This window comes from Talpa occidentalis, unplaced genomic scaffold (genome assembly GCF_014898055.3).
Source record: "Talpa occidentalis isolate TD23 unplaced genomic scaffold, MPIMG_talOcc4v2.1 talOcc4.13, whole genome shotgun sequence".
Taxonomy (NCBI): domain Eukaryota; kingdom Metazoa; phylum Chordata; class Mammalia; order Eulipotyphla; family Talpidae; genus Talpa; species Talpa occidentalis.
The window spans coordinates 92,369,220-92,441,308 of NW_023601322.1; positions in this window are offsets into that span (position 1 = coordinate 92,369,220).

Here is a 72,089-nt window from a genome sequence, read left to right on the forward strand (position 1 = left end):
TGAAATACAAGATATTTTAAAAGTCAGTTAATGATAGGAAATGCTTAAAAGCCATTTATTTAATAGGAACAGGAGTTTAATGAGAAAATGAATGACTTAATGAGTAGTAAAAGAACAACTACCTGCATGTGCAATTGTTAACCTTATACATTTTAGAGTTTGAAAAAGAAAGAAAATTTGTGTCAAGCTGAAATATATTAAAAGTACAAGTAATTTAGCATATCATTTGTATAGGTTATTTAAGGGGAAAAACAATATGTCTTAGGAATAGAAACCATAAACATGAAAAACAGGACATCCCTGGTGACACAAGGGGTTAAGTCTCAGCATGATGAAGCTATTGGCAGCCACAGCAGCTGCAATTCAATCTCAGGCCAGGGAGCTACCACATGGTGCAGCAGACCTCTCCTATCTTGCCCGCTGCTCCCCTCTGCAGTGTTTTTCAGTAGATCCACCTGTTCTGCTCCCCACTCTGTCCTCTTCCCCCACCCTACCTCTGGCCTTTACCCCAGGTCTTGTATGTAAAAATGAATCAAATAAATCTTTTTTAAAAAAAGAATGAAAAACATGATAGATCAACTAGATCTTTTAATTTTTAATTTTTCAAAGTTCATACTAATTGAGGTGAAATGACCACAAAAGCTGCAGCAGTGTGGAGGAAGGAAACAAAAGCTCAGATGGTTGGCATGCTACAGTACAAAATTTATGGACAGAAAATCCATGCAAGGATTATGTGCCTCTAAATGGCCTAGCAAACACTCCACTTAATAAAAACAGTAAGAAACGTATTGGTGAAAGGACAGTAATCTGTGAAAAGCTGGGTGGTAGCCGTCTTCTTCAGGCCAAAGCTGATGGTAGGGACATAATGCTATAGCATGGAGAACTATCCAGAGAAAATGATCCTGAACTAATCAAAATTAGATTTTGGTGCTTAATGACAAGGAGAGAGTTGGATAAAGTTGTTGCAATGAACAGATGTTAGCATGGTGGCCAGGAGCTGTGTTCAGGAAGTCATGCCATTGAGAACAGAATACAAACCCCTAGGAAAAGACTGGCAGGCATCCAAAAGGTGTTGGTCAACCCATACAGCTATAAATGATTGCAAATTAATAATCAGTTGGCCAGGGATTATGACTCCTTGCTCAGTTTTCTGATCTAAGCCAGTGCTTGTACCCAGAATGCATTCATTTTCCAGGAAAGAGAGGCCAGGCCTCTGGAATTAAGAATGTTTACTAAGGATTAATTCACCCATCTCCCAAAGAGGATTGTGACCTTTTAATTATGCAATTTATACTGGGGAAAGGTAATTGACCAAATCTTTCAGGTTCCATGATGATACTACTATTCAAAATGACTACATTTTAAGTTAGGGCATATGAGAGACAGGTAATAGATTTATTTCTGTATCAAACTCAGTAATGACCTAACAGTGTTTTTCCCATTCAATAACTGTATAATTGGAATGGATTTATCTACTCTCGATATAGATTACATATTAACTATTTACTATATATGGTCTATAGGATATATACACACACATATGCATGATGTATACCTATATTATAGATTATAATACCCTATGTAAATACGCTCCCACATACTTAAGTATTTCCAAATTTGGATCAAATCATATAAATGTATTTTCCAAAGTCACAATGACAAGCAAAAAATAACCAATTTCAATTAAAACTAAGATAAATAATTCATGTGGTCACTGCAGTTACTCTATTACTTTTTTAAAAATGATTTTATTTCTTTTATAAAAAGAGGTGTATGGTGGTGAGAGGATTCACCAAAGACAGAGTGGGGAGCAGAACAGGTGGATCTACTGAAATACACTGCTGAGGGGAGCAGCGGGTGAGATAGGAGAGGTCTGCTGTGCCATGTGGGTCAGCTCCCTGGCAGGCATCAAACTCAGGCTAAAGTGGCTGGTGATCATTTGATAGTGTTGAGACTTAACCCTTAAGCCCCCAGGGAGGCTCTGTTTATTACTTTTCTACTTGCTGCTGGGACAAGTTCCTATGAACAGTGACTTAGAACAACACAATTTAATTATCCTACTTTTTCATAGGTCTACCTGGCTAAAAATCAGGCTGCATTCCTTTCTGGAGGCACAAGGGGAAAATATATCTCCTTGTCCTTTCCAGGTGCTAAAGACTGCCCCCATGTCTTGGTTCTTAGAATTCTTCCACCATCTTTAAACAAGCAGTGTTCATCTCTGCCTGTTCTTTATTTCACATCTACTTCCCAGCCTCTGCTGTGGTCTCAATGTTTGTGTCTCCCCTCTAATTCATTTGTTGAAATTTATGAGGTGATGAGGCTGGGGGAAGGTGACCAGGTCAGGAGGGCAGAGCTCTCATGAATGAAATTATTGTCTTCACAGAACAGGAGCAGAGTTTTCTTATCCCTCCCATGAATCCAACATGAAGTGTCTGCGGTCCAGAGGAGAGCCTTCACCTGACTGTGCTGATGTATGACCTCAGACTTTCAGCCTCAGAGATGTGAGAAATAAATTTCTGCTGATTATAAACCAGCCAGTCTGTGGTGTTTTGTTATAGTAGCCTGAACAGATGAAGATGAACTTGGTTCTGTCTCTCTTTTACTTTTTTTAAAGATTTATTTACTTATGCATACAAGAACGGGGTACAGCCAGAGGTGTGGGGGGTGGGGGTGTGAGGATTCACCAGAAACAGAGTGGGGAGCAGAACAGGCAGATTGACCAAAATACACTGCTGAGGGGAGCAGTGGATGAGGCAGGAGAGGTCGGCTATGCCATGTGTTTAGCTCCCTGGCTGGCCAGGAATCGAACTTGTGCTTTAGAGGCTGCGGACAGCTTCACGGTGCTGTGCTTATCCCCTTGCACCATCAGGGAGATTCCTCTTATACTTTTAAGGGGACTCTTTAATAGCCTTGGGTCCACCCAAGCTGTCCAAAATAATCTTCATGGTCCAAGACCAGCAGATTAGCAAATTTGCTAACATCTGGAACTTTTATTTCCTTTTTTTCCCCCTCAGGTAGCTATACTTTATTTTAATTTATCTTTTTAATAATTAAATTTATTTATTTTCTTACATCGTTGTTCATTTTTGTACAATGTTTGATTTCTCCCCTCAGTTGTTGCCCTTGTTGGAACTTTTCTTTCGCCATCAGGAGAATATATTTACAGTGTACATATCTGAGGGAACATTACCCTACCCAGCAAACTTATTCTCTTTCTGCTTCACCACACTGAGCAAGTATATTTCCCCACTCGAATTGGTTGGTCTTGGTCATATGACTACCTTTTGCCCATTAAAAAAAAAAATAATAGCCTGCCAAGCCTGGGTTTACCCTGGTTTCTCCCAATTCTAGTATGAAATCCACTGTCTGTACTTTGAAACAGAGCCACCTATCCAACCCTAGAAACTGGGAAGAGAAAATGTTCAGTTTCAGGTTAGTTTGTTTCGCAACAAAGACTGACTAAATTGACATTGATTCCACCTGAAAAACATGATGCCCCCTTATTGCCATTGCCAGAAGGAAACTACAATAAGGATGCTATTAATATGTTAGCACAATTTGTGTGAGAAAGGTCACCCAGTGCAGTTTCTGTGTGGATGAGATTTCCAGAGTGGTGTACTTGGAGAACTTGGACTTTGACTGCAATTTGATAAGGTCTGGAAGAATATATCATAAGGTCTGAACAGACCTTAGAGTAATGAACACATCTTTTGAGTTCGGTTTTCCAGAATATAAATCCATTCTAAAGACCTTGCGAGGACCATAGTTCATGTACCACCTCACGTGTAGAAACCTATCATCTAAATGTACTGAAGCATTTTGCTTCTTATAAGGTCATTATATATCTGTCCTTCTGTCTTATAATACCTGAAGAAAACTTAACTTCTTAAATTCTGATCCTTAAATAAAAGCACTTTAAATGCCTCATCACCAGATGTACCTTAAGAGTCTCTTTTTCTGTTAGTGTCGGTCACATGTGTGTATAACTGAATTAAATACATGTGTTGTCTTTGTTGATTATGTCTTTTTTTTTTTCTGTTAGTCTCCCCTTTCTCCTGGATATGACAACACATCCCACTCAAGAGTGTGTTTATTTGTGTTCTTCCAAAATACAATCCTTACTGTTTCCTATGTATTTCCTTATTTAGGACTCAAATTCTGTACCAATGTCAAAGGTGGGTGTTTCAGCTATTCATGAACTGCAGTTTCTAGGAGAGTTCACATTTGTCAAGCAAGAATCAACTTCAGCAGATATTAAGCTCTTGTTGTAAATATTTTCAAGGCCTGTGCCCTTATTGCCATGGAAGGCTAATAAATACTGTGTAATGGCCGATCCTCCATTTCTTTCCCTCAGGATTTGATTTTTCCACACATCCAGTAACTTTTATGTCTGCTTCTAGTATTCTATTTCTATTCTTAACTCTCAATTCCTTTAACGCAAGTCCAGCTAAATTATTAAAGTTCCATTCAGTTTTTTTAAATTGATTTGGTATCTTTTCCAACAGAGAAAACCAATATGTTTTCTGTTCTGAGTGCTATGATTCCTTGATGTTTCTCTTTGCCTTAGGCCAGACCTTTATTATTTTTACTTAATATGTTCCTTTACATTACATTTTTTCGTGCAAATTCCCCTCTTGGAAGATATAAGGAGCCATAGGTCTGAGTCTGCCAATACATTCATTGCTTAAACAAATCCTGCTGACTCTCACTATTTTCTTATTTATGGTTATCCACCTAGGAGATATCTTCCCAATGGGTAAGGAAGTTCTGGGAGGAATTTCTTGTGGCTGACTTTGTGTAGCTCATTTCTTTATAAAATGAACTCTTCCCACAATAAACACACACACACACACACACACACACATACACAGCCAACATGACACCTGAAATACTGTAAGTCTGAAACCTACCTAACCACACATACTTTCCTAAGAAAAACAAAAAACTTGGCAAGTGTAAAAATACAATAATGAAACTTACAACATAATAATAATTATTACAAATGAGTGAACATGTAGAATGAACACTGGTGCTGGATATTTTTTGCTTTGCTGGCCATGATACAACCTTCTTCCTTCATCATAGTATCCTGATTTTCTTTGACCATTCTCAGCCCTTATGACTAACATAGGGTTCTAGTCTAGCTGACCAGAATCCCCTTAGCTGGTGTTATTAGCAACTGAGCCACAATTGACACAAGGTGAATGCTGACCTACACAGTGTCTTTTCACCATTCTTACTAGTATCTTGCCAGTTCAAAGGAAAGTAGGGTCAGAAAATGGATCAAGCAAGCAGGAGAGAGTGAAATAATTCTGATGAATTCAATGAGTTTCTACTTCCAATAGTGTCAGATGCAAACAAAATCAAACCCTGAACTTTTACATTTATTATGCTTAAGTCATTTGGTGTGGATCTATACTGTCACTTAGAGTTCAGTGTGTCCTTATAGAACCCAAAAAAGTGTGACAACATTTTCTCAAGAAACTGTGCAGGAGAGAAGTATAGTAGTCACATATTTGTTGTAAAGAATAGCTGCATCCAGGTATCAAAGAGGGTTTCTCAGAAGCTGATCTTTTCCTGTAACCTTCCCTTGTTTGTGTTGATAAAAACTAGTACCTTGCCAATAGATTGGGTTGCTTTCATTACTAAGACTTTAAACAAAGAGTTACACATATGCAATAATATACACTGAAGTCAGCCTCCAGTTGGCTCCGATTCATAAGGAAACTTCAAATAAGCAAGAATAAAGAAACCAGGGAAAAATATTACATGGACTAGAATCAACCTCTCTTTTGCCTCATCTACATCCTTCTTGGCCATTTTCAAAATTATATCACTAATATCATTTGGTTCTGCCATTTTCAACCCAAAGTGCATTCACAAAAAAAAGCAAGGAAAAATACAGATGTTTTTCTCTTGTATGTCTCACATCCCACTATATGTTCACGGTATTTGTATAAGTGTCTTCGTAAGAAAATTTAAAATGGTTTCTGATAGTACAGATATAAACTGCTGTAAAACAGATATACTTACCCTAATACCCATTGTAAAATAGAACATGAAGATAGGATAAACCAGGGCCTCCCGGGTGGTGCAGCGGTTGAGAGCTGGGTTGCGAAGCTGCCCGCAGCCTCTGCAGCGCCGGTTCAATCCCCAGCCACTGGGCGAGGGTCCCACATGGTGCGGCAGACCTCTACTGCTAGGCCCGCTGCTCCCCTCAGCAGTGTATTTCATCAGTTTGCCTGTTCTGTTCCCCACTCTGTCTCTGGTGAATTCTCTCACCCTCTCACGCTTCTGACTGTACACAGTGCTTGTATAAATAAATAAATAAACCTTAAAAAAAAGATAGGATAAACCAAAATATGCTTCTGATTTGCAAATAGAAAAAGATGGGCCTATAGCTAAGCTAAGAATGGGCCTATAGTTCTTATAAAACCTGCTACAGATTTTAAGCATTTGTCATTTTAAAAATTATATTCTTTCAGCATTTGACATCAAAGATTACTTCTTCTCCAAATTGTGTCACCTTTATTTTAAATAAGAACTCCATTTTTTCCTTTTTCTTGCTCCCTTACTGTCATTCATCCTTGATCACTTTTGCTACTCATCTGCCACGCCTAAATCTTACTGACATTCCTTAAAGTTCAGTCCTTTTCCTACTTCATTTCTCTATCTACTTACTCCCTTGATATTTGAGGAATTTCTTTGAGAAATGAATCTTTTAAATATCAACAATAGAGAGACAATTTCCAAATTTCCTCCTCCACACCTGCCTTGCCACCTTAACTCTAGGTTCATATATTCAACTGTGTCCTCAACACTTGGCGTGTCAAATCGCTTACTCAAACCTGACATGTACCAAATTGGTTTTCCATCTTATCCCCAGGCTGTTTCTTACACATTTTTCTCTCTCTCAATAAGTAGCAAATCACTTCTTTCACTTCCTTTACCCAAATATTTGGGCCCTTCTATTTCTTTCTACACCATAAGCAATCCATCAATATGTCACAGAGACTCAATCTTCAAAATTTATCTCCAGTCTGGCTGTTTCTCACCAACAACATCACTACCATGCTAGGATAAGTTATTTCATCTCCATCTTTCTCCACACAACAGGTAATTCTACATAGAGCAGGTGATATGATCATTATAGGATAATTTAGGATACATTCTATTCTGTTCCAAATTCACCAGCAACATCAGACATCAGTGCCAAGATGTCTTGAACAACACAGAAAGCTGTTTGTGTCATCCTCTCTGCCCCCCCTCATCTACCTCTGACTCTCTCTCTCTACCTCACTGATGCTTTCACTGTTTTTCAAAAGGATCTCATGATGTTTCCTTTTGATATGCCTGGGTTACTCTTTTCTCCAGAAATCCTCTTGACACACCTTAGGTTCAGACCTCTGTTAAATTCAGGTATCATCTTATTAGAGAGACCTTTCCTATCTTCTATTCATAAAATAATACTTCTATACTCAGATCCATGATTCTTTACCTTTATCACCATCATTTAGATTACTTGGCAGCACTTATCAAATTCAATATAAGATACTTATTTGTGTATTAAGTTATGCCTCTTATTTATTTATTTTAAAATAAAGTTGTATATATATATCTTTTAACTTATTTATGCATTCAAGAACTTGGGTATAGGCCAGAGGTACAGGGGGTGAGAGGATTCACCAGAGACAGAGTGGGGAGCAGAACAGGCAGATCTACTGAAATACACTGCTGAGGGGAGTAGCAGGTGAGACAGGAGAGGTCTGCTGTGCCATGTGGGTCAGCTCCCTGGCCAGAGATGGAACTCATGCCTCAGTGGCTGGTGATAGCTTGATAGTGCTGAGACTTTAATCTGTGTGCCACCAAGGAGGCCCTGATACCTCTTTTAGAATCTACATTCCTCAAAAGTAAGTATTTTATGTGTGTGGATAAATGTGTATATTCAGCATGCAGAATAAAAATCTATATGCAGTAGGTATTTAATAAATGTATTGAATCAATGGTGAGTGCTTAAAAACAATTTAATTAAAATCAGAACAAAGACTGTAAGTCCACTATCACTGCTGTTATTCAACACTGCCTCGGGACATCTAAAATTAAATACAGAGAATAAAAGTGAGGCATATATCCTGGGAACCATTTATAATTGAAATTCTCATCATGTGCTGGTTTTATTACCTATCAAAAATACAAAATCACAAACTGAAAAATAATTTGAAGTAATGAACAGACTAAAACAATTTAGATATAGATTGGATTAATGACCTTGAAACATTATCGAGCCTGTATTTACACCTTTGTTTTGTCACTGAAGTTCTTGTAACTAGAGAGGTAGAATGTCTTAATGCAACTTGACTTTGCTTTTAACCAAGTGACTGCTTTGGCCAATAGAATGTTAACTCAAGCAGGACCTTGGAAAGTATTTTTAATATTAGGCCCACTGATCTCCCCCCATCTCTGCCATTTGTCAAGCTCCTATTTATGGCAAGGTGAGAATGAGAGGTGCCCAGAGATGGGGCAGCTCCAGTGAAATCAATTCCAGGCCAGCTGACTGCCAACCAGCCACAGATGTGTAAGAGAACCTGGACAACACCAAGAGTTATACTTCTTGGTCTGGGTCAGCTGACCTGACCTTGGGTCAAACTGTAATCTCCTGATCTAAATAAATGATCATAGCTGAAGTCACTGAAGCTTTGTGATGATGGATTTTATGTACTTTTGTGGCTATAGTAAGCTTTAACTCGGTAAAATGTCAGTTTACAAAAATCAATAATGTGTACTTTATCAACAATAACAACATTAAAATGTAGTAGAATCAAACTCCCATACTACCAGTGTAAACAATCAATTGCTACAGTATAATCAAAAAATAAATATATAATGTTTGTATCAAAAGTAGGGTGGTTTCTAAGGACATAAAAATGAAGAATCCAGTTCACGTCTAGAGAACCTCCATGATAGAATCACTTGGTCTATCACTAATGCTCTCTGTATATTAATATTAAAAAAAAAAACTCTATTGCATCTTCAACAATATGACCTGAGTAATTGGAACGTGGATTCTAAAATGGATATCAAAGAATGAATACACACAACAAAGTACGAAAAATTGGTGAAAAAAAGATTTAAAGGATTTGAAGAAGACATCAGAAAATATTTGCACTGGTTTAGGTAAATGTATTAATTATACAATGTAGAGAATCTAGAAATTTACTCAAGCATATAATAATTTATTATATGATGATGACTACTTTTCAGGTAAGTGGGGAATCAAGGGGCAATGCAAAAAATGTGCTGGGGGGTACTCCCCGGTGGCGCAACGGTTGAGCACTGGGTTGCGAAGCTGCCTGCAGCCTCTGCAGCGCCGGTTCGATCCCTGGCTGCTCCCCGGCCACCGGAGGAGGGTCCCACATGGCGCACAGACCTCTCCTGCCGCCCGCTGCTCCCCTCAGCAGTGTACTTCAGTCTTTCTGCCTGTTCTGCTCCCCGCTCTGGCTCTGGTGAATTCTCTCACCCTCCCGCGCTTCTAACTGTACCCAGTGCTTGTATAAATCAATAAAAATAAATCTTAAAAAAAAATGTGCTGGGACAGTTTTTGGAAAATCAGGTGTCTCTCTCAGAGCAATAACAAAAACAACTGTCATTACAATTACCTACTACAATTATATTACATATTCCTATTACACTATAATGTAAAATAACATTTATGATTTTAAATATCATTTAAAAAATCTTTAAATAAGGTATAGATGGTATGTATATCAAAGAAAGTGTACATACAATTTATAGTTCTTAATTAAATACTTCTGAATAGCAGAAATGTCATAAATAAATTTCTACATAAGAATTGACTTTGGGGTCTCCCTGGTGGTGTAGGGATTAAGTCTCAGCACTATCACAAATGTGGCCTGAGTTTGATCTCCAGGCAGGGAGCTAACCCACATATGGCACAGCAAACCTTTCTAGTCTCACCCACTGCTCCCCTCAGCAGTGTATTTCAGTAGATCCGCCTGTTCTGCTCCCCACTCTGTCTCTGGTGAATCCTCTGACGCTGTGCACCTCTGGCCTATACCCCAGTTCTTCTGTGCATAAATTAATAAGGAAAAATCTTTTAAAAAAATAATTGATTTTGACACTATAGACAATATATATAACAAAGGACATACAAGAAGAACTCTGAGAGACTGGTATGACAAATCTAATAATTCAATATAAGCTTCACAGAAAATCAAAGAAAAATCAAAGAGTACAAATTTGAGTAAACACCAAAACATCCTTAGATTTACCAGCAATAATAGACATTCAAAATTAAACTATTTAATACTATCCCTTACTTATTCTATTGAGAAGATGCTTAAAATATAAAGCCATTTCACATTAGACTTTTCCCTATGTATCCTTAGTGGGAAAATGCATTTTTTTAAAACACAGTGTACAAATAAAAATGATGATTATGTCAAACATAAAAAGATTAACCACTCAATGAATAAGAAAGCAAAGCATACAATGTTGTAATATCACTATACTGTACGACATAATTAGCTTATATTTAATTTAAAATTGATGAGAATCATATTAACCACAGAGAACAAGTGTTTAAAAATGAAATGTTTTGTTTTCTTAGATAATTTCTCCAACTAAAGAATATTTTGCTTTAATGAAGTTGCTTTCAATGAAAGTTCATTCCTTAAAACTCAAATCAACGATAATATGAGAATCTAAAAACTGTTTCAAACGTTATTTGTTGACTCAATTGTGCTAGTTGGAGATGTAATTATTACCCTGAAATTATTTTTCAGTTTTTGCAATAAGCAAAAATAAATTGTCCAAGTAGTCTTTTAAGATCACAATTTTTAATACTCTAAACCTCTAAAGAGGTTTTTTACTGGGGGAAATCACTTACCTCAAACTGTTACTTCTTCTGTTGCAATGTAGAAACTGAAAGAAAACAAAAAAGACATGAAAAGACTAATAGTAAAAAGATTGGCAAGTATTGATTTGGCAATTGTAAACTAATGGAAAACAAGTGACAACAATGATATTATATGATTTAAAGTAAGTTATAGCTGTAAATAACAATGAAGGCCACTTGAAAAGATAGTCATAAGAGAATATGACTCTAAATTATATGTTCAATAATCAAGCAACTAAATTCACCAAAGAAAATTATTAGAAATACATGGGGAGAAGTGAAGTAGACATAATTGCTGGGGGGAGGTTGAATACACTGTTATTTTTCACTTCTTTTTCTTTTAAAGATCTATTTATTTATACAAGAACCAGGGTATAGGTCAGATGTGTGGGAGGGTGAGAGGATTCACCAGAGACAGAACAGGGAACAGAACAGGCAGACTGACAAAATACACTGCTGAGGGGAGCAGCGGGTGAGACAGCAGCGGATGCCGCACCATGTGAATATCTCTGTGGCTAGCGGGGTTCCAACCAGCACTGTAGGGGCTTGGGACAGCTTCACAGCGCTGTGCTCAAGCGCCTGCACCACCAAGGAGGCCCCACTGTTATTTTTAACAAATTAAATTGCACAGTGAACAGTAGTTAATTTAAAATATGGTAAATTTATTTTAAGACAATTTTTAGTATTAAGCTTATTCATTATCAAATGAGAAAAAATGTTCACATGAATGAGCACAGAATCTAAGAGGAAAAGACTGAAAAAGGAGTAAAACCACAAGGAATGTGAAAATTAGCTGTAACTATAAAAGAAAGTAGAAATGTGGAGCTATTGATTGTGTACATGATTTCCTTCAGTATTTACACACATACGGTTTTTCAAGACAGCTGCTATTCACACTCCTGCCAACGGTATTTAGATTGTTCCACACTGTAATACTATTAGCATGATCTTTGTTTTGCTTAAATGTAGTCATTCATTTGATATGTAATGGATGTACATGATTTTGATTTGCCTTGTGGTCACTGTGATCTTGATTTGTGTTGCACTAAAATTGAATGAATGTGAGAATTTTTTAAACATTTGATTATTGGCTCTCTTCTATTCTATGTCTGTCATATATTTCTTCTTTTTTTAAATTGCATAAGAGCACCTAACCTGATAGCTGCCCCCTTAATAAATTTCTAAATACACAATATAGAGTTATTAATCATAAGGACAATGTGTTACAGCAGATACCTACAACTTACTCATCTTGAGTAACTTAAACTTGATACCAATTTACCAGCAACTCCCCATTTCTCCCTCTTCCAGACTCATATTTTCCACATTGGGTTATGTGGCTTGACTGTATTTATTTTTCAGGAGTAGATGATGACGATGAGATAGATAAAAAGTTACACACATGTAGACACAGGCAAATTTTCTTTCATGTATATTGTAAATATTTTTCCACTGTGATTTTTTTTCCACTTTTTTAAAACAATAATTTATTTATGTATACAAGAAGTGGGGTACAGGCTAGAGGTGTGGGGTTGAGAAGATTCACCAGAGACAGAGTGGGGAGCAGAACAGGCAGATTGACTGAAATATACTGCTGTGGGGAGCAGCAAGTTATTCAGGAGAGGTCTGCTGTGCCATTTGGGTAGCTCCCCAGCTGGAGATCAAACTTGTGCTGCAGTGGCTGTGGATAGCTTCATAGGTTGCGTTTTAAGCCCTTGTGCCACCAGGGAGGCCCCTTTTCACTTTGCTAAGATTTATTATTTCTGATTACCAGAAATTCTTAATTTCAATGTAGTCTAAATTATAGATTTTTTTCCCTTTCATGGTCAGTTCTGTAAAACTACCCACATTTTTTGTGAAGTTGCATCTGCGGTTTCAATAAACAGTAACACATACAGTCCTGTGCTTCTCATCCCTACTTAAACTCAGTCCATTTTTCATCCCTAGCTGGAGAAAATTCTTTGCTTTTAAGAATTCATCTTATTATATTTTGCTCACCTGAATAATGCAAAATACTGTCTTTAAACTGCCTGCTCAGTCACACTTCAAGCCCTTTTGATCACATAACGTAATTACATCATTTTTGGGAACAGGGGTGGCATGAGTCTGCCATTTACTATGCTTCTACTAATAGCATGATTGTGGGTTCTTTGTGAATAAGTATACATGCAGTTTATTTAGGATATACTTAGTGATAGCATGTTTTAGCCAGAGTGTCAAATGTGGTTAACACAGACAAACAATTTTCTAAATATCTGACAATTAGTAATAGCTAAATCTGTCCTGAATTTTCTATTTTATCCATTCTAGCAGTGTGCAGTATGTCTACAATGTGGCTTTTATATGGATTTTAATGACAATTAAAGGACTCGTATCTTTCCATGTTTCTCCAATGAAAGCCTTTTTTTGGGTAAAATATCGGTTCAAATCTCTTGCTCATTTTTCTATTTTGCTGTCTTTCTTGTTATATTTTGTCTTCCTTTTACTATGCTGTTTTAATGAATTATCTGTATTCAAACTTTGTTGGATGTACACATTGGGAACATCTGTCTATTCAATAATTTGCTTTTATACTTTCTTAATATCTTTTAATGAGCAACCTTTTTAACTTTAACATATATTGAATCACTTTATTGCATTGTATTTATCAGTTTTTATTCATAAAATTTTGATGTTTATGTTCATGAAACTGTTTCTCTGTACTGTTCCAATATTTTTATTATTTTACCTTACACAGAGAGAAATGAGTATGTAATTGATAAGTATATGACATGATATATGGATCAATATTTACTTTTTTCCCACAAAAATATCCAGTTAACTCAGCATAATTTATTTTAAAGATTCTTCTAACTCTAGTGTATTGCAGTTTGCTTATATAAATTGTCAAGTAATTGCATATCTGTGGGACTGTTTCCAAGCTTCTTTTCTGTTCCATTTTTCAGTTTGTCAGTGCCAATTCTACATAGTTGAAGTTATTACAGCTTTTTGAGGAATTCTAAGACTAGTTGCACTGATTTTGCATTTCTTTTCAAGTTAGCCTTGTCTATTCATTGCTCATTATCTATCAACAGGTGAATCATTTTTCTGCCCCATTTTTCTTAAATAATATACATATTTAAAGTCAACATTCTTGTCTTTAATCATTATTTCATCTACATTTTATAAATGCAATAATGCAAAAATATGTAAATTAAAAAAATAAAGCAATAATTGCTGGTGGGTATGCACACTAGTCCAACCACTATGGAAAGCTGTGTGGAGGACCCTCAAACTACTAAAAATGATGCTACCATATGACCCAGTGATTCCACTCCTAGGAATCTACCTGAAGGACACAAAAACATTAATTCAAAAGGAAACTGCACTCCTATGTTCACTGCAACTGTATTGACAATAACTAAAATACGGGTAAAAAACCATAAATGACCAAAAGCAGATAACTGGATTAAGAAGTCATGGTATATATATACACACATACATACGTACAATGGAATGCTACTCAGCAATCAAAAAGAAATTTATGCCATTCACAGCAACATGAATGGAGCTGGAAGGGATTATGCTTCATGAAATGTCAGAAAGAAAAAGAAAAATATTGGATGGTTTCACTTACAGAAAGAACATAGGGGAAAGCATGCAAAGGATTGGGGAAAAAAGACAAAATTATTGGGCAAAATATAAAGGAGAGACATTCAGGTGGGGAGGGGGAGAGAGAGGATCAAAACATGAGGGAAGAGAACAAGAGACCATGGTGGGGTTTCACGGATTCTGTGTGGTGGTAATTTTATGGAAATTTTTGTTCACCTGAGAGGAGAAATCGAACACTGTACAAAAATAAAAAAAAGATGTAAAAATATATAAATAAAATGAAAAAAATGATAAAAATGTAGATTCTGATTTTTTTCTGAGGAAAAGAGTAAATTAAAAAACTCTATTTCTCTTTATAAAAATTAGACATCTGATCTTAAAGGACAGAAATAACCTAAGTCTGTCTTGGGTTTCAGTAACATTTGTGTGTTTGTGTGTGTGTGTGTGTGTATGTGTGTTTGTATATATATATTTGTCCAGTAAATACATAAAATACAATGGCATATAGTAAGTTAAAAATAAACCAAAATAAAGGGGTTGCAATTGCTTGGGGAATATAAAAATTAAAAAAAAATTAATAAAAAAATAAACCGATATAAAATTATCTCGAAACAATAAAGATGGAAATCACATAATGTTCTTTTGATAAGTTACTGGTGATAGATTTCCTCAATTAATACTGTGGGGATCAAACATTGTGCCAAGTTTCAATAAAGTGACAGAAATATATGTAGCATAAACACTGCTTTTTTATAGAGTGTGAATTTGTAAAGCTATTATATGTATAATTAATTGCCAAAAACAGAAAATCAATGATTTATATAAAGACATTTTTCTTTATTGTTATTTTAGAAAGTAAAAGTTGGAGGAAACACATGTCCTGCAATGGAATTAAAGTGCTAGTAACTGCTATTTATTAAATGTTAACTATGGGGGGCACTTATTAGGCACTGCAACAAAATTAACTCATTTTATATTCATATAACCCTATTAAATCCATTTTACATATGAGGGAGTGCTTGTTATATGGGATTTTGACCATGCATATTCTTTGTAATTAGTATATGTTATATTTATGATATGCTGTATTTATGATGTAAATGTAAATATTTATGATACAAAAGTAAAATTGTTTTACATGTTTACATGTCAGATGGTCATCAATAAGTCCCCTGGTCAATTTGTGCTGATACCTAGCTTATATGCTGTAATAAAAGTTACTTCATTTTTCAGGTTTTATATTTATCTTCTGTTCAGGAATTATATCACATAATTTCCTCAGACTATGGTATGAATATGGAAATAAGCAAAATTGTTGTGTCACATTTTCCTGTGTTTGCAAGAAATACTCAATCTCCACACCTTATTAATAACACATAATTTCTTGTTTACTTCTGTACATTTTGTTTGTTAAAAGTCTCATTCCTTTTTTGACTGCTTGTTCAAAAATTAATTTATATACATCACGATCTTTTCTACACTTTTTAACCTAAAATGAGAGCTTAAAACCTAAATAAGCATTGATAAGAAATTTATGAAAAACTGCAAATCACAATATAAAATCAATACATTTTAAGTAACTCAATGATAGGTATTTTATTATATGTTCTATATTTGTTTTATATCTTACTATTTGGTCAATGCTAAAATGTTACCAGTAATAGAAATTTTAAACAGGATTTCCAACATCAAAAGTTGTTAATTTGTTTCATTAATGAATATTCCAAAACATATCACTTCTCTGATGATGATTTGTCTGCTATGTTTTTATGACTAGAGAAATAAAAATTATTATTACAAATCAAATAGTTATATGAAAAATGAATGTAAGTTCTCATTAAAATGATACTCCATGAAAAAGAAACATTTCAATTAAATTTTAGCTTTTTACCTATTCAAGCATTGCATATATTATAAGTAAATATATTTAAGTATAAGTATAGCATATATATAGTTATTTTTTTCAGTTATCATTTTATTTTACTTATTTTGGAATAATATTTATTATACAACTAATATTTATCAATTCCTATTTGAAAATATATTTTGACGATGCTTTGGATGAAAAGTATAACACACTTTTTTTTCACCATGAGTTTTAAAGATTATGAAGTGTAGAATTCAAATACACCAAGGCTCTACTCAATTTTCTAACCTAGTAAATCTTTTAAAACTCAGTCAAGATCAAATAAAGCTATTTGCCCTCTCACAAACTAATTTGAGCTAGTATCTTCAGCTCTGTTTAGCATGGATATTTGATAGCCAAAGACATATTTTATGGCAGATTTCAAACTAAAAAGGCATGACCGTTCTTGGTGAGATAGATGAAAAGTCTTTCCTGTTTAGTATTCTTGATTGATAAAAATAAGTATTCCTCTGAAAACAAGTGCCATACTCTATAGTAGATGGTTGAATATATCAATTGCAGTAATACTGGTCTGATGCACATTTTCACTCTTTCTTGAATCAATAAGATCTACACTACTGTGCCTTTTGTCAGAATCTAAAATAATTGATAAAGTCTTATAAACTTTCAATTTTAGAGTTTATATTATATATTCTTTTTTTAAATAATAAATTTTATTTTTATATTCCCCCATATAATTGCAAACCCCCCCATTCTGACCCCAATCCCTCCCCTCCCGCCCCCACCCCCCAAAAAGTGTCTCTGGTTCATAGTTTTTTTGTTGATTTTGATTTTCACTTTCTTATAGTTTTTCGTTTCCCTGGTCCCTTATTTAAGTTTTCTAGATTCCTGCTATGAGTGAGACCATCCGGTATTTTTCTTTTTCTTTTTGGCTTACTTCGGTGAGCATGATGCCTTCCAGCGCCATCCATGTTGCTGCAAATTGCATGTGTTTATCTTTTTTGAATGCTGAGTAATATTCCATGGTGTATATGTACCACATCTTCTTGATCCAGTCATCTATTTTTGGGCATTTGGGCTGTTTCCAAAGCTTAGCTATTGTAAATAGTGCTGCTATAAACATAGGGGTGCAGGTGCTCTTTGGAATTGATGTTTCTGTGTCCTTTGGGTAAATACCTAGGAGTGGAATTGCTGGATCATATGGAAGGAGAGTTTACATTACATATTCTTTATGAATTTCTGAACATTTTTTCATGTGTCATGTAAGAAAACAACATGCTGAGTGACGATATTATTAGTTAATATTATAGTTTCTACTAAAATAATATTCCATATATCAATTTCATGAACTTTATAACATTAGAATAAAGAATAAGACAAAATATTTTTTGAAGTCAAATGAATAAGCATGAATGAACTAAATTCTGAAAGATACATGACTTCCCTAAGCCACTCAGTTTCAAAATCAAGACAAGTCCTACCATCAATATCTCATAAGTGAACCTGGTATAGACAAATTTAAGATTCATAGCGGATCATATCAATCATTTCACTAATTTGACTGTGCCATTCACTGAATATTTAAGAAATGTTATGTGTCATGCTTACCCAAATGGACACACATTTTTAATATAGCACGAGTGTTATCAAAATTAATACAAATGATTAAATGATTATCCTTAATAATCAAAATTACTGAGAATGCTTTGCAACAAAAACAGTTATGTTAAAAAATATGTTAAAAATATGTTAGAAAATGAAGTGTGTTAATAACTAAACCACTGGCTCATTCTATAAAATTAAATCATTCAACAATAATTATTTTAAATATTTCAATAGTTGTTAGAGATAACCTTATATGTTATAAATGGATATTTAATGAATATGATATGGCAATCTCAGTTTTTATGGAATTTATAGTTATTGGGAAAAGACAAATACAGATGTAGGCAATATAGAAATAAAATGATAAAATGTAATATCAAAGTGAAGTATACTAAAGGTCTATAACAGTATTGCCTTATCTGGTTAGGAGATACAGAGATGTCTTTTCCTGTGAAGATACATTAAAGCTGAGGTATAAATTAGATCGGTGGAGGGGGGGTGCAAAGGACAACAGCTATGCTTGAGTTCTGTATGTAATTTTGTGTACTCAATTAGTTTCACAACTTGATGCTGTTAGCACTACTCTCAACAAGCTGTCCCTGCATGTCAGTGAAGCAAATGAATCATGTTTAGTTAACAGAAGAAAATTATGTTTATTAACCATTGATAAGATTAAGACAGACTGGAGAAAGTGAACACTTGCATAACTTGCATACATATAGGACTACTTTAAAAAAATACCGGATGGTCTCACTCATAGCAGGAATTTAGAAAACCTAAATAAGGGACCAGGAAAAAGACTAATAAAGTAAAAATCAAAATCAGCAAGCAATTATAAACCAGAGACAAACTACAGGAAGGGAAGCAGGGAATAGGATCAAATCAAGGGGAGTGGGAATTGTCTGGGGACTATAACCAAAATGAAAATGCGTACATTGTGCAAAAATGAAAAATGATGTAAAAATAAATAAAATTAAATAAAATTTAAAAAAAAATGATACTTGGCCGGGGGCCTCCTTGGAGGTGCAGGTGGTTGAGTGCAGTGCTGTGAAGCTGTCCACAGCCTCTACAGTGCAGGTTCGATCCTGGTCAACCGTGGTGATACCCACACATTGCGGCAGACCTCTCTTGTCTCACCCGCTGCTCCCCTCAGCGGGTGTATTTCAGTCAGTCTGCCTGTTCTGTTCCCCGCTCTGTCTCTGGTGAATCCTCTCACTCTCCTACACATCTGGCCTGTACCCTGGCTCTTATATGCATGAATAAATAAATCTTAAAAAAAAGATACTTGGCTTACTCAATTGAGTATTTATCTCATCAATACAGAAAATGTCTATTGAATAACCACTATGTGTCAGGCGCTGCACTTTTCCTTATCTAAAGGAAGGAAACAAGTAACAACTATAATATGCTAAATGGTCATATAATTTTTGATATATTAATATTACTATATTAAAATAGAGGATTAGTAATGAGAGCAGACTTAGTTTCTATAAGGTGGTCAGCTAACTGAAGCTACAACAACTGAGAAAAGACTTAAAGAGGATGAGTAAAGTGGTATGCTTACAATTTAGGAATGTGTATGCCAGGCAAAGGAAAAAATCCATTGCCAAAGTCTGAGGTGGGCATGCACCTGGTGTGCTCATGGACTGGCCAGAGGACTATGTTGTCAGAGGAGAGTGAGCAAAGTGTGATGAGCAGTGAAGTCAGAGAACCTCTAAAACAGACACAATATCATAAACCAATGTCCAGGCAATAAAAAATAAGAAACGAATCAACACAGGAAACAGGAGGCCAGAAAAATCTATGGAATTATAGGGCATTTTAAAGACTTTGATTTTAGGCTGGGTGAAATGGAGTCCATTAAAGTAGAAAATGAGCAGAGCCTGGAATATGTCTGAGTAGTATTTCCTTAGCTGGAATGCAAGGACAAGTGAGGAATTGAGAGGGACAAATGTGGAATTGCTAAAATCCATTGATAGAATATGCTCACTCTATGTGAGTGAAAAGATGCAGTTAGAAATAGGGTTATGAAAGCTGAGATGGTGACAGAGCGTCAGATTAAACCTAGTATGATGACAGAACTGGATGTCGGTTGTGAAAGAAAGAAAAATCAAAGTTAATGCTTAAGTTTTTTTTCCTTAGTCATTAAATTACTATTTTTTTAAAGATTTATTTATTTATTTATATGTGCACTGAAGAACTGGAGTATAGGCCAGAAGTGCAAGGGTGGAGGGAGGATTCACCAGAGACAGAGTGGGGAGCAGAACAGGCAGACTGACTGAAATACACTGCTGAGGGGAGCAGCGGGCAAGACAGGAGAGGTCTGCTGCGCCATGTGGGTCACCTCCCTGGCGGCGGATCAAACTCATGCTGCAGAGGCTGAGGACAGCTTCACAGTGCTACGCTCTACCTCTTGTGACAACAGGGAGGCCCAGTCATTGAATTATTACAGTTATTATTTGAACAGCTTTACTCCGAGTATTTTATTTCATTTAGTCTCATAATATTATGAGAGCAAAACATTTGTTGTTTGAAAATAATGGCCTTTTTACAAATCAAAATGATTATTATGATTAATATAATATTAATATCATGATGATCTCTGAATAATCTAATTATGTATTTTAAAACATTTAAATGTCAAATTTGAAAAATAGCTAATACTCAGTTATTCATGCAAAGGTCCATTCAGTATTTAGTATATTCTACACATTAAGGTTTTTTGAGTCATTAGGGATAGCAGAGAAAAATATATTCTCATGATCTGTACAATCTAGTGAGTTGAAACAGATGAATAAAGCTTAGCAAGTTCAGGCAGGACAACGGTGATTTACAATTTTTAATAAAAACTCAATGGAGAAGATGACATTATAGGAGGAATAATGATGGATTAGGCAGCTAGACATTTACAAATCTGGAGGAAAAAGCACTCCAAAAGAGGGAACAGCAAATGCAAAAAATCCTAAAATAGGAATATTGTTTGATATGAATCAGGAAGAACCAAAGAAGGTGGCTGGGGGAAGCAATAAGGGAGAAGAGAAGAAAATGAGGTCAGTAAGGTAAGCTATTTGGTGTCAGAGGCAAGCAATTTGATGCCATTTGCAATTTGAGTGGTTTTGAGCAAAGCACGATGTGATAGGATTTACAGCCTCATGGCTCTCTGTTCTGCTGTATTCTGCAGACTATACAGGACAAGAGTAGAAGTAGGCATAACATTTGAGTCTAGAGATGGCAGTAGTTTGGACCACAGTGATAGCAATTGTGTCGGTGTCAGTGTGAAGTTGTAGAAGCAAAAGGATTTCCTGATGGATCAAATGATCTAAGAGAAAGATAAATGTTCAGGATGTTTGCAATATTTTCTAGTTGAGCAACTGAATGAAAGAAGTTGACAATAACTGAGATCAGAGAGGCTCACAGAAGATCGGGTTCAAAGAAAAAAGATTTGATAATCAATTCTGGATATGGATATTTAAACATGAATTGTTTGTTGTGGATCCAAGTGGAAGTGTTGAATATGTAATTTGGACTTACAGTCCAAAAATCATGGGGAAAGTCTAAGATGAATATAAATATTTAAGTCTTGTTAGCTTGTCATGTTTCTTGCAGTCACAGGACACTTGTGAGGGAGAGATTGTAGGCAACAGAATGAATGGTACAAAGAAATGTTCTGCTTGTAGAATGGACTTTTTTGCAGTTACAATAGGAAAGATTTAAAAATTATTTTGAAACACTTTATATAGAAAAGTTCAGATAATTTATCTACTGTAAGAAGTAATTTTTACTTATCTTTGCTGAAATGCTGTCATATGTTGAACATTAGATTATTTTGTCATAGGTGAAAATGGTCTAAGAACAAGCTTTTTTATAGGTCTGTTGGATGCAATTTTCTTAAGTGGAGTCCAATGCTTATCAGCTATAAATGGAATGTTGTAATAATGCTATTTGCATTTTTGTTATTCAGTCTTTACATTGTAATTAATACAATATTACATTAAGGCTAATAATAAATTATCTTTATAATAGATCTGGGTGCCTTTGAAAATGTCATTCTATTAAATTAATCAAAAATTAATTCCCCTTGTTAAAATTATACACTTCCAAGGTAGTATCCAGAAAAATGTTATCTAGTTGCCTGTATCTACATAAGCAACAGATAATTTTTGGTTTGTTTAAACCCAAATGTCAGTTGTATGATCCATTTACAGTAGAAAAGAGTCAATTTTCTCAGTGAATATACATTTTGTCTAACACAATTTTAATGAAGTCTTAAAGGAAGCATTAATGCAAATGAGGTGTGGGAAACATTGTTTTTCCTTATATTTTCAATAACGCATAAATGTCATTTTAAATCACTCTTCCAACTTATTCTAAAATGATCAGAGTACACAGCATATTTTCAAAAGTTTCCTTCAAAAAAAAAAAAGCAATGTGTTTACTGCTTAAAGTCTATTTTGCGGTATTGAACATTGAAAGGGCCATCATTTATAGGCATACATTTTTTCACATGAAACATTCTTGTTGGTATTTGCAAGATTAATTACCTCATACTGTATAATATTAAAATACCAAAAATAAATTAAAATATAAATGAACTATATTAAACGTACATTTAATTCTACATCTCCAAAAACATTTTCTTAAACATTTTTAACAAAATTCTGTATATTTTTAAAATGAAAGCTTTCAAATCTGCTTGGTGAGATGTAATTATTTTAATCCAACATTCCTGTTATGAATTCTAGATTTATAAACATTTTAGAAAATGAATGTATTTGTTTTTCATTAAAATTTTAAATATCAAAAAATGTTTAAGCACTGCTTTATTTAATTATTTATTTATTTTTAATAAGTGAATATCGTTTTTTTAAAAAAAATAATTTATTTATTTATATAAGAACCAGGGTACAGGCCAGAGGTGCGGGAAGGTGAGAGGATTCACTAGACACAGTGCGGGGAACAGAACAGGGGGATCTACTGAAATACACTGCTGTGGGGAGCAGCGGGCAAGACAGGAGAGGTCTGCTGTGCCATGTGGGTATCTTCCTGGCCAGCAGGGATTGAACCCACACTGCAGAGGCTGCATACAGCTTCACAGCATTGTGCTCAACTGCCTGTGCCACCAGGGAGGCCCTAACCACTGTTTCAGAATCACATGTATTTTAAAAATAATTATGCATTCCTGATTTAGGAAAGTCATATAAAATAAGAAAAAGTCATAATTTAAGACTCATTTATGAGGAATTTGTGGTCTAAATAAATGAACCGCATATCTAATATACCATTATCCTCCAAACCTCCTCATTTATTGCTGCCAGCAGTTGGAGGTTACTTTGAGAGGTAATTATTGGTGGAGATATAGAATGCTTCAATGAAATAACATTTTTAAGTAAGATGTAGAGAGGCTTACGAAGGAGAACTGAGAAAAACAACTTCTCATTTGAAATACTGTGAAATTAGAATAGTGCTTTAAAAATGAAAGTCATTAACTATAATAAGTTGAAGAACAGAATATTCACTAATGAACAATGAAGGTAATTCAACAAATCTGTAAAAGGCAAAAGGGTGAAAACGGGGCCTCCCTGGTGGTGCAAGGGTTTAGGACACAACCTGTGAAGCAATCCACAGCCACTGCAGCACAAGTTCGATCGCTGGCCAGGGAGCTACCCACATGACACAGCAGACCTCTCCTGTGTCGCCCGCTGCTCCCCTCAGCAGTATATTTCTTCAGTCTGCCTGTTCTGTTCCCCACTCTGTCTCTGGTGAATCCTCTCACCCCCCCTCCCCCACACCTCTGGCCTGTACTCTGGCTTTTGTATGCATAAATAAATAAATAAATAAATAAATCTTTTTTTTTTTTTTTTTTTTTTTTTTTTTAAAGGGTGAAAACAATAGAAGTTAAGCTTGGAGGGTGAGCAGTGGCTTCCCATCTGCCCTCCAGAGTAAGCAAGAACAGTGGCAAACCAACAGTGGGAAGACCGCAAGAAGAAAAATGAGGTTGAATAAAAAAATGAAGCTAAAAATTATCTTAAAATAATTTAAGTCTTTTTTTATACCTGCTTAGAGAGCCCAGTGATTTACTATGGGAGGGAAAACTTGGTGCTGCTCTTTTTTATTTTATTTTTTTTTCCCTCTTACATTTATTTTATTTATTCTTCTTGTTTGTACAATGCATGCTTTCTCCTCTCAGGTGTAGTCCCTATAAAATCCCCACCACCAATTTGCTGGTGAACCATCACCATATTCCCTTGTGCTGTCCTCTCCCCTGTTTTAATCCCTCTCCGTTTCCCCACTACTCTGCAGAGTGTCTCTGATTAATAGTTGCCTGGTAATTTGTGTGTAACTTATTATAATTTTTTTCCTGATCCCTTATTTGGTTCCCCTATATTTCTCCTATAAGTGAAATCTTTTTTGAAAGCACAGAGTCAGATTCTTTTTTTTTTAATTTCTTTTTATTTTTTATTTTTATTATTTTTAAATTTTATATATTTTACATCATTTTTCATTTTTGCACAGTGTATGCATTTTCATGTCAGATTCTTGGAGAAAACTCAGCATACTAGTAGATTGTAAAGCCAAAGTAATCATTTTCCCTGCTGTTTTGTTCTTCTATGCTTACCTGAAAATTAAAGCTGCTAGGGCCTGAGCATTTTTTTCTTTTTTTCGTTTTTTTCCTTAAGATTTATTTATTTATTTATTTATTTATGCAAGCACTGGGTACAGTCAGAAGAGCGGGAGGGTGAGAGGATTCACCAGAGACAGAGTGGGGAACAGAACAGACAGACTGATGAAATACACTGCTGAGGGGAGCAGCGGGTGGCAGGAGAGGTCTGTGCGCCATGTGGGACCCTTGCCGGTGGCGGGGATCTAACAGGCTCTGCAGAGGCTGCGGGCAGCTTCACAGCCCAGTGCTCAACCGCTGCATCATCAGGGGAGGCCCTGAGCATTTATTCTTTTAATTTTTCTGCAATTTTATTTCTATATTGATGTTAATTTAATATACAACTTCATTTATTGCCAAAGATCATCTATATTTTCAATGGCTATATAACTGAATAATACTTCTTCATGACATTTCCCTAGTATAGGTGCTTAAGGGAATTTTTACACCCATCTATGTATCTATAACATACATACATATATGCATATGTGTATGTGTGTATATATAATTTTAGGTCATCAATTTTCCAAAGGCTTTGTTTCCTAACTAAGGAAACTGTTTTAATAAAATGAGATATAATGTATATTGCTATCATGGCCTTTATTTTGCAAAATGTCATTCACAAATCATTGTGAATATAAAGAAAGAACTTCAGGTGTTTTTTTTTTTTTTTTCCTAGAAACTAAATTACATCAATGAAATGCATTCCAGCCATATAATTACAAAGCCATCTATATGAAATTTTTGATGAAGAATGATACTGATTTTCATTTTCTTTGATGACCTTTTTTCTCACTTTTGCAATTTAATTTTACTCATGATGGTTTTTTAGGTTGTTTGGAAGCAACAGTAATGACTTCCACATGATAAAAATCTATTTCTGATGCATAAAAAACAAACACAGATGTAAGCAATTCATAACTCAGCATAACTTCACAAAATTGTCAGGGACTCAGGCTACTTTCATTTTACTAAACTCTCTACTGAAACATTTAATCTAATGGCCCAAGAGTTTTGAAAGTGTGCCAGATTCATAAATTCATTGCAACTGGTAAGTGTATGAAGAATGAAACATTTTACCTCTGCCTTTAAGAATACTTGTTATATTTAGGGTTCATAATTCCTTCCCATCTATAAGAAGAGGGGAAAGCTCTTGCTAAAGTTTCAAGGAAGAATATGCAACAGAAAATTAGAAGTCACAGTTAGTTCATGCAATCCAGTATTATCCACCTTTGTTAAAATCATGAAATTTTTATGAAATATAAAAAAATTAAATTTCACATTGAATTTTTTTCTTAAGGATTAGATATGGGGTCTCTCTCATGGCACAGGGTTAAAGTCTTGGCCTCAGTTCCTTCCCGGGCCAGAGAGCTGACCTACATAGCAAAATAGATCTCTCCTGTCTCACCCGCTGCTCCCCTCAGCAGGGTATTTCAGTGGATCTGCCTTCTGCCCCCACTCTGTCTCTGGTGAATCCTCTCAATCCCTGTACTCTGGCCTGCATCCCAGTTCTTATATGTATAAAATAAGCAAAAATAATCCTTGAATCAAAAAGAATTAGCTATCAAGTACTGGGTTACTTAATTCTATTTTACTGATTGCTCTTGGATATATCAATACATGATAGTTTATTATCAAGCAGGATTACCAGCATTATTTGAGTTTTACTTACGGCACCATCTATATCCTTGTGTGTTCAGTGTATATTTGGAAATAAGAACACACTATATTTACTAGGGAAGTGTCACCTTAATTTAAAGAAACTCACATCTCTATATTCCAGAAACGCTTCACAGTCCAATAAAGCACTACATATTGCATTCAAATTCTGTTTACCTCAAATTGATACATTCAACTTCATGTGCAATCAAGGAGATATTGAATATACAATCTCTTATTCTGTTTTACAAGAATTTTATAATGTTGATAAAACATATATTAAAAAATTCTCTTTATCTCTCTCTCTCTCCACACACACATACACACAATGCCTCTCTCTGTCTCATCTCTCTGTCTGTTTAGCTATCTGTCATCTATCTATCAGCGAACATATTTATGATGGATGCTATCAGGTAGAAAGCAAAACAAATTCCAAATTTTTAACACAATTTCTTTACTTGCAGAACACATCATAAACTTACATGTACTTTTAACAATCAAATGTCCAACAGGCAGATGTAAGAAAATATGCTCATGATAACATATCATCAGAGAAATGATAATCAAAACCAGATACAACCTCACACTTGTGAGAATGCCCCATATTAAAAACATCAGAAACAAAGAAATATTGGCAAGAGTGAGGGGAGAAAATGGAACCCTCCTACACTATTGGTTGGAATGGGGGCTTGTCCAGCCCCATGGAACACAGTGTGAGCGTCCTTGTCCTCACAAAACTTCCATCCTATTCACTGGGGACTAGTAAATATAGTCCATAAGAGTCCTTATGAAAAATACTTGTTCTTTCTGTAGGAGTATGATAATACTGACCTACAACAATAGGCTTAATAAATTGATTCTCACTTTTTCTTTTTTTAAAGATTTCTTTATTTATGCATACAAGAACTGGGGTACAAGTCAGAGGTGTGGGGGATGAGAGGGTTCCCCAAAAACAGAGCAGGGAACAGAACAGGCAGACTGACTGAAATACACTGTTGAGGGGAGCAGTGGGTGAGTCAGGAGAGTTCTGCTGCGCCATGTGGGTAGCTCCCTGGCCAGGGATCGAACTTGTGCTGCAGTGGCTGAGGACAGCTTCATAGCTTGTGTCTTAATCCCTTGCACCACCAGGGAGGCCCAGATTCTCACTTTTTCTATAGCAAACTATAGTGGTTGCTGCTTCCATTATTCTGACTGTCCATGATCTCATGGAAACTACTTCTACTCTTCAATCTCATCTTTCATGATGTTGGAAATTTCTCATGAAACAAAGGGTATCGATGTATATTTCTTCTACCTTCATATCCTTAAGGAATTAATGTCAATGGATAAGACTCCCACATGAAAACTTGGAGGAGGGTAATCTTCAAAGTATCAATAACTTCTCTGGGAGACACCAAAATGTGAAATTCCTTAGTATAACCTTGAGACAAAATGAGACCCATGCAATACACAAAGATTCATCTGTCCTACTTATTTATCCTGAGATGCTACTTCAGTGGCCAGAGAAACACAAATTAATACAATAAAGGTCCCATTATGGACCTCCCTGGTAGTGCAGGAGATAAAGTCTCACTGTTATCAAGTTATCAGCAGCCACTGGGGCATGAGTTCGATCCCCAGCCAGGAGCTAACCCACTTGGCACAGCAGACCACTCCTGTCTCGCCTGCAGCTCTCCTCAGCAGTATATTTCAGTATATCTGCCTGTTCTGCTTTCCACTCAGTCTCTGGTGAATCCTCTCACCACCACCCACCCCCATACTCTGGCTTACACCCCAGTTCTCATATGCATAAAAATAAAAATAAATCTTTTTTTTTTTTTTTAAGTTTGCATCGTATTCATATTCCTTTGGCTAAAAGAAGCATATACTCAAGAATTTTAAAGCTGATAGGACTGAAAGGGATATTGACTCCAAACCCCTTTATTTCACACATGAAAGAACAAAGTATTAGAGAATTTAAAAGACTCTTCAGGTCACACAAGAAGTTAGTTTCTGAACTTTCTCCAGGTGAAAGGCCTTTCTTATATTAACTAATCCATTTATATTTACAGCACACCGTTAAACAAATTATTTAAAACAAGCTGTCAGTATTGCATATAATTTAATAATTAAATTAAGAGCAGTGAAACCAGAGTAGAATTTCAATAATATGAAAAAGAGCCCCAGGATTTAAATTTGTCACTGCAATAAAGCTCTGGTATTGTGTAAGTCAAAATGCATTTTCAGGACTCATTATGAGAAACTAAATTTCAAATAGTTCATAGAAATTTTGGCTTATCTCTTGCTTTGTTTAGTTTATTAGCTTTAAAGTAGAGTAGAATAAAATCTACATTTCAGTTCTGTTCACCTCTGTCAATGACATAATTTTGGCAACAATAAAATCACATTGGCATACTGTGGTTATCATATGATTCCATTCTTAGCTTTTGATAGCTTGTGATTTTTATTTTCAAGAAAGATGAAGATATTCAGTGCAATATAAGTGAACCAATGTTAAAAAGAGCATAGAGTGAACAAATCAATTTGGGAACACCTTTTATGTGGAATTATTATAAATAGCAAATGGGTAAATGGCATGTTTTTTCTAGAGATATCTGTCAGTATCCTGAAAAGGAATTTTCCATTTGAATGTATTTTATAAAATGTTGAGTGCATTATATTTTCTTATTCAACCTGGATTCTTTGTTTTCCTTTACTTTTATCAAAAAATCAATTATGTATGAATTACACATTCCAGATTTTGAGCAGGACAAATCTGTTTTAATATTGACTAAGTTTCAACAACACCAAAATGAAAGCGAGAAAGAAAGGAGGGACTGATGATTTCATAATAATATGAAATATATGTTGAAATGAGGTCAAGAATTATTTTGATACTAAATTTAACATGAAAATAATATTTTAGGTTAACAATGAAAACTAAGTTAATACATATAGAAATGTTAAAAATTGCGTACATATGAAGAATCAATTAATTAACTTGCTATTTATTGTGAGTTAAGCATTCCGTTAACCAACTTAGACATAGCATCTTTGTGGGTACTATAATTTACTTACTTTTTCTTTTCACATGTAGGTGAAGAAACTGATTTAAATGGTTAAGCAATTTGGCAATTTTTGCAAAGCTAAGAATCACTAGAAATGGTATAGTGTTTGAAATTTTGGTTGTCTGACTCCGAAGCACCATCTCCCTAACTATCGTTGAATACTACATATTCATGTAACACATACAGAATAAATATTTCTTTCTCTACTTCAGTAATCTAACAATTATATGAAATTATAGCTATCTTCAAAACATACAATTGACAAAATATTGACTATGGAACAATGTACTGAATTTCTTCAATTTGGAAATTCAGATCAAGAGCAGATATATGATAGGTGATAGACAGACAGATAGATATAGACAGATATAGATAAGTGAGTTACAGCTTAAGATTTTTATACTAAATCACCTGGACAGGGTTTCCTAAGAATATGACTGGAAATGTATGCAAAGCATTCAATCAGAAAAGAGAACATAGAACATAGAAAGACAGAGAGAGAGAGAGACACTGTTAACAATCCAGAAATATCACCTCAGCAGAAAAAAGATTAATAAATATTTCAAAAAAAATTCCTTTTACTTTCAAAACAGTACTATTCCAACACTAGAAATTTTCTTAGGAGAAATTGAAACTCTTGTCATAATTTCCCATATTAAAAAAAAGAGCATGTTGATAATTTATGTTGTCTAAAATATTCTTTAAAGACTCCTGCAGTATAGTCTAACAAATGAGATTTTAAAACCTAAATGATATCTTAAAACCTAAATGAATATGAAGAAAGTGAATGGACTCTATATAAAGGAAAACAACTGGCGACATTTTTTACAAAGTTGTAGGGAATTAGGAGTAAGCTGGTTTCCAATTTTAAAAGGCTAAAACACAAGGTTTTCCTTTCAAACTTATAAAACTAACATACTTGAAAAGTTGAACTAATACTTTCATTGCTAGCCAACAATAAAAAGAGTAAGTAATAACATGTTAAAAAATTCTAAGTGCCAAATTTTCCACTTTGATTTCCTAGCAAACAGTAAAATTCACTGTAAATTCACATAATGATAAGATCAGCATGACCCAAGGGTACATTTTTCAGGGTACACTAATTTTGTTTTTAAATTCTAGCTGTAATAGCATTAGATGCTAATGGTTTCCTGGAAAAGTAGGTCATAATCATTAGATAAAACTTTCCTACCTTACCTTTCCCGCCAGAAATCATTTTTCTATTTTTATCAGAGGAATGTGTTGGTAAAAAAAGAAGAGCATAATATTATGCTTTGTGCAATAAATGACAAAATAAATGACATACAGAAATAATTTGAGTCTTGAGTGCCATGAAGTAGTTTGTAAAAACTGAAGTGGTGGATCAAATGCAAATAATTCAAAGGAAAATTAAAGTTACTCTTTGGCAATGTCCAGTTAACAAAGTTAATAGAAGAATGATAATGATTTGTTTTAATAGCACTGCTTTTCCAATTAATACTTTTTTTTTTCTCATACAATTTTTTAAAGATTTATTTATTTTTTTTTTTTAAAGATTTATTTATTTATGCAAGCACTGGGTACAGTCAGAAGCGCGGGAGGGTGAGAGAATTCACCAGAGCCAGAACGGGGAGCAGAGCAGGCAGAAGGACCGAAGTACACTGCTGAGGGGAGCAGCGGATGGCAGGAGAGGTCTGCGCGCCATGTGGGACCCTCCTCCGGTGGCCGGGGAGCAGCTGGGGATCGAACCTGCGCCGCAGAGGCTGTGGGCAGCTTCGCAACCCAGTGCTCAACCGCTGCGCCACCAGGGAGGCCCTTTAAAGATTTATTTATGCATACAAGAACTGGGGTGTAGGCCAGAGGTGCGGGGCACAGGGGGGCGAGGATTCATCAGAGACAGAGTTGGGAGCAGAACAGGTAGATCTACTGAAATACACAGCTGAGGGGAGCAGTAGGTTACATGGCAGAGAGGCCCACTGCACCATGTGTTAGCTCCCTGGCTGGGAATTGAACTGTATGCTGCAAAGGCTGGTAATGGCCTCATAGTGCTGAGGATTCATAGTGCTGAGATTCAACCCCTTGTGCCACCAGGGGGGCCCTCTCATACAATTTTTACATACTAACTATTACACTGGAGTTTGAATACTGCCTTTGTATAGTTCAGGTCAGTTTCACACTTTCTTCTCCATATGTGCCTCAGTGCAAATAAATTCATCATAAAGTAAAAGCTTGCTCAAGTTATAAACGTCAAAGGATCTAATTTAAATTACTTAACATTAGAAACTTTGTCAGAATTTGGACTATTTTATACAACAATTCATGCCAGAAGGTGGCACTAAAAGATGCAATTTCAAAATCTTTTTATTAATGAATATATAAGATTATTCTATATTTGGATTTTTAAGTGCAGGAAAATAGCATTGTAAATGTTGAGTAACATGATAAAGGTAATACATTTGAAGGTTGTATGTACTCTGGCAAAAAATAGTCTATTCTTGACTTTAGATACAGTGTTGCAGAAACCTAAGTGTATGCTGATTCTCATAAATTTATATGTATTTCTGAGCTCTTTAAAAATGGTTACTTGTAGGGCCTCCCCAGTGGCGCAGCAGTTGAGCGCTGGGTTGCAAAGCTGCCCGCAGCCTCTGCAGCGCCAGTTTGATCCCCAGCTGCTCCCCGGCCACTGGAGGAGGGTCCCGCATGGTGCACAGACCTCTCCTGCTGCGCAGACCTCTCCTGCTGCCCGCTGCTCCCCTCAGCAGTGTACTTCTTCGGTCTGCCTGTTCTGTTCTCCTCTCTGGCTCTGGTGAATTCTCTCACCCTCCTGCGCTTCTGACTGTACCCAGTGCTTGTATAAATAAATAAATAAATAAATCTTAAAAAAAAAAAAAGTTTACTTGTAAATCATCAAGTGATAGCTGGAATGCCAAAGGCAGTCTATCTCCTCAATGAAGTTTCTTTTTGATTTTGTGATGTTTAATTTTCTGTTATGAAACTTCTGCCATTTAGTTTTACCACTTCAAAATATATCCAAAGCCACCTTAGCAAGATGAACTTGTCAGCTTTTGCAGAATTAAAAAGGATATAACACTCCTTGTATTTTTTGGAGGGAGGTTAGTACTTAAGATCACTGATGAGATTGCTCAAGTTCCAGTGTCTGGATGCATGCGTGTTCTTTCATTGAGCAGCTGTATGACCTCGGACAACTTACATTAATTCTTTTGATTTTTTCCTCCTCTAATTAATTTCTTAATCTTTCTTTTTGCTAGTTACATTGGGACTTAAATAACACACACACATTGTCCTCAGACAATCCTTGGCACCTTGTAAGCATTTTACAAATACTGTATCGATAATATTGTTTCAAGAAATTTCTCCCTTCTCAGTTATCTTTGTGTTAAATTTCCAAACCAAACTACTTGAGCATAAATCACAGAAACATTATTTGATTAGTTTTCAGTACAAAAAAGAAAAAGTTTTCTAAACCCTCAAATTCTCACAAAGCCATAAATGTTTTAAAACACTGCAACAACAAACTCTTAAACAATTATGACTGAGCATTTACCTCTATAAAACAAACAACCAGAAAATACATTGAAGAAATGAAATTTAAGTGATGTTAATGTTTATTAAATCAAAAACTGTACAGTTAATTTAGGCAGAGAAAGAACATATTTGCTAAACTGAGTCATATTTAAAAATGACTCATGAAAAAGATAAGTAAATATTTTAATGACTTTCATATATTCTTTTTTTTAAAGATTTATTTATTTATACAAGAACTGGGGTACAGTCAGAGGCGAGGGAGGGTGAGAGAATTCACCAGATACAGAGCAAGGAGCAAAACAGGCAGACGGACCTAAGACACTGCTAAGGGGAGCAGCGGGCGAGGCAGGAGAGGTCTGCCGCGCCATGTGGGTCTCTCCCTGGCCGGCTGGGAATCAAACCAGCACTACAGAGTCTATGGACAGCTTCACAGTGGGGGGCTCAACCCGCTGCACCTCTGGGGAGGCCCAATTTTACATATTCTTTTTAAATTTTGTGTGGCTGCTGAATACGTAAGACATTTATCTTAAGGATATGAACATCAAAAATTGAAATCCAATGCATTAGATAAATATGGTGTAGGGAGATAGAAAGAAATTCCACTATGTATATAAAATGAAAAGCACAGAGCACTATCAAAACAGTTATTTGCAAAACTAGGATCTGGAATTTAGCTAACCTTAAGAAAAAATAATCTAATCTTCTAATCCATCAGTTTCAAAAGAACACAATTGTTTTGTGTCCATGGCTAATGGATTTCAATAATAATAATAATAAAGTAGATAAGAGACTGATAAAATGCACTATAACTACAGAGAACTAAAGAATTCTTTCTACGGGAAGAACATAGTGGTTTATACACTGGCAAATTATCAGCTCATCAACCTCTCTTTCTGTTCCAGAAATGTTTTAATTCAATGCACCTTTGCTAATATAGTGTAGAAAAGCTAAGGTCAATGTTGATTATTACATCACTTATAAATCAAGTTTATAATCTATTTGTTTTTAGCAGTAAGACCATAGGATTTGAACTAATGTTAGGCTATTCTCAAGTGGTAAAGAGATTCATTTCCATTAAATATTCCCAATTCGAATTGACTTTGACAATCTTGTATAAACAGTCACATTATTCTGCCATGTTCTTTGTTATTAATTAAAGGAAGCTGGCACACGTGAACTTATAAAGGTTTAGAATACACTTTCATGTATGTATCATACTCTCTTAATACCCATCATTGTTTACAACCAAATTCCTACAAACTGAATCTTTTTCTATCCATTAAACAATCCTTTTCACCATTAAACAAAACTTCATAGGGTTTTGAAGTTCATCTTATTTTACCAGTTTCCATTTCAGCCTACATCTGTAACTGAGTTTTAAGCGCACTACAGAGGCTTTAAAGATTTTTGTTTCAAGTTAAACTTCTTTGGTCTTTTAAAATTCTGTCTTCTTTCAGTTATAAGATGAATAAGCCCTAGAAATCTAATGCACAGTATGGTGATTATCTTCAGAATACTGTGGTGTGTTCTTGAAATGTGCTAAGAAGGTGGCCTTAAACATTCTCACACCATACAAATACACACATACACACACACACACACACACACAGGAAACTACAGAGGTGATGGATGTGTTAATTAATCTGACTATGGTAATCTTATCGCTGGGTATACATATTAAAATGTATGCATATTCACATCCCATTGTACAGTTTAAATATACACAATTTTGTCAATTATATCTCGATAAAGCTGGGGAAAAAAAGAAAAAGTTTAACTTCTTTTCACAAAAAAATTCACCTTGCTTTTCTGGTAAACTTGCAAGATTTGTCTTTGGTGATAGATTCTTGGAATGCAGATGGATGCTCCTTTGCTATATTTTTGTTTTGTTTTAAATTTAATCCACACAAGATGCCAAACATAATATGTTTATAAGAAGTCAGATTATGGAGCAATTCCCAGGTGCAAAGACTTATGATAAGTTTTATATAATGCATCTAATTGATGCTAACCTGTACAAACATTGTATGAAATAGAAATATTTTAACCAATTTGGCAGATAAAATGTCTGATACGAAGAAAATACGATTTTTAAATTTTTTTAAGATTTATTTATTTATATAAGAATGGGGTACAGGAAAGAGGTCCAGGAGGGTGAGAGAATTCACTAGAGACAGAGCATGGAGCAGAACAGGGAGATGGACCGAAAACACTGCTGAGGGGAGCAGTGGGTGAAACAGGAGAGGTTTGTCGCGCCATGTGGGTATCTCCCTAGCTGGCCAGGAATCGAACCCACGTTTCAGAGGCTGCAGATAGCTTCATAGTGCAGCACTCAACCCATTGTGCCACCGGGGAGGCCCCACAGAAAACATTATTTAAAGTCATCAAATTATAAAGACAAAGAATTAATGAAAATAGTTGATATGAAGGCATATAGTCACAAACCATAAAAGTATTAATCTATCTTAATTCCAAATAGATTCTTATTTAAAGGAAACATGGTGATGATTGATATGGGGTGAGAATTTTATAATTTTGGTTCTTACTTGTAAGTTTTTGATGATTTGAGTTAATTTTTGGTTAATGGTATGAGATAAGAGTCTGACTTCTTTCTTTGACTTTTGACATTTCAATTAAGTATCATTTGTTGAAAAAGCTATTCTTTTCCCATTGAATGTTCTTGGTACTCTTGAAAATCAATTAACCAGAATATGTGGGTTTATTTCTGGACTCTTGATTTTATTCCACTGATCTATATGTCTATTTTAGTACCACACTTTGTTGATTGCTGTTGCTTTATAGTGAGATTTGAAAACTGAAGATGTCTTTGTTTGTTCTTCTTTTTCAAGGTTGTTTTGGCTATTCTGCAAGTGCATTTCAATTCCATACCAATTTTAGAATAAGTTTATTAATTTCTAGTGTCAATCAGGATTCTGTTAGGGATTATGCTGAATCTATAGGTTAGTTTGGAAAATATTTCCCTTTAACTTTGTTAAACCTTGTGACCCATGAACAAACATGATTTTCTATTGTTTAGATGATGCTTAATTTTTTCAACAACTTTTTGTAGTTTTCAGAGTATATGTTTTACACTTTCTAAAATTTACTTCAAAGAATTTTATTAGTTTTGATGTTTTTGCAAATGTAATTGTTTTCTTAATTTCATCCCCAAATTACTCACTTCCAGCCTGTAGAAACACAGTGGGGTTCTGTGTTAACATTACATCTGCAATCCTGCTGAAATCACTTTTCAGTAATAAGAATTTTTCTAGTGGATTCCTTAAGATTTTTCACATATATGCAGAATCACACTCTAATGAATGAGACTTCCGGGAGCCCCTGAGGGCGATGCTAGGTGAAGCAGTGTGGATAATCAAACTTTTAGGGCATAAACTCACAATGCAAAATGTGGAATGCTAGAACATTTATCAAAGAAATTTTACCCAGAGAAATTGTCCTTACAGTTTTTTTTTTTTAAATTAGTCTTTATGCAATCATTTGGCTGCAGGTAAAACTACCTGCTTATTAATACCTATTTTAATTACAAGTTCAAACCGATAAATCCCAAGACAGACTCCCAAGTCCTGTACTTTTCATCCACCGCTGGAATTTTCACTGTTACTGATGTTACTTTCAGGGAACTCTAATTGACCTCTTTGGTAAGGGCAGGAGTAGGAGAGATTTCTTAGTGTATCATGAACAATGATATTTACTGTTTTTTTTTAAGATTTATTTATTTCTGCATCCAAAAACTGGGATACAGGCCAGAGGTGTGGGGGTGAGAGGATTCACCAGAGACAGAGTGGGGAGCAGAACAGGCAGACTGACTAAAATGCACTGCTGAGGGGAGCAGCAGGCAAGACAGGAGAGGTCTGCTGTGCCACGTGGGTTTCTCCCTGGACAGGGATCGAATTTGTGCTGCAGTGGCTTCAGACAGCATCAGAGGTTGAATCTTAACCCCTTGCACCACCAGGGGGTCCCTGAATTTCTGTCTTTTTGACACAAAATGAACTTTCTGCCTTAAACTGTAATTGGAATGGAAATGTTTGTATTGTGTCAGTGAGAAGAGTTTTGACTTCCATTTTTTTAAAGGATTTTTTTATTCATGCATACAAGAACCAGAATACAGGCCAGATGCGTGGGAGGGTGAGAGGATTTACCAGAGACAGAGTGGGTAGCAGAACAGGCAGACGGACCAAAGACACTGCTGAGGGGAGCAGCTGGCGAGATAGGACAGGTTTGTCCATGGCATGTGGGATTCTTGCCACCAGGCCGGGACTGAACCCACGCTGCAGAGGTTGCAGATAGCTCCACATCGCTGCACTCAACTGCCTGTGCCACCAGGGGAGGCCCCAAGTTTTGACTTTTAGAGAAATGGAATGGAGATAAAAGTCCTCTAAAATAAAGCTAAGATTTTAAGCAGGTAGCCTAGGGCTGGTATGTCCTAACTTCATTTATAAGTGACAGGACATTCCCATCTGCCGGATTCCATCCTGAGTACTTCAAGCTACATTCAGCTCCAGAAAATCTATACTAGAGCACCAAACACTAATTGTTAACCACGCTCAGCAAGAACAAGAAAAGGGAAAGTGAAAGTTTCTGTCCATTCTTCCCCCTAAGACACCACAAATTCTGATACATATTTTGACTACTTCTTTTTGCAAAGGGGAGTCAAAAAATGAAAGCTATTTTAATAAGTGAATATATTCCTGCCTTTATCAATCTACTCTATTTGTCACTAAGGAAAAGGATTTCCAATAGGTAATTAGCAGTCTTTGCCATATTTGCCACATGAGGAAAGTTTCAAATGTTCATGGGTAAAAATTATTTGGAAACTAGCTTTTAATTCATTAATACACTTGAAAATTCATTTCAAACCTACTCATATTATATTTTTTAATCTTTCTTGAGCGCAAAAATTGAGATTTTAATAATGCATAATGTATCATTCTATACATGTCGTAATAAGAAATGTTCATCTGAATTCAAATCAGAATAATAGGTCCTTGAATAATGAGCATGGCCAATTTGAAGTGACCTTTTATAAAATGATTTCATGTAATCAATAGTAATTTCAGGAAAATAATTACATTTATGTCTCTTACAAGGAAAAGTTAAATTTAGCTTTTAATATTTGGATTTAAAGTTGTTACCAAGGAAATAATATGAAAAGAATGTATTTGCTTCTAAAATTGAATATAATTATTTAAATTGCTATAATGGGTTTTATTTTCCTAGTTTTACTTTCATGTCTAGAACTGGTGAACCTGACCAGAGAAACATCATTAAATTGCATCTGTTGGGCACAGGTATGGTATCTTAATCTTTTAGACTTTTTATAACACTTATTTTATTAATGAAAGTTTTCAATATCACAATGCTTTATAAACTGTCAATCCTTTCTATTTCTGTTACAACTTCTCACCATAAATACTAACCTTCCTCTTAAAACATGAGAATATTCAAGTCTTTCTTCTAAACACAACTGATGTTTCAGGCAGACATGTGTTCAAGGGAGACACAGATAACTGGGGCTGACTGGATCACCCTTTGGCCATCCCCTCTCCGCATTCAGAAGTGCTAGTGGTGTCTTTAGGATCACTATTGTCCTCACAACATGAAAAACTAAGGACTTGACATGCTGAGAGAGCAGGAATTGATGAAAGAAGAAACAAGTGACGAGAGAATAGTAGTGAAGTAAGAGAAGAGAGAAGGAAAAAGAAAGAAAAAGTTGAAAAGCTTTAAGAAAACATACTAAATGTACCTCCATTTCAGTACGCATGAATCCATGATATTATTTTGTAAAGTTTTTATGATGTCCTCGAGTAAGTGAACTTGGAAATAACTCAAATTTAATTGTTGGAAGATGAATTCCAAACAAGAAAGGCAATGACAGAATATTTTTTTTTCTTTTTAGAATAACACTATGGTCATTATTCATAGGTAAGTGGAGTACCTGGTGAGGGCAGAGCCTACTCACCAACAGTCTGACATGTTCCTATAAGTATTTACTGACTGCTTGAAGAGGCAATGGATAAAAGAAACGAGTGATGAATACAAGGTCAGACATTCATTCACTTGGCTACAGATTTGTCTCTAAGGTGTGTTTGTGAAGGCAACATCATTTCCCAATGTCACGTACAGAGCAGCTGCTGGAAGGCATTGAATGGTTTTTGCACCTGCTGCTTTCATCTCAAAATGTCCATTTTGCTCCCCCTTTGCTATGGCAACAAAGTATTCTCCTATCTTGATAACCAGCTAGTCATAAACCCAAATCTATAGTTCTACTTTTAGTTGATGATTTCATTGATGCTTTTTTTTTTTTTTTTTCAGTGAAGATGCTATGTGTAAACCTCGGCTACATAAAATCACTTAGAGAAAGTGAAATTTAAAAGTTCATTGAAAACCTGCACTTTTAAATGCCCTAAAATTCCTGATGCTGTTATCCTGTCTCACTTTGCTCTTTCTTCTGAAAGAAATTTTTCTTCGTGGTTTTTGATTATATATTCAATTGTAATTCTCTTTCAACATAGCCCCATTCATGAGGTATTTCTCATCTGGAGAATATTGAAAGAGCACACTGACTAATAGAATCTTTGATATAAAGGATAAGTAAATTTAAAAAAGGCAAAAAGAACAAAGATACCTCTTAAGCAAACCACAATTTAAGTTATATCTACTCAATCTTTACTGGAGAGTAGGAACCAAAGAATTCACAAAATTCAGAGCTATTTGCTATTTAATGTTATCATAAATATAAGTATTTTATAAATATAAAATATAAGTTAAATATAAGTATTTTATAAAAATAAGTATGTATAAATATAGTTATAAATGCTGACCAGATTTAGGTGTTCAATGATAATACATCAAGAGTTTATGATTACTTGTATTCAAGTAGGTTTTGGTATATTTCATTGGATAAAACAGTCTTTTTTTTTTTTTGGTTTTCTGTTTGTGGTTATTGGCAATTGTTAGCTTTTACAATTAATAAAATATAATAACTTGCTAAAAGTTAGGTTGTCTTCTGTCATTCAGAGTATATGAATTTACAAGAGAATGCTCTTATTAAAAAAAAACACACAAGAAAGTGAAAGCAGCTTTAATTCACTGGGCTTGATAGAAGAAATTTTATATTATTTCAAGCAATTAATAAATTTACTTTTAATAAATTAAAGTAATGCATGGAAACTCCCATTAGGTGTTATCACATTAGTGCTCCCACTACCAAATCATCCGTAGCCCATTGTGCTTCTTTCCCTCTTATTTCTACCCCTCTAAAACCCACCCTCTCTCTAGATGGTATAGTGTTAAGTGAAATATGTCAGAAGCAGAAAGATAAATATCGGATGTGTCACTTATATGTGGAATATAGAATAACTAAACTAAGCAGCAGGTAAAGACAGGCTGACTACAAAACTGAAGCCCACATAAGAAATTTTAGAATTTGCATTGTCTTAAAGAAAGTAAGTGACAGCAGAGCCTCCCTGGTGGTGCAGTGGGTTGAGGACAGTGCTGTGAATCTGTCCACAGTCTGGCAGTGTGGGTTCAATTCCCGGCTGGCCAGGGAACAACCCACATGGCGCAGCAGACCTCTTCTGCCTCGCCCACTGCTCCCCTCAGCAGTGTCTTTGTTCCGTCTTCCTGTTCTGCTCCCCACTCTGTCTCTGGTGAATCCTCTCACCTTCCCATGCCTCTGGCCTATACCCCAGTTCTTGTATAAATAAATAAATCTTTAAAAAAAAAAAGTGACACCAGCAAAATGACCTAAGATATTTTAGATCTGCTCTCAGTTTTTGTGACTTCTATATATATCCCTACATATTCTAACTAAAATGACTACTTCTATTTAAAAAAAAAAAAATGAACCACTTCTATACAATGAAAACAAAAAGGCAATATTGCTTCTAAGAATTCTATGTAGATGAAAAATTTAATGTCTTATCAGGGGCCTTCATGGTGGCGCAGCGGGTTGAGCGCAGCACTGTGAAGCTGTCCGCAGCCTCTGCAGTGTGGGTTCGATTCCCGGCTGGCTAGGGAGATACCCACAGGGCACAGCAGACCTCTCCTGTCTCACCCACTGCTCCCCTCAGCAGTGCTTTCAGTCCGTCTGCCTGTTCTGCTCCCCGCTCTGTCTCTGGTGAATCCTCTCACCCTCCCGTGCCTCTGGCCTGCACCCCAGCTCTTGTACAAATAAATAAAAATCTTAAAAAAATTGTAAAGTCATATCATATATGTATGCCATTTATGACTCAAGGATTGGATATTTAAAGACATGTATACATGTATCATGTATGTTCATGATACACAGAAATTAAAGAGTACAGTGCTTCTTGGTCTTACTCCAATAGGGCACAGTTTAAATCAACTACTAATTTGTTAAGTGAAGATATCATCATCCATTTTCATTGTCATCATCGTCTCTATTTATAAATATGGTATAAAATGATCAAAGACACTCAGATGGGCCTCCCTGGTGGCGCAGCGGTTGAGCGCTGGGTTGCGAAGCTGCCCGCAGCCACTGCGGTGCTGGTTCAATCCCTGGCTGCTCCCCGGCCACCTGAGGAGGGTCCCACATGGCGCGCAGACCTCTCCTGCCGCCCGCTGCTCCCCTCAGCAGTGTACTTTCGGTCCTTCTGCCTGCTCTGCTCCCCACCCTGGCTCTGGTGAATTCTCTCACCCTCCCGCGCTTCTGACTGTATCCAGTGCTTGAATAAATACATAAATACATCTTTAAAAAAAAAAAGAATAGTTATAAAAAAAAAAAAGACACTCAGAAACACATTCAAGTTCAGCCATCATGTTCATGATGAAATTTGGATTTTTAAATAGTCTGTCTAAAGCAATTTGTGATCTGACTCACTCATACTCTCTCTGAGGGAGATACTGTAAGAATAAGATGAGGAAAAAATTTAGAATATTAATCAAGAGATTATCATTTCTCAGGGCATGGAGAGACTTAGACATATTAGTCATAATTAAGACATCTAAATGATTTCAAAAATTTCTCCAATATTAAAATTACAATGTGAATGCTGATGAGGTACATTAATATCAAAAACTGTGAAAAAAAAAATAAAAAACTGAAAAGTATCCAGGACTCACTAAAAGTCTTTTGGTTGGTTTGCTACAATTTAATTATTCTTGCTATTTCAATAAATTTCTGCTCTCTTCTGGAAAGGCTCATGGTAATTTTACCCTGATTTCTGGGGCTAAAAATAAAAGGTCTCTTTATTTGCTCATTTTAAACACTTGACTTTTAGAACAATTTTGTACTAGAAGTTTCCAATGAATTCTTGAGTTGTGTCAGGTAGAAAGTCATTAACTTAGGTCTGATTATTAGTGAAGACACAATAATACAAATTGTTCTTTTATTTTTAAGATTTATTTTTTATTTATACAATAGCTAGGGTACAGGCCAGAGGCGCAGGAGAGTGAAAGGATTCACCAGAGACGGTGGGGAGCAGAACAGGCAGAAGGACCGAAGTACACTGCTGAGGGGAGCAGCGGGCGAGACAGGAGAGGTCTGCTACGCCATCTGGGACTCTCTCTGGCCGGCCAGGAATTGAACCTGTGCTGCAGAGTCTGCAGACAGCTTCACAGAGCTGTGCTCAACCCGCTGCACCAACAGGGAGGCCCCCAAATTGTTCTTTTTGATGACTTTTCAAAATTTATTTTGGAAATAAATTTATGGAGTGTTTAAAATATAGCAGGAGGTATCTGTGTGTGCTTCATCTAACTCCGACTGACGTTAACACCTAACATTTTATAACATAAATAAAACAGTATTTCTGCAATGCTAAAAGAAACTTTATTTCATATTATACCTGGCCAGAGGGCAATGATATCACTCTCATTTACCACTGAAGACATTAATCTGACTCTGGTTAGGCCTGTACCTTCCAGATTTTACCGCTGTCCACGTACTGTCATTTTTACTTTCCATATTCTCTACATCAGAAGCTAGCCAATAAGACCAGCCCATAGTCAAGGAGAGAGAAATTAAGTTCCCTCTTTCTCGAAAGGAAAGGGATAGAATATCCGTGAGCATATGTTAACACCACAACAAAACTACTTAATATTACAGAAGAGATACTTTGACCCTGTGTCAAAGTTTTGTTGTTTTTTGTTTTTTTTTTTCTCTCTTAAAGGTGATGGATAATTGGGGATTTCCTATGTAAAGAATTATGCTTTTGTGTAGTGGGGCAGATCTATTGCTCCCTCTTCAAGGGGGATTTTATTTTTCTTTTTGCTTTATCAAATTGTCAGTACTTCCAGTAAACGTTGTATTGTAGTGGTGAGGGACCATGTCTGCTTTGTTCTTGATTTTAGAGAGAAAGTATCTGGTTTCTTACCAGTTACCATCATGTTATTTTGTGTTTTCTCTGTAAGTGTCTTTTGAGATGTTACAGAATTTACTATCCATTACAAATTTGCTGATAATTTTAAAACATGACTAGATCTTGAATCTTTTGAATGCTAGTTTGCCATTAACTGATAATGACTAGAAGTTTATTTAACTTGTTAATTGGTAATTCCATTGACTGATTTTCAAATGTTAAATAGAGTTTATTTTTGTTGTATTAACTCCACTTGGTTGTGCTATTTAATCCTTTTTATACATTGATAGATTCAAATAACTAATATTTTGTGGAGGACTTTTTCTTGTACATTCATGAATGATGTTGGCCTCTAATTTGCTTTTTCTTTAAATGTTTTTGGTATTCAGGTAATACAGACTTCATAAAATAAGCATGAAAGCATTTTCTCTATTTCTTGAAAAAAATACAGAAATTGATATTGTCCTTAAGTGTTTAGTAAAATTTTTCAATGTACTTATCCATCGGCACCTCAATCTTTTTGGATGAATTTAAGTATCAATTATTTAAAGATGTAGAGTTATCACATTACCAAAGGTTTTTTTTTTTTTTTTTTTTTTTGTCATAGTTTGTTTCTCCCTAGGAATTCATCAATATCAGCTAAGTTGTTGAAGTTAGAGTTGCTTAGGGTATTTTCTTATTTGCTTTTAAATTTGAGGAGATCAGTAGTAATGTCCCTTATTTCATCTCCCTTGTAACTTCTTCTTTATACCATAGTTTATTTAGAGAGTTTTTGTCTAATTCATAAACATTTCAGTGTTTTTTTTTTTTTTCCTGATAACATTTCATTATTAATCTTCAGTTTAATTTGTGATGACCTAAAAATGCTTTTTAAGATTTCGATGATTTTGAATGTGTATGGTTTAAACCCCATTAATAATAAGTATTCTGCTGGGTAGATTGCTTTATAAATATCCCCTAAATCAAGTTATATGATTAGATTTGATGTCATTCATGTCATTTCTGATTTTCTCCCTACTTATTCTATCAACTAATGAAAGAGTTGAGTTGAAGTTTCTAACTATACTTGTGGAATTACCTATTTCTCCCTTCAGTCTATAAGTTTTTGCATCATGGATTTTGAATCTCATTTTTTTAGGAAAGACATCTTTAAGATTGCTTTTTCATCTTGGGGAACTGACCCCTATATTACTATGTAATGTTAATATTTATTCCCGACATTGTCCTTTATTAATTCCTGACATTGTCCACCTAATTTTGGATAACTATAGTTATTATTTTTGACTAGTATTTTATTGATTATGTAAATCTTTTCTTTACCAGTGTGCCTTAATATTTAAAATTTCTTGTAGAAAAAATATATCTGGGTCCTGCTTGTTGATCCAATATGAAAATGTTATATTTTTATCATAAATATAAATTATTGATATGGTTGGATTAAATCTACCACCCAGCTGGTTATTTTCTTTTGTCCATAATTCCTTTGTTTCATTTACTCCGTTTTTCTGCCTTTTGTCAGTTTAAGTGATTCAATAATTCTGTTTATATCATCTATTGATTTATTATGTGATCTTTTTATTCTTAACTTTTCATGACTTCTTCGCAGTTTATAATTTTAAGCTAATTTGAGTATTCTTTCAGATAGCATTATATACTTCCTACAAAAACTTACAAAAGTATGTTTTAAATTCTTACCTTCTATTCCTTCCGTCACTATCTGCATACATTTCACTTATATATATATATATATATATATATATGAACAATAATATAATGTATATAAACATAAATTAATTTTTTACACATTACTTTAGTCAGTTATCCCTTAGAGAAATAAAACATAAGGAAAAAGGATGTTTAACCAGCATTTATTTTGTATATGATAGTATTCTTTGTTTATGGATGTAGATTAATCTTACTGAATGTACTGTATTTTTTTTGTATTACTTCTTGCAGAACAGGTCTTCAAAATCCCACGGGGCATAAAATTCTAAATTGACAGATTCTTAATTTTTCCACCAGCAAGTCCCTTGGGCTTCCTGAAGAAAATCTCCAAGATAGTGTGAACTACCCTATTTCTGTGATTCCCAGGAGCTTTGTAGTCTCAGCTCATATGCCTACTGTTATCTGTAACAGGAAAACCGGTAGGTAAAGCCTGATCTAGTGGCTTAAAGTTATTTGACAAGTAGCAAGTGGAAGAACTTAGGTCATATTGAACAAATGCTTACAAAGCTAATTTAAATGAGGTGGTGAGCATAATACCTATCCTATAATACATATTTAATAAATATTACAATTCATTATATGACCTACACCATTGCCATGTCAGTCTCGTGCAAAGGTTTTAAATAAAAATATTTTAAAAGAGCCATCCTAAATACTAAATTCTAAAATGATAAGATAATTTGTTACATTGTATACCAAATTTAAACCAGTTATCATTTTGAGAAGGTTTATAACAGCAGTTTAAGAACTAACTCTGTTGTGACTTTAATAAATATATTATGTCCTTACCATTGTGCTGGAGCTTTATAAAACACAAATACACACAACCCTTATCTTAAATTAATCACCACATCATATGATAGATAAAAACAAAACAAACTTACAGAAAAAGCATGTTTGTTTCCTGCTGCTGTAGATATTATTATGACCTTACAGCAGAAACATATATAGTTGATCTTCATGGTCAGCGAATTCCTATTCAGTAAAGTATATTTGTAAATCCAAAATTAATACTCATAGTGCTTTCATGCATGTTTGTAGACATGCACAGAAGCAGCAAAAAATATTGAGTCATCTTAGCCTAACATTTCCAGCTGAGGTTGAATAAAGTAACCCTGACTACTTATTTCATCTCCAACACAGAAAAGACCAGAGGGTGGGAATTAAGGGGCAGCTCTACCTGGGTGAAGAAGCCCCAGCCAGTTGCATTGAGTTTTTAATGCCAACTCTGGCACACTGGCTAATGGTGTGGCCTCAGCCCATTCACTTAATACACCCAACCCTTGAGTTCACTTCAGGTAAATAGAAAATAGAGTCCACAAGATGAGTTATTTTAGTACTTAAGATTATTATCTATGTGAGATATATGTGTGTGCATTTCTAGACATAGATATATTATTTCTCCTAGGAACAGTGGTTCGATATTTGGTAATTCAGTGTTCACAGCAACTTTATAAAACACAATTACTGCAAATAGGGAGAATCAAGTATACATCACTGGGGAAAAATGTGTAGCTTAAATACGTGCATGGTGAGAAGACACAACTCTCTTGAGTAAAACTTCACAGTTAAGATAAGATCGGGTATAGCATTAGGAGTTGGGAGAGAGGGACAATGAGAGAAGTTCAGATTCTGGAACTTAACTACCAAACTCAGTCATTCAATATTATATGCTAGGCAACTCTGACCTAGCAAACAAATTCTGTCCAAGGGAATAAGTGCTGAGAACCATATTTGAAGAGTATTAATATGGAAAAATATAAAAGTTATCTGTCTGATAAATGAGTAAGAGTGATTGGAGAATCTTGTGACAGGTCAAATAGAAAATATGAATCTGAGGGTCCTCGACAATGAAAAATTGATAAACCATCTGATTGGAGATGAAGCAGTGATAGGAGTCAAAATAACGCTAATACAGTGACCCAGAGATATTGGGATGAATAGTAATAGCCTGGATAGAATCGTGACTCGAGAAAGCAGAGCAGGAGGAGAACGCAGATGTAAAGCGCGACATATGAACAGCTGGTGTTTTTCATTTTAAATGAAGGCAAAAGAAATACTATCAGGGCTCACTGACACACAGCTGAATTCACTAAGACATAGCTGTGGAACACAGAGAAATAACACAAGCAAACACACTACCCGAGGCACAACCCACTGCAGACAAATGCTCCTTTTCAGCAATGACTGAAGTCAGCTGAGGTTGCTCACCCTGGCAAATTACTGCTGCAGAAGATGAAATGCTCAAAAATAATTTTCAGCAGTCAAGAACCTTCTAAGTAGCATATGGATATAAGAGGGAAGAGGATTTTTCTCTCCTGATAAAGTCGCAAGATGACAAGTGTTGATTTATTGTAATGAGGCATCTGGCTATCAAGACGACTATTTCATCCTGCCTCTTCGGGCATGATCCTTATTCTTTCTGGGGAACTACATTAAGTGGATCTGATTAAACTGGAGAGGCCCTTCTTTGCTCTAAGAAGAATAACAGCTGCAGAGAGCATGCCCTGCTCATGTGCATGGGAAATTCCTCCCCTAGGTCTGGTGAATTTCTCTGTCAATGGAAAACTTTTCCATTCAGGCAACCACTCCATGCTGGGGGTGCAAAGCTCATGCCTTTGTGGGTTTGGGAAGGATACAATATACACGTCTTGCTGTTGTTGCAGGGTATATTACCCACAAGCACAAAAACATGAGGGACATTCAGGCTGAATGCAGTTTATCATAAGAGCCCAGTCTCTCAGCTCATGGGCCTCTGTTTGGCTCCCATTATCCTAAGTACTTCTTCTCCACCACATCCAAGCACATTAGTCTCTTTCCACTACCTTTCCAGGCACCACAGGTGAAATATTGTCTCTACAGCTAGGAAAATTTGTGGGTTTTCTTTTCTATTTTTTTTTTAATATCAAGATAACATTGGTTTACAAAATAGTCTGTGATTTAAGGGAACAGGCCCACACCTACTCAGATGTATGTCACCACAGTTTGTGGGTTTTCATTTGAATCATTGCTTTTGATTTACTGTAGTTATGGAAAGCATATGTCCTGAAGAAAGCAGAGAAAGAAGTAATCTAAGAAAATCTTTTTTTTTTTGACTACTGTATTATTCTGCTATCGTAGTCTGTTTCTACCACAACTATAGTGAACTTTCCCCCACCCTTTTGTATGGATATCATAAGCCATGAATTTAAAATAATTATAAGGCCAAAAGAGTAACTGTTATGAAATTAAATAACAAATTTCACACATTTATTTGTGGGAAATAATTTATGTGATCTCAAATGTGGTGTAGACTCTAAAGTTCTCAAAACCACAAAATGTTCTACAAATGCTAACTTCATCATATGTTTTATATAGAGAGACAATAATGTAACATGTGGACATTTTTAATCATAAAGATATATTTATTATGTACTATGTGCACATAAAGTCGGGGAGATTCAGATGTAAATGAGATACAATTCTTTGTGTGCTTACATTCTGCTTCTTAAGCAGATGTTTCACTTTTCCTTCACATTTTTTTAAGATTTATATGTTTATGCATACAAGAGCTGGGGGGTAGGCCAGAGGTCTGGAGGGTGAGAAGATTCACCAGAGACAGATTGGGGAGCAGAACAGATGGAATGACTGAAATACACTGAGGGGAGCAGCAGGCAAGTCAGGAGAAGTCTGCTGTGCCATGTGGGTAGCTCCCTGTCCTGGGATTGAACTCAGGCCCTCACCATGGGCCATTGCAGTCATAGCACTGAGATTTAACCTCTAGGCCATCGAGGAAGCCCATTTTTCATGTCATAAAATATCGTACTATTTTCTTGACAATTAATCATATAAAATATTTAAACAGTGCTGTTCTTCAAAGTAATTAAAAGTAAACATATTTCTGTAGTTTTAAAATTTAACCATGTCTGAATTCATTTCAATTTAGATCGGTATAGGCAAGATTTCCTCCTCATCACAGCCATAAAGATGATAAGATGCATGATGTGATCACAAGAAGTTCTTGCATGGATGTATTTTGTGAAATGTGTACTTTTAGTGATGCCGAGTATTTTTTTTTATGGATTTCATTATCAAATATGCTATGTACTACAGTTTATTAATGTAGTTACTTTCATAAAAGAAATAATACTGAAAATTGTTGATTTTTTAAAGATATGAAGAGACTATCTCTAGACTCTTCCTCTGTTGCTAATTTACAAAGAGTCACCACATATGAACGTAATTCACAGCCACACTTGCCCCATTTACCACTCAATGAGCTGTACCAGGTTGTAAGAGCTACTGCCAGTTCTCTGAGTTAATGCACTATTTAAATTAATGACATTCATGGATAATATATGAAACTTCTAAATTGAGTTTATCTAAGAAAATGTTAGCTACTATATGATTTTGTATTCAACAAGGAAGCTTTCACTACATTACTTCTTTGAAGAAATAGAGACTGAAATGCATACAAAGTAATGCAAATTTTATAATCTTATTGATTCATATGTTCTTTCTCATAACCGTCAAATATTGATTGCTTGTATCTTCCTGATAGCATGCTTTGATGAGCTCCCTTCTAATGAATTTTCCATAAAGAGAAAATATGTCCATAAATGTATTCTTCTCCCTAAGCCTTTTTCCTTAGCTATAAACTCAGGGTGTAACTGACTTCTCTCATTCTAAACCACTTATATAGCATATTATTCTTCACTTTATTTTTCCACTTAAAATAAGTTGAAAATATATACCTTAGAGTATGTGTGTGATAATTAGTACAGCATTTCACTTTGAATCATAATCAAATATATAACTTTTATTGTCCACTAGAGTCCAACAGCATATCTTTTTTGACATTTTCCCTGTATGATAATCCTCAAATGATTTGAAACATCAATTAAAAGGTAATTTTGGCAATCACTCTATTAAGGTTATCTTTTTCTAACAAGGATAGAATAACTGAAAAAGTTTTGCCTTAGACAAGTATATATTGTATTTTGATGGTATGTTTGAGTTTTATAATTTTTTGAAATGTCACATTTATTTCCTAAGAGGAAAACTTGTGCAGAGTCAATAAAGTTTTCAGACTTAAATTATTAAATAAAATACTTTTCTATACTTATTAATGATCTATTGTTTAGCTTTGAAATGCACTATTTGCTTACTTCCATATGCTAGCTAAATAATCATGAAATGTAATTTTAAGTTTAATGGATAATAAGACAATACAATGCTATTTCCTCCAGCTGAATTTAATGTAGATATATAGAAAATTATTAATTAGTGATGTGTTAAAGTAATAAAACATAAAACCATGTGCTCATTATTTAAACAGTTAAAAAGTAAATAATTTCAAGTGAATTACAAAGTAAAAGACAAAATAATTATATTCATTAATCTCATAGGATCAATTAGCTAAATACACTAGCCACTGCCACACACAGCTATCTTATTAAAATTTAGAACTATTACTAAGATATTAATAAGCCATATTACATTATAGTCCTTCATTTAAAATAGATTACCGTCCTGTTTAATAATACACAGTCATTCTAAAAGGAAAAGATCAGGTTTCATTGTTTTGTTGTGACAAATTTTCTAAGATTTATAAGCACATCTCTGTATACACCATAATCTTCAAAAGTACATTTATTTATTTTTTAAAAGACTTATTTGTTTATGTATACAAGAAGTGGGGTATAGGCCAGAGGTATAGGGGATGAAAGTATTCACCACAGACAGAGTGAGGAACAGAACAGACAGATTGACTGAAATACACTGCTGAGAGGAGCAGCAGGCGAGACAGGAGAGGTCTGCTGCGCCATGTGGGTAACTCCCAGGCCAGGGATCAAACTGGTGCTGCAGTGGCTGAGGACAGCTTCATAGGTTGTGTCTTAACCCCTTGTGCCATCAGGGAGGTGCCCCAAAGTACATTTTATGAAAAATATATAAGATGAAATGTCTGTGTACTGTGAGCAGAAATGGTCAGGTAATACACAGATTTTAGACTTTCACTTGCATTGTTTCAAGGGAAAAAAAAATGGCCTACTTTTTTATCTAGTAAGAATATGATTCCAGCTATGTCACACTGCAAAGTTTTTCTGTTTATCTGTACTGGATAAATTAGCAACTACTTTCATGACATTTTTATTATAAAAACAACTTTAGTAAAAGATAAAACCACTAAAGAAATTTTGAATGGAAGTCACCTTTCATCATCTAGGTAAGGCAACATTTAGCTAAAAATAATACTGGAATTTTTGAAGTTTTAACAATAACCTAATTATGTAAAAAATATTAGGGTGCATATGTATGAGGAAAGATGTTTGAAGGCTGCCAAAATGTGGTGCTTAAAATGGTGATGAATGTGACTGACGTGCCATCTGTGCGTTGTAAATTTCCTATTTCCCAAGAATCTTTTACGATTGAGCAATGTATTTGGAGGAATGATAGAGGTGGTTTTACAATTCTACGTGTTTTATAGCCTGCAATAATTGTATTATTTTTTTTAATTTCATATGGGTAATTTAAATTAATATTTAAGTTAGATAAAAATTTATTTAGATAATATTTAGTTAGATAAAAATGACTCAATTTATTTATTTATTTTTTTTAATACCAATTGAATTGGAAAACACGAGACTGAGGTGCTATGGTATTTTTTCTTATTCTTTTTAACAGTGAAGCCAACCAAAACTGAATATTAAAAAGCATCATAAAATTATATAACTTTCTTGGCATTTTACCCTTATCCACCTTAAGTTTTGTTAGTAAATACCAATATCTCATATAATGATAAAATATTAAGCGGCAGTGGTGCTATATAAAAAGGGTGAAATGAACAAAAACACCCCATTATTTCAATAGGTTATGTAATTGTGACATCATCTACCATTTCTGAGTTAACATTTTAATTATGTTAAAAAAACTCAGAATCAACCGTTCAGATACATAAATCAACTGTGCTTAAAAGCTGTAAAATGTTTATTGTAGAAACATATTCTTAAGGTACATTTTAATTTATTTTATTTCAGAAAAATAGAATCCTGTCTGGCAATTACTGAATTCTTCTATTTAGCCAAATATAATATGAAAACATGAAATATAAAATTCCATTTGTGTAGTGTTCTTTCTAAAGTTCTTTTCTTATTAATAGATTGCTTTCACATATAAGTTTTAAACATTTATTTTATTGAGGCAATATTGATGTGCAAATATAGCTTTCATGACATAACCAATATATGTTTCTGTGTCTAAGTTTCTTGTATTTTCTGCCTACTTCCTAATTCAAGTATTGGGATAATTTAGCAGAACTTTTAAATATTGTTTTAAAGATTTATTTTTATTTATTTATCCTTACAAAAACTGGGTTGTAGGCTGAGGTGGGAAGCTGAGAGAATTCATCAGAGACAGTGGGGAGAAGAACAGGTGGATCTACTGAAATACACTGCTGAGGTGGGCAGCAGAGGGCACTGGAGAGGTCTGCCGTGCCATTTGGTTTAGCTCCCTGGCCAGAAATCAAACTCATGCCTCAGTGGATGGCAATAGCGTGATAGTGCTGAGACTTTAACCCCTTGCGCCACCAGGGAGGCCCATATAGCAGTAATCATTAATTAAACACCTTCCTTAATTTTTGCTACATATTGTTTTAGTGTAATTTTTACCTTTTATTAGCAGGGAGGTAGATGGACAAAGGATGGATTTGTGAAATGAAGTATGCTCCTGTTTTGAGACCATTTTATTTTCTCCTATGCTTGAAAATATTTTCTCAAATATTTCAAAATACCTGGTAATATTATCATCATTTATTTTAAATTAATTGCCACTATTTCTTATTAAAAATAGACTCACATGGACAGATGCAGGAGAAAGTCTAATATTTCAATGATAACACAAAATCAACAATATTGAAGAATAAGGTGCATCATAGAAATCTTTCATTGTCTAGGAACAGATATGTTCCTCCTCTTATCTGTCTACTGTGTTGAATGTTTAGAGATTGCTTGTCATCACCTAGCACCTTCTTTGTATAAACAATAACATTTTTTCATTGGGACAATCATCTTCCCTCCCCTATTGTGCTGTAGAAGTCAGAGAAACACATAGACTTATTATGAATTTTGGAGGGAGTATCTGCCACGGACCAGCCCAGCGGCGGCGGGAGATTGAGACAATCTCAGGGTTTGAGCGAGAATGAGCAAAGGGTGGTCGAAGGAATTAGGGCGAGGGACAAGAATGACACACAGACACACTCAAGGGAGAGTGAAAATCTGAGTGCAATTTATTAGGATCAGCCATCTCTTTTTATACATTTTCACAGTGATTACTTCATTATGTTTTTCACAGTATGTGGTTAATCATTTATCAGATTGTTCGTAAATGCAGTGAAACATGAACAACATAACATCTTGTTTATTATTTACCAAGAAATCAGGAACAAATCAAGAACACCTCATATTCTACCACCCTCAGTGGAGGTCTGCTCTAGGTCTTGCGATTCACTGTTATGATTATACATACCTATCATAATCTTACTTTTATAGCTCCCATTTCTACTTGTTATTCCTATAATTCTACTTGGTTACACGTTTACTGAAAACAATAGAACCAGTTTCCTTGGCCATGATTGCTTTCCTTTATTGTGAAACTACTGCCTAGTAATGATTAACAACATGACTTGGTTGTGCCTCAACATCTTCCAGGCCTGTTTTCCTAGTTATTTTCCATAAGTGAAAGGTGGGAACCATTAAAATCCCCTTGGGGACTGCGTCTGTCTTAGGTTGTCAGAAACTCCTTTCTGATCTTACCCGTCATTGACTGTCCAGTCCAGCACACAGGGGAAGAGGGACTTATGTACCATAACAGCACAGCCACTCTGTTTTAATGAGAAATTGTGGCAATAGTCACATTGCTCTCAGGAGCCGCCACAAGTATCAAAAGGGAAATTTGCTAAAAACAGCATCTTTGGAACCAGTGAGTTTGATCTCTCACATATCAGGTCTTTGCTTGGCATAAACAAAACACGGGGATACTCACTCTTAGATTATTACATAAACCTTTTTACTCAAATACTTTTCTCTAAATCACTAAGAGCTTCCCAGGCAACCTGTCTTTTCTCCTCTGATTGTAGTTTCTGATTGCCTTTCAATTTAAGGATTCTTACAAATACCAAGATTAATGTATATAAGTGAAGCAGTGATAGTTCTGATTTATAAAGTTGGTCCTAGCAATGTTTGTACATTTCAAAAGTCATACTCTATTCAACAAAGGTGAACATCTTACGTGTTGTATAGAAACATTACCTCAATAAAAAAAATATTAAAAAAAAAACACAAAGGTGAACACTATGGAAACATAGTGTCAATTCATTCTACTAAACCAAAAGTCAAACTAACCACTTTCTATTAGCCACAATGAAAAACAACATTTGCAGTGGCAGGGCGGGGTAGAAGCTTTTCCCTTAGTTTATTACTTCTTGAGATTCCCAATTAGTGGTTCAATTTTTTTTTTTTCAGCTTGAGATTTTGGTCTAAGTCATTCTCTGAGGGGATCTCTAGCTGTTCCCCTAAGAGGCACATACTTTCTTCAATTCATTGTGACAAACAGTAAAACAGGGACCAGCTGCCCATTCTTCCATTTATGTCCCTAGAATGGCATTAACTAATGGCTGAGTTGATGCAGTGCACATGTGAGGGGACTTCTCACAGCCAAGGAGACCCATACAAAAGATTGTTGCCTCTTTTTGGACCCCTGGGCCAGGGAGAGAAGGAGAAGAATTAGGAGTAAAGGGCAGTGAATAGAAGTATGGAAAAGACCCTCAGAAAATGCACCTGAGGAGGAAGCATTTGAACAGAGGCCCCTGGACCAGGAATGCAGCTGCAGCCTGGCTGGCCAGGGGACAGGAGTAGGGGGCTGAATCCTTGACCCTACCCCTAACCAAAACTACAAGCATAGGGATATGTGCTAAATCTGTGGGCACCATCCTTCCTGAGGGTTATCCTTCCTGATAGCCAATAGTGAAGCCTGAACTGTTACTCATAGGATTTTGTCATGTCAGACTCCTCACACATTTTAGGATTTTCATAAATCATATGGTAGTACTCAATCACCATTTATTCTATGACTCATGCATTCATATCTTTCATGGTCTTGATGGTAGAACCTTTTATCATTTACCCATATCTGATTCCCCTTCCTTTACAGCAATACTAGGGGATTATATTTCCTTGTCTCTTGGAAGTTAGGCAGATCCATGGTTAATCCTCAAAAAATGTGTGGAGATTCCTCAACCTATTAAAGATAGAGCTTCCATATGATCCAGCAATTCCACTCCTAGGTATTTACCCAAAGGACACAGAAACATTAATTCCAAAGGGCACCTGCACCCCTATGTTGATAGCAGCACTGTTTACAATAGCTAAGCTTTGGAAACAGCCCAAATGCCCAAAAATAGATAACTGGATCAAGAAGATGTGGTACATATACACCATGGAATATTACTCAGCATTCAAAAAAGATAAACTCATGCAATTTGCAGCAACATGGATGGCACTGGAAGGGATCATGCTCAGCAAAATAAGCCAGAAAGAAAAATAAAAATACCGAATGGTCTCACTCATAGCAGGAATCTAGAAAACTTAAATAAGGGACCAGGAAAAAAGAATAACTAAAAGAAAGAAAAAAATCAAAATCAACAAACAACTATGAACCAGAGGCACTCTTTGTAAGGGGGGTGGAAAGGAGGGATTGGGGTCAAAATTTGGGTTGCAATTGTACGGGGAATATAAAAATAAATTAAAAAAAAATGAAGCTATCACTTCTAGATATAAAGATCTAATTGTCAGTAATGACTACCTAGGGCTCTCATCTCCTCTTGGAGAGATGAAGGAGGCTGTTTGGTCAAGTTGGTATAGCTAGAGGACCCTGGGACTTTTGTTATCTGAAGTGACGCTACAAAACAACGAGAGTGAATATGTAGAGAGCTTATGTAGGACAGTGATACAGGGATACCTATGTGTTGTTCCGAGAGATTTTAGGTTGCTACATCAGATGCCTATATTAATCAGGGTTCATTGTTTTCCACTAAAAATAATCATTTTAAACCCCATTTGTATGAGAAAAGATGTTTTAACTTCTTTATTTCCTTATATTGAACATTTCTAGGAAAACTCCTTGTTTTACTAGTAGATGTTGTTAATAATGAAAAATTATTATTATGGTTGACTCACCGATATTTTTGGGAATCAGTTTTATATGGCATATATTAAATAGAAGTGATTTGATGTAACTGATTCAAGAATGTCTGGGAGTCATATACAATACAAATGATTACAACTGATCAAAGTGATAGAAGAAAAGGTTAATGAGAATATGTGGATCATGGATAATTACATATGGAAGTGAGAGAACTGAAAAGGAGCCAGTTTAGGTAAGTAAATTTGATCTAGGTGAAATAAAAATGAATGTGAGAAATAACTAGTATGGTTTCAGGTAGTCACAATGAAAATTTACTCAAAAGCACATGAAAAATTACAAGAAATGTTTAAGTTATAAACAGTTGTGGGATAAAATCGCTTTGAAATGAAGTGTAAGTATTAGTACACAAAATATACTATTTGGATTAATAAAATATAACATAAAGATGACATTTTACCTAATAACATTTTAACATTATAATGTCCCCTTTGAATAGGAAAAGATGTCTTGCGATTGACCACAAACAAAATAATAATAATGTTGATAATGCATACAGTAAAAATTTACAGTGATATTTTTTATGCAAAATAGTCAGAATAGTTGGCAAATAGAAGAAATGTCACAATGAACCTAGGTTTATATTCATTAGCAGCATAATATATCCTTAAATGATCCTTTTCAATCAACTCAATTCAGTGTTTTTGAATAAAGACCTTTAACTGAAATAGTTCTATATATAGCCATTAATGTCTTCAAGTTACTGGAATAACCATTGTAATATATTTAAATCCTACACATATTTATATGGCATAAAAGAATTTGAATAAAAATGTATTTGATTACAGGAAATGCCATCAAAATAAAATAAAATTACAAAACATCGAGACTTTATATTAAATGTACTTGAACCCAGCAAAACTTGAAAAGCGTTTGTTGCTCTCATGTTCTGATAATGCAGATATATTGAAATGGTTCCAAAGTATGTTGTTACTAAGGAAAATGATTTCTAGATGCTTGCTATGAGAAATGATTTAACTAATACATTAGAGGAAAAAAGTCAGGAAATACATGTTTTCAGAAAACAGATTTTTTTCTAACATCTAAAGACAAAATGTTTCCAATACAATTAATGATGCAAAAAAGGGAAATGATCACTTTCAACATTGTTACTGCTTATGAATTAATAATGCTATTCATACATTTCATAACATTTCCAAATAAACCAGCAGTGCATATGAAACCTTTTTAAAATCTTGCCACATGATGCATAAAAAGTAGGCCTACTAACCAGAATTCTTTCCCAGTGGTTTTCCATTGTTTACAAGGGCCAAAACAAAACAGAAAAGAATCAAGAGCAAAAAAAGAATGATGAGAGTATATTTTTCCCCAGGGCATCATTATGCAAAAAATCTCAATAATAGAAATGTCCCTAGGAACATAAACTTAGGTCATTTTTCTAATCCTCATGAATGATGATTTCAAAGACTTTCTACAGTGGGATGTGTACTAGATGGAAATGCTTGATGGAAAAATAACAAAACCCATCATTGAATTTTCATTGACTCTTCTCATATAATTTAAATAAAAACTAATTTCTCAGACTATGTATATATATATATACATATATATAAACAGTACATGCATAAATAAGCGCTAAATATATATTTTTTAGATTATCTTAATTCTTTACTGTCTTTTTGCAACATGTCTTTCTATGTTTTGTGGATTAATTGACAGAATGTTATTTATGATACATTTAATTTAAACAAGATACACTGAAAGCATGGGAAAGGCATACTCTCAGGGAGATGAGGATATCCATTTTCACATGAACAGCTTTGGAGCGGAAAGTAGAAGCCATAATGGAAATTATCAACAACAGATGCTCTTGAAATGTCTCCAGCACATGGGCAATCACTAATGACTAGATAAATTCTGCAATAAGGCAATTCTACATGTCAATAGACTATGAAAGCTTCTGTAAAATGAGTATCAAGAAAGACATTTCTTGCAATATGTCCACTGAGAACAACTCCAGCGACCTTGTTGTTTTACTTCTGTGGGCAGAGTACAATCATTTATAAATTAATTATTTCCCAAGAAAAACACTGTGACCCTTTCCATTTTTGTTGCTATTTTCAGCATCTATTTTTGAATTTTAAAGTTTGGAGATGCACCTTTCCCTCCCCTATGTGAGTTACCCCAAGACTCAAACCCCTTCTTGGTGTCACAGATGCTCGGCCTCAAGTCTCAGATAGATCTTTGGTATTTCAAAAGGGAAGCCGAGAAAGAAAACATTCTGATAGGTTAAAATGACAATAAGTTAAGGTACCCAGCCTCAGGGGTAGACATTTCCCTTCTTGTTTCCTTGGGAGCAGCTTTTTTTTTTTAATTTTTGCTAGTGTCATTAATGTTTTTACCCACCATCATCTATTGAATCCCCCCTGTTCTTTTCCCTACCCCTTCTATCTTAACTTCAGAGCCCTTAAAGTCCCCTGGCTTTTTATAGAGTTTTGCATTATTTGTTTTTATTATATATTTTTAAATTTATATACTACAAATATTCTATTTACTATAAATATTACAGTATTTGTTGTTATTATTCTGACTTACTTTGCTGCACATCATTCTGTCAAATCCCCTCTGTTCTGTTAAATGGCTGCATTTCATTCTTTCTTACGGCTACATAATATTCCAGGGTGTGTCTATAACACAGTCTCTTGATCCAATTATCTGTTGTTGGGCATTTAGGCACCTTCAGTATTCAATCTATTGTAAATAATGCTGATATAAATATTTTAAAACACATGGGCTTTTTTTGTTGATGGTTTCATTTTCCATGACTATATGCCTTAGTGGGATTGTGAGTGTAGGGTAAAGAAAATGTCAGGCTTTTCTGCCCTTCCGCCATCAGGATAGATGATGGATCCTTGTCCTGAATGCATGCCTGATGGCGGGCACCTGGAATAGGGTGTGGGCATAGGTAGATGGGATTCAGCTGAGTTAAGACTGTGCTTTTAAGGGTGGCGTCACGGGGGGACGCCAGCAGCCCCAGCCAGCAGCAGGAGCAGCACCAGCACCAGCACCAGCAGCCGCCGCAGCCGAAGCCGAAGCCGAGAAGCAGCAGAACGAACGCTAGAGAGCCCAGATAGAGTGAGGACTTGCTGGGGGCTGGGAGGCCTGCCAGCCTCCCAGCCCCCCAGCCAGCACCCCTGCCTGCCATATGCCTGGTGAACCCCAAATAAAAAACCTGCAAAACTACTGAGGACTCTGACTCCTCCTTTACCCGGTCTGCATGGGATCGGGGAACCTGCACTGTGCCCAGTCCTGCCCTTACAATTGGCGTATGTCGGCAAGATCCATGCAGACGGGTATTGGAGCCCTCCGAAGACCTGGAGGGACTAAGGAGAACAGACTTTGCCTGTGACGACGCTGGAGGCACCATGGCGGTATAGAAGATGGATACGTCCACGAGCTACAGGATGAGACCTGGCGTGAAGGAGACGCCCGAAAGGACCAGCCAACGACACCGGAAAGGACCAGCCAACGACACCGGAAAGGACCAGCCAACGACACCGGATAGGACCAGCCAACGACACCGGAAAGGACCAGCCAATGACCCCTGAGGCAGCAGGCCATTGCTGAATCAGGGAGAGGCCAATGGACTGATAGACTGATGAACTGATGATTTTGGACTGACAATCCTGCCAGAAGGCGGAGGACCTTAGCAGGTTATGTTTATTTTTTGAGAATCTGGGGGTGGCCAGTGGGCCTAGATGGCCAAAAGCAGCCTGTGTATGCCCAGTGGCCAGGTGGAGGAGAAAAGCCAACTAAGGTGGCAAAAGCTGGTACTGATGCTAAGTTGAGAAGCCCTAAAGCGGCTGTTAAGCAGCCTGGGTATGCTGAAGCCCTGTGAGTCTCGTAAAATCACCTATGGGTGATGCCCTGCTCATTCTTGAGTGAGGGTGAGGAGCTGAGGAGCCCGTCCTTGTGGGACGGGTGGGGAATGTGGCTTGGGGTGGAGCCCAAGCCAAATGCAAAGTTTGGATCCCCAACCCATGTGCTTGTGCAGTGGGTTGGCTTGAGAGCAGGGGTCTGTGAGTCGCGTGGGTGGCCATGAAGGCCGAGTGTTGGAGCGACTGCAGACAGAAACCCTGAGGGTTGGCGATTACCCCCAACAGAATAAAATTGCCAATCCCAGAGCTAGTGCATCCTGGGGGTGGATGCTGTGTGTGCCTTGTAGCTGAGACTACAGCCAGAGAAGGCCAGGAAGCCTGACGGCTCCTGGTGTGTTATAGCAGATGCCGTGTGTGATTTCCCCTCCCTCGTATGAGCAGTGCCTTCGGCAGCAGATTTGGTGGCTCATCTGCTGGTACCAATAATTGTCTTTTGCACTTGGTTGGTGCCCTGCCTGGACTTATTTGTGTTCTGTTGTATTTTGTTATATTGTATTTTGTTATATTTGATGTATTTGCTTTTGTGGGCCATGGCTGCATTGTTTATTTGCTTAGAAAATTGTATATATATGTATAGACTGTATGGCAGAAAACCCTGAGGGGGTGGACTGTAGGGTAAAGAAAATGTCAGGCTTTTCTGCCCTTCCGCCATCAGGATAGATGATGGATCCTTGTCCTGAATGCATGCCTGATGGCGGGCACCTGGAATAGGGTGTGGGCATAGGTAGATGGGATTCAGCTGAGTTAAGACTGTGCTTTTAAGGGTGGCGTCACGGGGGGACGCCAGCAGCCCCAGCCAGCAGCAGGAGCAGCACCAGCACCAGCACCAGCAGCCGCCGCAGCCGAAGCCGAAGCCGAGAAGCAGCAGAACGAACGCTAGAGAGCCCAGATAGAGTGAGGACTTGCTGGGGGCTGGGAGGCCTGCCAGCCTCCCAGCCCCCCAGCCAGCACCCCTGCCTGCCATATGCCTGGTGAACCCCAAATAAAAAACCTGCAAAACTACTGAGGACTCTGACTCCTCCTTTACCCGGTCTGCATGGGATCGGGGAACCTGCACTGTGCCCAGTCCTGCCTTTACAGTGAGGTAGTACAGTATTTCTACTTTTAGCTTTTTAAAGTAAATCCAAATTTGTTTCACCGAGCAACTTGTTTTTAAAAGACCCCATCTCTGAAAATTTCTGAGAATGACGTCAGTATAACAGAATAAATAAATGATCTAATGGCTTTCCATAATCTATCACTGAGCTTTGCATTATTTTTGTATACATAAATGGCAATTTTTTGACACGGAGATTTTCCCAGCAGCTGAGGTCAAATAATTGAGTACATTTTAGTAAATGTACTAAATTTTGTTCCATGGAATACAATAAGTTCATTAAATTCCATGACAAAGGTAGATTAGAATAATGAATATAAAGAAACACTTCCCATTTAAAGGATGCATCTAGAGTATTTGTGTTTTATGGCCCAGCCATAAAATGAAAGAGATTGAATAATATAACATGATAGGAAGGATTAGAATTTAAATGAAATCCAATTCATCACAACTACTTTAAAAGGAGTCAGACTATTCAAACAAATGAAAGTAGTACCTCCTAAAAACTCAACCATAAGCACAAGCCTTCACCCTGATAACTTTCTGCTAATTAAAACACTCGCTCAACTTAAATTCAGTTTTTCTGTTTCTCCAATCTCTGTTAGGAGAGAATTCTGTCCCTCACACTTATGTTACAGGAACCATAAGGAGCAAATTCCAAGTCAGTGAATGATGTCCTGAATAAACTCACCCTGTGACATCTTTATGGGCTCCACCCCATCATCATGCAGAGGAGATCTCAGCCTTTGAGGATTACAGTTCGCAGCACGCCATGAACCTGACTTCCCGACCAAGGGGCCACTGGGAACTAGGGGTGGAGTTAAACAGGTGCTTGACTTAAAACCTGAGCACATGCTTGTGTTTACTTTCTCGCTTTTTTAATTGTAATCCCCACCCTCCTGTCTCACTTCAGAGGGTGTTCCTTTCTCCTTCACTCCCTTCCCTATCATAATTAAACCTTTTTAAAAAAATGTCTCTGTGTGTCTGCTTTTGGGTCTTGTCCCAAATTCTTAAGCCTGCAGGTGATAACTCATATGCAAGTCACCCCCAATAACCCCAAGGTTGCCCTGCACTATATCTACTCTTAAAATTTCCTTAGGTTAATTTATTTTGATTATCTATGATTAGACCCCACTTACAGGTAAAAGGGCAGAGGCTTCAGTCTGTCAGGTCTAGGACTTCTAACAAAAGTCACAAGTTCAAGGGTTCCCAGGACCACCCTCAATTCAGACCAACTGACAAAATATTCAGGGATCTCCACAAATATCCTCAGGTTTTAGAGTTCCCTAGAATGACTCACAGAAATCAGAAAAGCACGATAATTACAGTTACAGTTTTATTATAGCACAAAATACACATTAGTATCAGCCAAAGAAAAAGAAACACAGGGTAAAAACCAGGATAGCACCAAACAGGAAACTTCCATCACCCTCAGGAATGTGTTCCCTTTTAGTTTCCAAAAGTGACCATTCCCAAGGGCTCTGCCAACCAGGAAAGTTCATCCTTAATCATCATTGATTGAAACTTGGCCTAGGTAGTTAAACACAATCACCAGCCCCACTTAAACCAGAAACTGAACTGATAACACATGAATCAAACTCCAAACCCTCTAATTACTTGGCTGATCATTTTGCTTCTTTTTTAATTTTGCTCTTTTCATTTTTTATTTTTTTAAATTTATTCATGGATACAAGAACCAGGGTACAAGCAGATGTGTGGGAGGGTGAGAGCATTCACCAGAGAAGGAGCAGGGAACAGAACAGTCACATTGACTGAAATACACTGCTGAGGAGAGCAGTGGGCTAGACAGGAGAGGTCTGCCGCGCCATGTGCGTATCTCACTGGCCAGCCTGGATCGAACCTGCACTACAGAGGTTGCAGACAGCTTCACAGCATTTTGCTCAACCCACTGCACCACCAGGGAGGCCCTATTTTAATTTTTAAGAAAATCCCCATTTTAATAGTCAAGCTTACAAACAGCACAGACCTTTGTGACACTGAACACTCCAGAGCCATGGGAAGATATATTTTTGTTCTGGAAGAAGTAGTTACTCTAAGCATTTCCCTCACAGAATGGTGTTGTGTCAGTATCCCACCTTGTAACATCTCAATCCACATGCCCACAAGAGAAGGCCCACCTAACCCCATTCTGAGTCACAGTGGAAACCAGGCATTCATGTGCACCAGTAGAGTGTTATAAATTAAGGAAATTTGGATAATGGACCACTATATCTTATTTTGTGTTAGTTCAGGCTTTGTAGACTTATATCTTTATGAACAGGTGTAGATTAAACAAGCTTAGATTTTTTTTCCAAGCCAAAGCTCTCTTGCTTGCAATTGAAGAAAATATGAGTATTCCAATAGGCAGCAATCACAGCAAATGATGGCCCTCAAGTCTCCCGGAGAATAAAATCCAAATTCCCTAATATTTAATACCCAATATTATGTGAACATAGGTATGTGGAATGGCCAACTCTGAGAGGTGAAAGACTTGAACTGAGTTTCATAGATCACAGGTCAGTTTTGCTAAAGATCTGAATGGATGGAAATCCATTTCCTATATAATTGAGAATCCTGAACAAAGAATTCTGTTGCAAAGTTTAATACGTGGATGATATTTTGATCTTCTAACAAAATCAAGGACAAGTTTCCTTTAAAAAACTGAAAATATATGTAGAGAGAGGTGACAGTGCCAGGAGAGAGAGGAAAATAAGTACTGGGGGGTAAGTGATACACACGGTTCCTGAACACCATGTCGCAGCATGAGGTAAAACTCATGGCAATGGCCTCCCCAGTGGCGCAGCGCTGTGAAGCTGTCCACATACTTTGCAGCACCGGTCCAATTCCCGGCTGGCCAGGGTGATGCCCGCATGGTGCAGAAGACATCTCCTGTGTTGCCCGCTGCTCCCCTCAGCAGTGCATTTCAGTCAGTCTGCCTGTTCTGTTCCCCAATCTGTCTCTGGTGAATCCTCTCACACTCCCGCACATCTGGCCTGTACCCTAGTTCTTGTATGCATAAATAAATAAATCTTTAAAAAAATAAAGTGATCACATGAAGTTGGAAATTTTAGCAACACGGAAGTTGTCTAGAAAAAAAGCTATGGGGAAATTCGAGAGAAAATTTAAAGTGAATCAGTAGCTTATCATGGAGGAGAGAGAACAATCACCAAATAGGTATTGCTCTATATGGAAACAGACATGGAGAAAATTGATTCTGATCCCCACTCCCAAGTAAGGATCAATAAGAATTTTTAATGAGGGTTACCCAGTCATAGACAGAAAACAAAGGAATTCTCTCAAAGACGAGATAAATTTCCAGACTTGGGAAGAATCAGGAACTATAGTACATTGTGGTAACAGGAAGACACTCAATAGGACAGGGAGTATGTTAGTTATTGAAAAAAATGGGCTTGTGGTGAGTGTGGGTATTTAAAGTTTGAATGTCTTTCCCCCCTCTTTTCTTTGTCTCTGAATACATTTCCTCAACAAATACATTGGTGTGCCATTTTGGGTGATGTGTACTCAAAGGCAAATTTTGCAAGAATAAAAAAAGGGAAAGATACATCAGCATGGCTTTTTGCTCATTATCCTCTGAATAAAAATCTATTTGCATTCTGCAAATGTAGTATAAAATCTCCACTGGACAACAAATATATTTGAGTACAATAAATGTACTTAAAATATTTTATGCTAGCAACACTCTATCTCTTGGAAGTTTTAACTCTAGTATGAAACACACAAATGTTTGCTCTGAATATTAAGAAGCTATCACTAGGCATTTTATTTTTTATTCCATGACAGGTAATTAGAATAGCTTTTACCATCTACACCTCCACTTTCAAGCAGTGCTATGAAACTAAACAACCAATCAATTAAAAAAAAATCATACTATAATGAAATTAATCAAGCTTCAAAGAGTACATAAATATGTCCTTTCTTCAAGGACAGATTTATTCAAAGTTCATGTAGCCTGAGTGCTTTACCATAAGGAATCTGTAAAACATAGACTTATTCCAATGAGCTGCTAATTGATTTTCTCTGCATAAATATTTTTAAAGATTTAAAACTTGACTGAAAATAATTTAAACAATAAAAATTTATGCTCTATTTGTGTTTGTATAAAGGAAGAAAATCACCCTGACATGATAGATAAACTTAGTAGCCATCATGCTGCAGTTTATCCTCCACAACAGTCTTTATCTTTAACTGTTAAAAACTGGCTGATGAGCCTTCTCCTTCCACTTTAAGTTGTCATCTGATTTCAGAGACATGAATGAATAGATAAGGCAAGGATATGCTTCCATTAAAAAAATACATTTCCTGTAAATGATTAAACCATGATATCCAGAGCATACATATACAAGCTCAACATAGTAAAAAATATTTCAATAATTAGATCTTTAAGCTTTATGTATCACCTTAGAATTTGAAGTTAAATGCATTTTTCTCACAATCATATTGAGGGTTGAATGAGCTACTCAAAATTCTCTGTAAATCCTAAGTACCTGTTAATATTTAATTACATCTATAAATCAGCCAATGTTCCCAAATACCTGCCTCCCTGATCTATATACTCCGTTTGCATGATACTTCTGCAATTTTCCCAATAAGTAGAGAGCATATGTCTGTGCCTTTTGTCATTGAGTGCATCAAAAAACTTGTTTTGATAAAATCGATGTGATCATATATAAAGCAAGCCGAGACTTGAAATGTGCTTGGTTATTAATCTTGCTTTGTGCTCTTCCATCATAAGAATATATACCTGAATGACCAAAGATCAGAAAGAAAAAGACGCAAGAGCAGATCTGGGTCCAGCCTGGAACCTGGAATCTAGCCCTCACTGGCTCGGTCAAACCTCAGCAGAAATGCAGATGCAAAAGGGTAGTGATTATTGTTTTCAGTTAATGAGCTTTGCAGCAGACTGTTACACAAGATGATTTTAACAAAATCCAGTTTTTTTTTTTTAAAGTCTATATTTTTCTTATGAGCAATGAAAATACAGAAGTCTCTTTTAGAGAGTAAAAGAAGAATAAATGAATGAGAGAACCCGCAAACCATGAAAATATAGTTCAGGGATTCTTGACTAGAACTCTCCAGTGTCAGTGGCATATTCTGTGATGTTAAGGTATCTTAGTCATTTTTGACCCACAGTCATTAAGTCACTAAGGTTTCCTTTTCTTTGCATAGAAGAACTGGAGTTTGCATCAGAGGGATGGGAGGTGGGTGGATTCATCAGAGACAGAGTGGGGAGCAGAATAGGTGTAATTACTGAAACACACTGCTGAGGGGAGGAGCAGGTGAGTCAGGAAAGGTCTGCTGCAACATATGTGGGTTAGCTCTGGGGATCTAATCCAATCTGTAGCAGTGACAGTGTTGATAACCTAAACCCTAGGCCCCTCCCAGATTTCATGAGAAATGTCATTATATTGAGAATGGCATTTAGTAGCCAGACTATCAAAGTTAATTTCTAATTTTCAGGTAGCTCATATATTCTAGGCTGTAGAAAACAGTAATATGTCATTACCTAATTAAAAAAAAATTAAAACACAGAGGTACAACATTCACAGCATCTACCAAGTAAATGTATCTACTTGATCACTATAGAATGGTGTGGCTAATAGATGTGTGAGTCATGTAAAAAATGAGATCAGGGCTGTATAGGATATCTTATTCTAAAAGTTTTACAATAGACAGCCATATGAAGCATAGTTCTAGAATATTTCTAAAAATAAAAGTTGATTCAAAATAACAAAAGCTGGGGGCAGGAGAGCAGAAGTTGCCATCAAAGGAGGTTCTGGGTTTCGCTCCCAGGAATGATCCAAAGTCATCCAGAGGGACACTGGAATCAGGCCCCCATGGTTTGAAGCACCTATGGCACATTGCAGACCAGCACTGAGTGCCTGATAGAAGAGACATGAGGAAATTCAACCTGATCCCAAAAAAGCCCAGTGGTGAGAGGCTCCTGGAGAAAGTGATAGGGTATAAAATGCAGTTCAAACACTTTCTCCTAAAATAAGGCAGTCCCAGGGAGGTCTGTGGGGAGATACATGAGGAAGGGCTGGGATGAGTCAGGTGGACAAGACTCCCAGGGAAGAGCAAAAAGCACAGAATGACACAGTACCCAGTAGAAGGAAGGGGCTATAAAAATCCGATAAAAAATAAAGCAGAAGTAAATGGAATAGAAATAAAAAATACAGTCCAAAAGATTAATGAAAATCTTCTAGCTAGGCTTACATAGGTTTACATTACCAACAAGTTGAATAACCTAGAAGAACCCCAGAATTCTAATTCTTAAAAATAGCAACTGTCTGAGACTGGATCAGAAAGAAATAGAAAACATGAACAGACAAGTCATGAGCAAGGAAATTAGAACAATAATCAAAGCCTTCCCAGAACAGAAGCCTGGTTTTCACTAGTGAGATTCACCAAACCTCTGTATAAAAACTAATACTGAATCTTCTCTAACTCTTCCAAAAAAATTGAAAGAGGGACTATTTCAAAACACAATGATGTCAGCATTATCCAGATAACAAAACCAAACAAAGACATTGCAAAGAGGAAATCTATAGACTAGTTTCCCTGATGAATCTTCCTGCAAAATCCTCAACAAACATTAGCAAACAGAATTCAACAATGCTAAAAGGATCACATGGGATAATAAATCCCATGACCAAGTGGGATTTATTCCAGGGACAGAGCATGGTTCAAATTCAAATATCAATCATTATAATATACCACATCAACAGAAGGAAAGATAAAAATAATATTGTCATAACAATAGATGCCAAAAATGATAAGATTCAACATTCATTTATGTAAAAATCCTCAAAAAATTGGGGATAGATGTAACATGCTTCAACATAATAAAGACCATATATGACAAACCCATAGCTAACATCATTATCAATGGTGAAAAACCAAAAGCTTTTCCACTAAGATTTGTTTGGTACAAGAAAAAGATGTCCATTGACACCACTACTCTTCAACATTGTATTAGATGTCCTAGCTCTAGCATTTATGCAAGAGAAGGATATAAAATGAATACCAAATGTGAAAGAAGTAGAGAAAATGACGCCATAATATAGATTGAAAACTTTAATGATTCCACTAAAAAATTAATTGAAACAATAAATCAGTTCAGTGAAGTGACAGGTACAAAATCAATATAAAAAAAATCAGTTGTCTTCCTGTCAAGAATCAAGAAAATAATCCCATTTATTATTGCATTGAAAATAATTAAATGCATAGAAGTAAACTTAAGAAAGGATGTAAAGGACCTATACAATGAAAACTATGAGATACTGATAAAACAAACACAGAAAGTGGAAAGGTAGTTCCTGCTCCTGGTTTGGAAGACTTAACATTGTCAAAATGGCCATTTAACCCAAAGAATTCAAACTCTCAGACTTTGAACTATGCTACCAAGCTGTACTAATCAAAATGGCACAGTACTGAAATAAAAACAGACATACAGAACAAAGAAACAGAACTGAGACACCAAAAATAAACACATACCTATATGGATAGGTAATCTACAACAAAGGAGTGAAGAAAATACACTGGAGAAAGGAAAGTCTCAATAAATGGTGCTGGGAAAACTTGACATGCAAAAGAATGAAACTAGTCCACTGTTTCAGATAGACATAAAAATCAATTCAAGGCCCTCATTGGTGACCTAGGGGTTGAGTCTCAGTGCTGTTACTGCTGTGTCCTGAATTCAATCCCCAGCAAGGAAGCTAACCCACATATGGCACGGTAGACATTTGTCTCACCCACTGCTCCCTTTAGCAGTGTATTTTAGTAGATCCATGCTTTCTGCTCACCAGTCTGTGTCTGGTGAATCCTCTCACACCCTACACCTCTGGGCTACACCCCAGTTCTTCTATATCCCCCCAAAATTAATTCAAATAGATAAAAGACTTGGTTGGAGGACCTAAAACCATAAAACACGTAATAGAAAACAGGCAAAAACACTCCATGACATGGGTTTCAGGGATGTCTTTGTGGAATTATTTCCAACAGCAAAAACAAACAACAACAACAACAACAAAAAAAAAAACCCTAAAGAAAATAAAATATGGGAACTATATCAAACTGAAAAACTTCTCCACAGTGAAAGAAACTATCACCCAAACAATAAGATACCCTACCGAATGGGAGAACATACAACCTCTTGGAGGGTAAGGAGAGTGCCACTTACCTCTCCACTCTTCACAGATGAGTCAGAGACAGTGATTCTCCAGAATCTCTGTTTATGAAGGCATGTTCTGGTGTGTTCTCTCTGTGGTCTCTCAGCTATCATTTCATCTAAGGCAATAATAGCTTGGAGCTACTTTCTTTCTTCTACTGTACCATAATTTTTCTATGCTCCACTCTCAGACCGTAAAGTCTTATTTGATCATAGAAACATCAACCTTTGGTATGGGATTGAGACATACATTTCACAGCAATACTTTGTATTTCATTTTTCAGAATTTCTGAGTGGCCTTCTCTAGTATTACTAGAGTCTCTGGTTTTACATCAATATGGTGCGATCTCAGTGTTTCTTAAAATACAGATGTATTTCCAGAGTCTAGGCAAAAGGGAGTCTGAATATGATCTCAAATAGATGAGAAACAGACAAAGAGAATGTACGCACTGTATAAAAAGAAAAATGGAGAGGATTCATACTATCTGTAATGCCAGGCAGTTTTCCAAGCTAATGAACTTGAGCCTTTGCTACTATCAGGGCTAAACAGTAATCCTTCAGTTATAGAACCAATTGACAAGTGATATCACTGCCTTAAGTAAGAGAAGTGACCTTTGCTCAGGCATGTAACATTAAAAATATCATTCTAATATTTATGGAGAATGCCTAAAGAAATATAGCTTATTATATCACTTCTACTGAGAATTTGTACAAGAATTTGATTGTACCTCCTTGTGATTGCACATCAGAAAATATTTTAAGTGAATATATCTGATAAAATGAAAAAAGTACCCAAGTAATTTTATATTATCAAATATATCAGGTTATTGGGAATAACTGAGCTTTGTTTTTCGTTTCATAATTAAAATGAGTGAAAATGCAAATTCATGCATGACATATCAACTAATGTGCAATGTTCTCAGTAGAATTCATAATAAAGTAGAAATTTAGGGAAGAGCAGTCTATGAAGTGGTCTTCTATCATAATCAAAGCTTATAAAAGAGCAAAGAAATAAAGACAACCTCAAATCAATATAGAGGAAACTCACTAAATCTGGTAAAAAGGAAAACGGAGGCAAAGACAACTTATGCTGAAATAGAAATTAACACTATCGATCAACCCCAAGGCAGTGAAAAGTGCATCAAAAACTTTAAAAATAAAGATTTTCCAAGTCTCTGTCAAAATATGATAACATTTACCATAAGTTATATTGGGAAAATCAACATTTGTTCCCAGATAAGTTAGTTTGAGACTAATATTGACAACTTTTCTTTTGATAGTTATATATTTATAATCCTGTAAAAAAAATGAAGTTTGGGTACAATGTCTCTAAGAAAAATGTATTATTATTTGATCTGTATTCCTGATTTAAGCAAATGCTTTGTAGCTGAAGTTTGTGCTGAATTTACGTTAATAGATAATAATATCTATTGTCCATTTTGGGATGATAAAACAATTTTGGCTAATTATAGTTATTAAGATGTTAAAGTAGACACCATTAAATATAAACATCAAATCAACATTTAGTTTAATACCATCTCCATTCATATTGATGGCCAGAAACTGTTGATCCATTGAAACCAATTAAGCCATGAATCAAGAACAAAATATATTATAGAGAAAACAAACAACGAAGAAATTGGACTCAAAATTATCACGATAAAAGATTTTCACTGCTATGGAACTAAGCAAAAGACAGAATATACACACTTCTATAACAAATTTGAAATGAAAAATACATTTTTACAGCAAACATAAAAATGGATTTAAGAATTAGTTCAGCAAAGTAAGTAAGTCAGAAGGAAAAGAAAAATATTGGATGTTTTCACTTATAGGAGGAATATAGGGGAACCAAATAAGGGATCAGGGAAAAAATAATAACAATAAAAACACAACAAAACAAAAATAAGTAGACAACTATAAATCAGAGACATTCTGCAGGGGAGGTGGGAAGAGATCAACATGAGGGTAGGAAGAGCACAAGGGACCAGGGTGGTGAATTGGTGGTGGAAATTCTGTGGGGACTATATCTGAGAAAAGAAAGCAAACACTGAAAAAAAACAGAATGAACAAATGATGTAATATATATATATATATATATAAATTATTAAAAAAGATCTAGAGTGAAAATGAATAGATTAATTAGAATTGTAGAAAGAGTTAAATTGTTAAAGACTTATTAAAAATCTGATTACTGACTCCCTAGTCTGTGTTAGGTTCCCAGTGATGAACAAATTGTATGGTGACTACCTTTGAGAATACAGAGGGAGAAAAGATAAATACCTAAATGTTTTTTTTTTTTATATATAGTATAAAGTAGCTTGGAGCTACTTTATAAAATTTATAAAGGAGTGATAAATAATATTGTTTAAAGTGAACTAACAGATTTAAGAGAAAGGTATGGACTAAGATCTGAAGATCTTCTATTAGTCTATAAAGAAAAAGGACACAGAAACATTAATTCCAAAGGGCACCTGCACCCCTATGTTTATAGCAGCACTATTTACAATAGCTAAGCTATGGAAACAACCCAAACACCCAAAAATAGATGACTGGTTCAAGAAGATGTGGTACATATACACAATGGAATATTACTCAGCAAACCAAAAAGATAAACTCATGCTATTTGCAGCAACATGGGTGGGGCTAGAAGGGATCATGTTCAGTGAAATAAGCCAGAAAGACAAACAAAAATCAAATATTGTTTAAAAATGAACAATGATATAAAAAATAAAATAA